At 34.6% G+C, this 72,089-nt stretch overlaps 1 long non-coding RNA gene and 1 pseudogene across 1 annotated transcript; one reads left to right on the top strand and one right to left on the bottom strand.

The window, feature by feature from the left end:
• Positions 1-3,024: 3,024 nt before the first annotated feature.
• Positions 3,025-3,346, bottom strand: LOC143686319 (CDGSH iron-sulfur domain-containing protein 1 pseudogene; annotated as a pseudogene).
• A 9,369-nt stretch (positions 3,347-12,715) lies between these two features.
• Positions 12,716-44,247, top strand: LOC143686318 (uncharacterized). Its single transcript, XR_013177026.1, has 3 exons — positions 12,716-12,743; positions 24,636-24,697; positions 44,163-44,247. It is a non-coding gene; the product is annotated as an uncharacterized LOC143686318 (long non-coding RNA).
• Positions 44,248-72,089: the final 27,842 nt, after the last annotated feature.

The following is a 72,089-nucleotide window of genomic DNA, read 5'->3' as shown; positions in this document are numbered from 1 at the left end:
GACCCCGGCAGCAGGTAGCATCACTCTAGACAAGTGGAAAGTGACCAACAAATAATTAAAGTTTTTTAGTATGAAGGCAGTAGCATGTTGCAGGGTGCCATACTTAGGTTGTCAATAAGCATTGGTAATGTATTCATAGATTTGCAAAGCAGGTAGGGCTACAGTAGAGAAAAAGCCAGCTCTCTTCCCCTCTTACTGTCTTAGTCCTTCTCTCTGTCTATCTTTCTATTTCTGCCTCTCTGGCTCATTGACTGGCTGTCTACATATGTATCTGTATATGATTAGTGGTTTATAGAATAGGGAGACTGTCACTTAATGAATTTCACAATTTTGAAAAAAAGGCCAAATGATTTCTCTTTAGTGAACTAAAAAAAAGGAAAAAGGAAAAAAAGAATAAAGAAAGAAAGCACAGAGGAAGAAAGAATGTTCTTGTTTTAACTAAAAAAAGAAAGAATAAAGCAAGTCTTTTAAATCTCGGAACAATAGAAGCCTTGCTGAATCCCTCTGCTCTTCCCATTGTGTCAAGTGAAGCAGTCAGGTTCAGACAGAGCCGACATTTACGACTCGGATGTAAATGGGACTATTTCATAGTGACCATTAAAGAAATATATGGTCTTAGGATAATATTCCAGAATTGGTTCTTGTTATTCAGTAATATAAAATGGCTAGAGAATGCAGTGAATTCCACTTGAAGATAAAAGATATTCAGAGTCTATCAGATTTTCTGTTAACTTTGTGAAAAATGCCTGGTTATTCACGTATTAGTGAGACAACTAATATTAATTATTTTAAATATAGGATGAGAATGAATTTCCCTTTATTTTTAAATCTTTAGGTGAGCCACATATTTTCTAAGAACTGCTATTTTAAACATTTTTTTTTAAGATTTTTTAAGCAATTTAAACAGGGAATTGGCTTTAACTGAAGAGTGTTTTAAATTTTTTCCCTCTTAACATTTTCAGGCCACTTCCAATCAGGTTTTTCATACAGAAATGTCTAATAATTGAACTTTCCTAGCCACATGAATTAATTATATCATTTAGTAAATATATTTGTTTTTACAGTAAGCACTTTCAGAATTTCTTGAATAAAAAGACTTTTAAATCTCCCACCAATATTTATAGCTATCAATTATTAGATATCAACTTCACTGAAAAGACTGAAGAATTGAGGATAAATCCCTGATGAGCAGAAGAATCTACATGATTGAATTCAAAGTTTCCATCAAGTGGCCTCTTTCCATCATGTTGGATGGTGAAAATAAATTCATGGTCATAAATTTCTACATTGCTCCAGAATCTAGCCAAGGAGGCTACGTTCATTCTCAATTCAGGATATTCTACTCTGTTTGTCTGCTATTAAAAACAAAACAGTAGGTATCAAATTTGCTTAGCACCTACTCTGTACCAAACTGATTATGAGGTATACAGCATATGCTGAATCATTTATATATTTTTGCATTTTATTAATAGACTTTGTTTTTTTTGTGTCAGAAAAAATGAGTGGATTGTAAAGAGTTCCCTTGTATACCCCCCACAACCCCCCCAAATGCAATTTTCTCTATTATTTTTTACACAACTTTGCTATTAAATTTATCTACACAATACTGTGATTCACAACCATATATTTTAAAAATATTAGTGATTATATATAATATAAGAATGTTACTGTTTAGTTTCATGGATTTTTAAGAGTTCCAAGGTAACTGGACTTTAGCCACAGGAAACTTACGATTGGCTATGACTGAGAATTCAATTACATTAAAGGAAATAATGGGCATATTTACCTGTTTGAGTATATTTCCAATTTCAAGTCATCTATTTACATAAATATATATCATGTATGAATTGTCATTTTTTCCTTCTAATGTATAAAACCCAAAACGATCTCTCTTTAAAAATAAATTTAACTCCTGTTTTAATTCATTTATTAATTCCTAGTTATTTTTGGCTTTGATATTTTCTTTTTTCTGAACCAGTAATGAATGCAAAGTTTCTGATGTCAATCTTGGAAGACTATTTCATAAAAACTTATCTTCAAATTTTTGCTTTTAAGAAAAAGAGCACACAGTTTAGGAGAGGATGTACTTCTTAATTTTCTGTTCAAAATAGTTTCTCTACTAGTATTAGCCATGTGCCAGATGAGCCAAAATGAGAAAAAAAATTCCCAACACTTTTGATCGCGACTTGTGACTACCATTTATGGCATGGATGTGTGGCTTTGCATTCAGGAGATTTGACATTATGTCCTTCCCCAATTCTTTCACTATCCCCAGCTCAAGAGCTTGCTCCTGCTTGCTCTAGGATTCCAGAACATTACATGAGAGGCCCTACAGAATGACCTGAAATTTAGTATTACTTTGATCTAAATTTCCACTATCAGTCCTTTTAATGGAGCAATTAAATATTCATGAAGATGAATACAAAGAAGTTACCACCCCTTCATTATTGATCTGGCTCACTTTTAATTAAACAGAATGACATTCATAGTTCATTTTGATTGAAAACTGTGAAAACATGGAAGCCACATTTTCTGAGTGACATTACTGTCAAGAAGAAAATCAAGGTCAAAAGATTTTTCCTGGCTTGTATTAAGAAATTAATGTAGTTTAATCACAACCAATTTACTTTTTAGGTTAACTAAGAAATAGAAAATGTGATAATTTTTCTTCGAAACGTGTGTGATTTTGAGAATAATTTAATTTGTTAATTTCAACATGCAACTATTTTCTAATATCATTATTTTAAATTTAAAGAAATGGCTCCTTACAAGACCAAAATAATCCACAAGCAATGAGGCTTTCTTTTCCTTTTTCCTTTCTTTTCTTTTTTTGTTTAAACAAATGTGTACAACAACATTTCAACAAGTAAGGCAAATGGCAAATGCCAAGCGTGTAAAAGCTGTAGTTTGCAACATATCACATCTAGAACCTACGGGATGTGACTCTCACAGAAGTGGTATTCCTTCTAATTAAACAATTAGGTAACATTATGACAAGTTATTTGAGGTATCAAAACTGTCCATTTAAGTTCCTTTTTTCTTAATGATCGGAGGTCCCACATTGTCTCGTGTCCTCATTGTGTTTTGCTGGAGACCAGTCACAGAGTGAGAAGTTGTGGGACCTTCAACAATGGCAGTACACGACTTTATCTTCCAAATCTTCCGTGTCAAAAGAGTGTACTACCTTGGGGTTGTCTTTCTGGATGTGAAGGTTTACCATAACCTTGTTGCGACAGTCTTTAACATAAAATCTTTTGTAAGTTAGACAACAAATTGTAGTTGTTGCAGCAATTGTAACTGCTGCAATCCATTCAACTCCTGTGCTGGAATTGGAAGTCGGACTCATGGCATCGTCGCTTGCAAGGCATGTGAGTACAGGATACTGAGCACAAACGGGGCTCATGAGGACAATCAAAGTCAGGGTGCAAGAGACGTCTAAGGGCATGGATGCCAGGTTGCTACTAGTTTTCTCTGTTATTAACATCTTAATTTAGTATGGTATATTTGTTATCACAACTGAACCAACATTATTATTAGCTAAAGTCCATGTTTATCTATGTTTCCTTAATGAACCAATATGGATACATTATTATTAACAGAAGTCCATGTTTATCTATGTTTCTTTAGTTTTTACCTAATTTGCTTTCTCTATTCCGTGACCCCTTCCAGAATACTACATTACCCTTAGTAACCATGTTTCCTTAGGTTCATTCTGGATGTAACATTTTCTCAGACTTTTGTTTGTGATAACCTTGGCAGTTTTGAGGAATACTGGTCTGGAATACTGTAGGATGCCTCTGTATTGGAATTTGTCTGTTTTTTTCATGATTAGACTGGGGATATGTGTTTTTAGGAGAAAGATCATGAGGTGAAGTGCCATTTTCATCACACTTCTTACAAGGTACATACTATCCACTTGATGTACGACAGTTGATGGTGACCTTGATCAACTGGCAGAAGTAGTGTTTATCAGGCTTCTGCACTGCAAAGTTATTCTGTTTTCCCCTTTTACATGCTATACTCTTTGGAAGGAAGTCATTATGTACAGCCCACTTAAGGAATGGGAGGTTAGGCTCTCTTTCCTTTAGGGTGGAGTATGTACGTAATTGATTTTAAATTCTTCTGCATGGGTAATTTGTTTCTTCTCTCCCATTTATTAATTTATTCAGTTATTTGTTTATAGCAGTATGATTTATTTATATTCGGATGGGTTAATGGATATTTATTTTATACTTTTGGTTTTAATCCAATAATTTGTTGCTCTGATTCTTCCAGGTTTTGCCACTGGGAGCATTTTCAGTTGACTTCTCCGAGTCTTTGGTATAACCTCATTAATGTAGCTTTTATTTTTATTTCATTAAAATTTCTGCCACCATGAGCTTTTCCAAGCTCCTGGAAAATTAGTCATATTATGGACAATCCTATTAGAAATAAAGATCTGGGCACTAGCTGTGCTTATTGCTATGGGTTGTCATTTTTTTGGGGCCCTCTCAGCTGACTGAGAAAAGAAATATATGCATGTATACCAATCAGTGTTTATCTATAAATATCTATAAATGTAAGTAAGTATCTGTACCTGTTTTAAAACCTGAGTTCTCACTGTGGTCACCAACTCCAATTCATTACCCCATGATCACTCTAACCTCCTCCCCTTACTTACCTAAATTTTCACTCCAACAATGAGAAATCTGGCGTCTACCAGGTGCCATCCATTTTCTTAATTGTTCTATTTCACAATACATGTATCACAGTACCAGAAATGTTTAATCTGTACCTGCATAAAACACAGGCTTATAGACTAGAGCTGAATGATTGTGAGCAGTTCCTTTTGACTTTAATCTTACGGACTCCATTCATTTCCAAAGTTACTTACATCAGCATCTTTTCTTCTACCCCCTCCAGTGAGATTATTTCATACATTTTAATAAAGTCAGATTATTTTGTCATAGTCTGCGTTATTTCTGGGAACCTACAACCTTCTAACTTATTTTTGCTTTTTTTTTTTTTTTTTTTAGTAAACAGAAAGTTTATCAAGTACACATGCAAAAGAGAGTATGGGAGCATTCTGGAAAGGGAAGAAGTGAGAGGCAAGAGGCTGAGGCACTGTGGGGCCATCTGCTTTTATTGCTTAGCTTTACTTACTTGCTGCTCCCCTTCCTTGTCCTGGGCGCGCTCTCCTACCCTCCAGTCTCTCTAAGGTGGTGACTGGTGGTTAGATAGCACACTTGGTGGGTCAGCTGCCACCAGGTATTCTGCCTAGATGGGTAGCCCCAGGCAGGATATCTGTGCAGGACAGGTCCTCCTGACTTTGATTAGCCATGCTTGCTCAAAGGCTTCTTTGTAGTATGTTTCCCCTCCCCCTCAGGGCCCTCCTATAGCCAGCCTCAACTTCCCACTCAGAGTTCTAGTCTGTTAATCTTAAGGATTGCTGAAGGATTTTTGTCTGTCTTCTGTAGCTCCTGCCTGCTTGTCAGGGCTATAGGCCCTACATGAAGAGGAATAAAACTTTCTGCTATCTCACTTAGGTTGAGAAGGGAGGCATCCAGAATGGTGGTTGGGAGGGATGAAAATTCTCACATCAACATTAGTTTGGTATGAAAGGCTTCGAGTCTGGAAGAAATAAACTTGGTGAGAAGCTTAAAAATATAGGGGCCAATCAATAGCAAGTGGAAGACAGAAATGAGTGGGCCTAGGAGAGGCATTAGACAAGAGAGACTGGGGAAAAGGGAAGGGAATGACCGTCCTTCCATTCCCAGAGTGAATCCTAGGGGACAGCTTGTTCTGGCTCAACCGGGGAATAAGAGGGTACATGTGGCAAGTTAAGGGGTTCAGGAATGAGGCTTAGAAGGGACTGTATTGATCAGGCTGTGGTTTTGGCTGCTGCATCTTCGCCAATATTCCTTCAAGAGATGTTAGTATCATCTCTTTGATGGCCAGTAAAAAATAGGCATATATTAAGGTCCACTGTATTTGTTTAAATTTCTATGGATTTGACAAATGCATAACGTCATATTTCTACCATTACAGTATCATACAGAATAGTTTTACCACCCTAGAGCTCTACTGTAGTTCGCCTATTTATCCCTTCTCCCTTCCCCCTGGCAACCACTGGTTTTAACTGTCTCCACAGTTTTGCCTTTTCCACAATGTCACATAGTTAGAACCATATAGTATGCAGCCTTTTTAGATTGGCTAATTTCACTTAGCACTATGCCCTTAAGTATCTTCCATGTCTTCTGTGGTTTTGTAGCTCATTTTATTTCCCTCTGGATACTATTCAATTGTTTATGTATGAACCGCAATTTGTTTCTCCAGTCACATATTGAAGGACATATTGGTTGCTTCTAGTTTTTGTGAATTATGAATAAAGCTGCTATAAACATTTGTGTGCAGGATTTTGCATGGATACAAGTGTTCAGTTCAGTTGGAAAATTTAGGAAATTTAGGAAAAATTAAGAAATTGCCAAAATGTTGTTTGGTGATGTGTCTGTTCATATTGTTTGTCCATTTTAAAATTGGGTTGTTTGTTTTCTTATTTTTGAGTTTTGAGTGCTCTTTGTATATTTTGGGTACAGGTCCTTTATCAGATATGTATTTTGCAAATGTTTTCTCCAAGTACATGGCTTGTCTTTTCATTTCCTTAACAGTGTCTTTCAGAGAGCAGAAGTTTTTACATTTAGTAAAGTTTAACTTATCCATGTTTTTTTTTTCATGAATTATGCTATTATTTAATTTTGACACAATCCTATGAGGTGCATTTCGTTTTATATATTTTAAGATGAAGAAACATGCTCAGATATGTTAAATAACTAGATTTATTGCACCCACTGCTAGATGCTAAAATTGAGGTTAAAATTAAATTTGTGTGACTCCAAACATTGCATTATTTATTGTGTTAATGTTTGTATGCCTGTTAAAGGATTTTAGATCTTCTATGACTTAGACTCAATACTCAATTTCATTACTGTTACTATTATTATGTTAAAATGTTTAAGAATCTGGACATTTGAGATTAACAGTTCATTTTCTCATCTCTAAAATGGAGATTATTTTAAAAGGTGCATCATAGGACGGTAATGAGAAGTAAATGAGCCTATGTAAATGAACCATTTGGCAAGGTATTGGTCACAAATTAATTTAATTCATTTATAATCACTGTCTTACTCATTACTATTTTGTGACATTTTCACTCTTGTTATACACTCTTGATAGGCAATAGTATCTGGCACATGGTAGGTACTCAATATATTTGGATAAACAAATGAATGGATGCATCTCTGCAAACATTTTTTGAGTTTGGTTTGGCTGCATGCCCTTTTGCATTTATTTTCCTTTCCTGAAACACATTTCATCTTTACTAGCTTTATTTTTATTCCTGCTAGTACTTTCATATTGTTTTCTTGTTGGTATTATTGGCTTCTGACCTGTAGATGGAACCATTTTAGAATTTTCTAGTTATGATTATTTATTTCTTATGAGTGAACTTCTGGAGTGATAATGGAGGGCCCCATACATCAGAAAATATCCTTATATTTTGTCAGGCACAGCAGGATTTCGGAGAGGAACAATGGGGAGACTATTCTTTCAGGAAAAATCAAACAAATAATATTAAAGACACTGTAGTAAATCATGTCCTTCTTACTTAAGCACATTTCACCTTCATCAAGGCATACGATATAAATTTAATTTACATCTAAGGCCCAGGTCACTGGAGAAAAATGGTTTATCTAGCTAACCCATTGGGCCAACTATTTTTACCTTTTTAAATTCTGATGTTCAAAAGAAATGTTTATCCACAACATAAAATTCACACTGACTCTTTTTTTTTTTTTTGGCTGATATTTTGATGTCCTGCACCTTTAATCTAAGGGACCAATTGATAGGTTGAGCTCCATGAGACAAGGAACAATCACTTTGTTTTTCCTTGTATCTCAGTGCCAGAGTAGGCCCTTAGTAGATACTCCATAAATGAATAAATGAGAACAACCTCACAGATAAAATGCAGAGATAATAGTTTGTCCTGATAATGCGTGCAGTGAATACTTATTCAGAAATGATTTATGCTGGTGACAATTCTTTTATTGTCCATTTTTACTTGTGAGTATCTCCACTGCTCTTTCATGGTTGAAATTCTCCCTCCTTCCTCTCTCTCTCTCTTCCTTCCTCATTTCCTCCCTTCCTTCCATCCATCTCTATTTTTACCCCACTTTCCTTGCCTCCCTTCATTCCATTATAAACTGAGTATCCACTTGCATACCTGTCATTGTGCTAGATTCCAAGGATAGAAATAAGGTGATAGAATACTACCCAATTTTAGCCCATGTGTTTTATTGTCTACCTTTTGGTATATGCAGTAAAGGCATCTCCAATATGTTAGTTACGTTCCTTTATGATTCTGGCAATGACTGTGTTCAGAGATCAGGCCTGGGTATGATATAGGAAAAAGGATGCCTCCTATCCAAACTTAACCTTACAGTCATAGATTTTTAGAGATTTCTTATTCTGTTTCTATGGATTCTCCTTAGGTATCCTAAGTACAGAAGTTACAAAGCAGAATTTAAAAATACCCTTCACTAATAACAATTAGAGGGATATACAACCAAAAATTTTATTTGATATATTTTCTTGCAATCTTTTTCATTCTGGATATTTACTTGATATTTTGAAAATCTTGCAAAATATGTAAATTTTAGCTTGGCATTTTAATTATGATTCTGCATAAGCATTTTCTGTATTAATAATAATTACATTGCAAAAAAAATGACTTGTGATGTGAACATAATTGGCCATCATTTTAGTGTTCTTTCTTTTTGTAAGCATTTCAATTTTCATTTATGTTTTCCTGTTAATTAAATGACAGTGTTACACATTGTCATATGTTAACTTTGATTTGTTTATTTTCCAAGGGTATCTTCCTAGAAGCCAAGATTTAAAAAAACAGTTCTTTACATACCGCAACTTTACATTTTTGCTCTGCTAATTTTTATTTAACTCTTGTTTAGCTGCAATGCGTCATCAAGTAATTTGTTCAAGAAGGTTGCTGGGATTTTCTTTTTTAATATGAGAATGTTTCTCTTCTGCTTTCACATTTGAGACTTATTTCGATTGAGTGCAAAATTTGTGTGGGGATACTTACAAGGTTCACCTGACATTTGGTACCACAGAGTAGGTTAAACCAATAATTCCCTTTTTTCTTTATTACTCTTCCACATCAGCCTGAATAAAATCTCATAGATTTTTTTTAACTTAAAAATTCATATACTTTGGCTAACAAAGCATTCAGCATACGTATACTTTTCAGTCATGCTTTTTGAATTAAAAAAAAAAAAACTCAGGTAGGCAGAATCTAAGTTGACTGCCAATGATCCTTGTCACCTAGTAATCATGTCCTTGTATAATCCTCTTCTCTTGATTATGGTCTGGACTTATTGACTTGCTTCTAATAAATAAAATACAGCAGAAATGATTGGACGTCATTTGTGATCTCAGTTTACATAGAGACTGTGGCTTTCATCTTGGTTGTTCTCACTTTCTCAGCTAGCTGCCATGTTGTGAGGCAGCTCTGGGAAGGCCACGTGGCCAAAAGCCACTTTTGTGGGCTTAGAAATGATTCTCCAGCCCCATTTGTGCTGTGAGATGACTTTGGCTCCAGCTAACGGCTCATCTGCAACCTCATGAGACACTTAGAGTCAACCACTCATTGAAGCTGTCCTCAGATTCCTCACCCATGGAAACTGTAAGATATTAAATGTTTGTTATTTACAGCTGTGAAGTTTTGGGCTAATTTGTTAGCAATAGATAACTAATACAATGCTTATTTTCTCTGATGTTCGTTGAGGTGTAATAATTCTCTTAGTTTGCATATTTGGAATTTTCTTTTCCAATGAGGAAAATTTGTTTCAATTATGTCTTTTTTCCTAACAAAAAGAAAGAACACCTATACTTTTAATCTCTAGTATATTTCATATTCAATCTTCTTATATTATATTTTGACAATTTTTTCTCTCCAATATGAAAGTTTCTCAAATTTGTCTCTTACTTTACTGATTTTATTTTATTTTTGGCATTCAGATGTGTGGATTTCATTAATATTATTCCTAGTTCGTGACACACTGCATTTTATTCATGAAAAGTGCTTTACTTTTATTTTACTCAACTATTTTCCCTTTATTCCCCTATCTACACTCCCATTCCCCTTCTCCCATAGTCACCTACTGAAACATTTATTTAGATTTATGTTTGTCTTTGTAACATATAATATTACTTTGTTGAGTGTTGAAATATATAGAAGTGGAATTTTGATAAAATTCTCATTCTGTGTTTCCCTATTCAACATCATGTCTCTGAAAGGAATTGATGCCAATGTATGTGAGAATAGGTTATTGATTCTGATTGCTGAAAAGTATTCCATTATATGTCCATCCATGCTATTCTATATTTAATTTATTTAGTCATCTAAGTGATCTACAAATCCTGGTTACCAAAGCCAGTACTATAATATACACCAGAAGGACCCTTGTGAGCATTTCTGTGGGATGTATACCTAGAATAGGATTAGCTGGGTTTAGGATATAAATGTACTCACTTTCATTAAACATTGCCAGACAACTCTCTAAAATGTCTGCACCAATTAACACTTCCATCAGCAGATTATGAGGACTCTTATTTACTCAATGGTGAAGATTCACTTTGTTTCTTCAAGCTTGATGAATATAAAATGCAATCTCTCTGTTTTTCCTTCCTTTTCTTTAGTTAGTTAATAAAATTGATCACTTCTTAATTATAAGAAGATTATTCATTTGGGTTTTAATGTTTACATACTTTGACCAAGGATTTTCATTGGGTTTTTGTATTTTTCTGGCTGATATGCAAGATTTAGGCTCTGTAAAATTTATTTTATTTTATTTTTTGCCTATTCTTTGAACTAATCTCTAGTGCCAAGATTTGAACTGAAATCTCTTATTCTCAGGTAGTCAAATTTATCAATTTTCCTTCTTTGGTATGGAATTTTTTTTGAATCTTGATTAAGAAACCTGTTCCTATCTTATGGTTAAAAAGATCTTTTCCTCCATTTACAATTTTTTTTTCCATATTTAAGTATTTAACCCACCTGGAATCAATTTTTGTATATTAGGCAATGTATAGGTCAGTTTTTTTCTCCCATAAATAGTGAGCCAAGTTTCCCAACCCCATCTTCACAGTAAATCATATTTCCTCTTAATTAAATTTGTCATGTCATATTTACAGTATATATTCCTCTTTCATTGACATATTTGTCTTTTCCATTAAAATTAGCCTGCTTTTATTTTTCTATTGTTTTAATTTTTTTAGTGTATTAGTATCCAGTAGGGAAAATTGTCTTCCTTAACTTTTTAAATTGCGTTAACTAATTTTGAACCTTAATTATATATATATATATTTAATTATATTATTATATATATATATAAATTACTTTTTTCTATATATATTTTAGAATGAGTTTGTCAAATAATGCAAAGAATCTTGCTGGGATTTTTATTTGGATCAAATTGAATTTTTAGATTAATTGGGGAAAAATTGCCATCTATTTTATATTATGTTGTGCTATCTGTACAAATCATATCTCCTCATTTATTTACGGCTTCTTAAACATTCTTTGGTAATCTTAAAATATTCTTCCTATAGGGTATGTGTATTCTTCGTTAAGTTAATTTCTAGAGAATCTCATTATCTGTTATAATTTCTAATTGGTTAATTTTTGTAAGTTGATCTTGTATCTGTCACTCTGACTGAGCTCTCATATTTGTTTTAAATATTGGTTCATTGATTCTCTTGCATTTTCTAAGTAAACCATCATATCCTCTGAAAACAAGAACAATTTGGACTCTTTGTATCAATTGCCTAATATAATACCCATATCTAATTTTCATACCTAAGAGTTCTACTTAGGTTTTATAGTATTTATTTTACTAATATCTTTCTTCATCTATTTACTATTTTGTTAAATTTATTTTATATTCTTGTTCCAGCTGTTATAATAACTTCTGCTTCAGATGGTACATGTTGCTTGGTTTGTTGTGTCCCATTATTTTGGCTTGTGAAAATTCATTTCTTTTGAGTTATAGGGTTTACTGTTCATGAAACTTATTGGGGGGGGAGGGACAGGGGAGTTAGAAGCCCACACCCTGGCTTCTGGTGAGAACAATGGAAAAGAGTAGACATCTAGGGTGAAGATGCCCAGTTAGCTACTCTTTTTACCAAATAACTCACCTTCAGAACACCAAGGAGAAGCAGCACTGGGAGGAGGCAGTTTCCTTCCACCAGCTTTGATGGCTTGGAGATGAAAAGGTAAAAGGAGTGAATGCTGAAGAAATAAATTTAATCTCTTCAAATATCACTTGCCACATGTTTGTATTGTCCTAATTTTATATCTGTACTTATCTACCCAAGAGATATGAGCCATTTCTATAGCTTGCTGCAAGGATGGGGCATGAAATTATTGGCATAAGGCAATGGTGGGGAAAGAAAGGTGACAAAACTAAACTGCTTCTCTCCTGTTTATATTCTTAGAATGTTTCAACCACCCTCTGTTCTAAGCTGTATCAAATCAGGGGAAGTTTTTCACATCATAATCTATGTGACTAGCACCGTCTGGAGTTGTCCACTGCATAGCCTTCATGGCTGTACCTTGCAGCTCTAACAGCTCTCCCCTCATCGCACATATACTAGTCCACAGGAGCCATCAGTCTCCTCAGAGATTTCTGGTTTGTTGTCTCCTTGGTTACATTTCCCTCAATAGTTTTTCCAAGAGAAGGAACAAGCAGCAATTGCTATTTCGCAATCTTGGCAGGAACCAAAGTAATTAGTTCTCTTTTTCCTACTCCCAGGTTTTAGCATCTCTCTCCTTCTTCTCCTACTCCTCTTCTTCCTTCTCCTTCTTTTTTTCCTCCTTGTCCCCCACTTCCCCCTTTTCTTTCTCCCTCTTCCTCCTTCTCCTCCTCCTCCTGCTCTTCTTTTTCTTCTTCCTCTTCTTCCATCTTCTCCTGCCTCTTCTCTCCATCCCTCTTTCCTCTCCCAAATCTTAATGCCCTAGATAGGCCCTCCAATGCTCTTCAGTTATCATCATTAGCTTCTTCCTTATCCTAAAGGGAATGCGCCTAAATGGTTTTCATTAAGTATATTTGCTGCAGGTTTGCTGGGAAAAACTTGAGGAAATTCTCTCATATCTTCATGTGTTATGGTATTTTAAAATCATAAATAGATTTAAAGTTTGTAAATTATTTGATATTTTTTAAAATTTTGGATCTTAATTTATTAATATGATAAGTTCCAGTGATAGGTTTTTCTAATGTTTAACTGTGTTTCTATTTCTTGGATAAGTTCTACTTTATGATTTTTTTCAACTATGGAAGGTTCAATTATAAATATTTTTGTTGGAGTCTTTTCTGTTTTCTGTAACAACTCATAAAATAAGGATTGTTGATTCCTTGACACTTTGTGGCAGTCACCTATTCTGCTACTTAGCCTGGTATCTTTATTTCTTCAGTGCAATTCAGTTTATTCAAATTTTCTATTTATGCTTTTGTGTTTGGGGCATTTTATATGTTTCCAGATTTTATTAGGTTTTCCAAATCTATTTCAATGTTCTTCTACATAATAATATATTTAACATGTTATGTTTACCATATCAATTTCACCCTTTTTTCCCTCAAATTAAGGTTGTATTCTGCTGCTATGTTTTTAGTTTAATTGAAATATTCTTTTTAAATCTTACACATTTCCCTCTTATGTCATCAAGTGATGTTTTCATCTCAATCCATTAGCTTATTATAGCTTTCCACCACTATTTCATTGAGTTTCCCTAAATCCCACGGAGAATTTAAAATAGTTTTCTAAAATTATTTTTCCTGGTTCCTGTGGTGAATAATTTTCAGAGATTGGTTTTTAATTGGAAGCATGCCATTTCTTTTCTGCAGCAGTGCATTTATTTGTTGTTTCCCCATTTTTCTCTTTTTTGTGTTTAGAGAATTGTCTTTTTAGATGAAGATCTGTTTATTCTATTCAGCTTTTTTATTGTTTTCAAATGTCTGCTAGCCTAGCCTTTTATTTTTTTGCATTTATAATTTAACATGGAATGAATATTAGACATCGAGATATTTTGCATATTATAATTCTTCACCATACAATTTAATACACTTTTAGGGATTCATAAATAATTTTGTAGAACTGGAAAGTGTGCAAATGAGAAGTTATGTGTAGAGAAGCTAAGGAAAAGATTCTCAGCCAGAGGGCTAGGACTCATAATGGCTTTACAGTGTGGAAACTTACGCTTAATATTATACTAACATTTGACAAAATATTTCAAACGCAATCTCCATTATTCCAATAATTTAAAAATTCAAAAATACATGTTATAGTCTGGAGGACTTGCAGAGGCCAGATTACTTAAACAAGAAGATGTGATTGGAATGAAGCATTGGTTAAAGAAGCAGTGAGAAACACTGTTCTGAGTTGCTGGTTTAAGTTAATTTTATTTCCCTTATATATTTTCTCTAGAAATCAATTTATATTAATAGGTATTTATTAAGGTAATATGCTAGATAATTCAGGTGATACAGAAGTTAATTAAAAAAAATTCTTCCCCTCAAGTTGCATAAAATCCTTTTGGGAAGTTAAGCAGGGTTTAAGAGTTTAATCTCCTGATTTGGACTACTTGGGCTTGAACCTTGACTCCAAACTTAACTAGTTGTGTGATCTTAACATCTCTGTGTCTCAACATCCGCATTTGAAATGGGGATATAATAATATCATTATTGCCCTTTCAGGATTGTTGTGAAGTAATAAAAGTGTTCTAGTTTGCTAGCTGCCGGAATGCAACATACCAGAAATGGAATGGCTTTTAAAAAGGGGAATTTAATGAGTTGCTAGTTTACAGTTCCAAGGCTGAGAAAATGTCCCAATTGAAACAAGTCTAAAAGTGTCCAATCTAAGGCATCCAGGGAAAGATACCTTGGTTCAAGAAGGCCGATGAAGTTCAGGGTTTCTCTCTCAAGTGGAAGGATACATGGCAAACATGGTCACAGTTTCTCTCTCATCTGGAAAGGCACACGGTGAACACAGTCAGGGTTCCTCTCTCATTTGGAGAGGCACATGGTGAACATGGCATCATCTGCTAGCTTCTTCTCCTGACTTCCTGTTTCATGAAGCTCCCCAAGAGACATTTTCCTCCTTCATCTCCAAAGGTCCTGGCTGGTGGACTCTGCTTCTCATGGGTATGTCATTCTGCTCTGCTCTTTCCAAATCTCTTATTCTCCAAAATGTTTCCTCTTTTATAGGATACCAGAAACTTATCAAGACCCACCCAAATGGGTAGAGACATGTCGTCACCTAATTCGGTTTAACAACCACTCTTGATTAAATCAAATCTCCAGAGAGATGATCTAATTACAGTTTCAAACATACAGAACTGAATAGAGATTAGAAGAAACAGCTGCCTTTACAGAATGGGATTAGGATTAAAACATGGCTTTTCTAGGGGACATACATCCTTTGAAACCAGCATAATAGTTACCTACCACTTAGAATAGACCTTGGTATATAGTGAATTTTCTGTAAATATCAGGGGCTAGTTTTATTAAACTAAAATCTTTCATAAAAGATAGAGTGAGTATTATGTGAGGAGTATGAAAAGCACACCTTAGCCAGGTAAATTTTGTCTAGAAAGTATAAGTTTTTGAATAGTATCAATTTATGAAAGTTGGACTTTAAGTATAAAGTATTCATACTTTGTCTAAGTATAAAAATACTATTTTTTCCCTTCAATTTGTATGCTGAAAAAGCTATAAAATTGACTTTGTAATACAACTTCTCCTTTGAAAATGTTAAGATTAGATAAATTTCATTATTTACTCTGTTAGTAAGAGACTACCTCGGGGCAAAACCTGTACTTTTCTTTTTCTCTGAGATGTCTACATGAAAATTAAAAAGCTATTTGGATTTCTTGGCCAGACATATATTCTGTGGTTTATAAATAGTCACAAAACCTAAGAAGTCTTCTCTTCATGTATAAATCATATTCATTTTGCAGAAACAGTTCTATAGTTGATACCGTATGACTGTTTAAAAAGTTTTATCCCTGTCTATGTCCTATATTTATCTTTACATTTGAAACCTATCCAGTTAGTGCCATCAGATGAGAAGTATTAATAGGTAGAATAAAGAAAAAGAGGCCAATCATTTAATAGATTGTCTGTCCACTGGAGAAAATTATTTTATTTAAGCACAGGGCAAAAATCTCACAGTGTCCTTTACCCCAAAGCCTGCAACCTAGTTTATATTGAATTGTTTGTTTTGAAAAAGTTCACCCAGATTACAATTCAGTAAAGATTTTCTCTAAGACAAAAACTAAGTGCCCCACGAAAAGAGCCTTCCTAACTTGTATCAGAACTCAGTTTATATTCCCACAGATGTCTAACAAGCTGTGTATATGGGCTTGGATTATAGACAGGAAAAATCAATAGCCTGCTGTCTCAAAGGCACCAGTATAGATTATGAATCACAGCTAGGAAGTTGTCAGTGATTTCAGCTGCCAACAGCACTTCAGTAAAGATATCTGCTACCTCATATTCTTTTAATGTGAAGCTTTCATATATGAAATAGAACAGGTCACTTTTTGACAAAAACATAAGAGAATTTTAAGTAGAGCAATGAGAGCACCAAGCATAGCTGTGCTCTGGAATGATCAAATAAAGAAATACACTTTCTCCACTAGACCACATGCTGCGTGAAAGGCAAAGAGCCGCATAAACGTTCTGTGCTGCTGTCACTTATTGGTGTCCTTCTCCGCCTGCCGTATCTACATATTAACGCAAAGGCAATGGTTTGCATGGACTGGAACAAGCCCATATAAATAACCCTTTATGGCTACGCTGAATCTAACTCACTGGTCTGAATGAGGGAAGTGCAAAGCAACACACACCTGGAGCAGACAGTTTCCTCCCATCCTTAAATCCACCTCTTCTCATTGATAAAGAAGCTGAGGCTCCGAGAGGGTACAGACCACAATGCCGAGGCACTCAAGGAGGAAGGTGTTAGAGGAAAAATGGGAACCTTCCTATGAATCACATTTACTTAGGCTATTTCTACAAATTTCTAAACAACCAGTGTAACAAATGTCTCTTGAAATGACTGAAGATGGACAGACTTTTCTTTGTAATATATTCTAAAAAATTCTAAGGAATATTTTAAGAGTTTTGAGTTTAAGAATAACAGTATATATAACATATTGAAGTATATGCAATACATATACAGCCAATGTAAAAGTTATGACAAATGTTTTAAGCATTCCTCTAATATTTTAAGTGAAAGTGAATAAAAGCTGAGGGAGAAAACTGGGTAAGAGTAATATGAAAATGAAATCGGGAAGAGAGAGGGTGCACATGACTCCTGTATCTCTGTCACTTCTGAGCTTCTTAATCTTCATGAGTATCAATTTTCTCACTTATAAAGTGGATCTAATAATACCTTAATGCAATGTCAGAAGGATTCGATTTAATATATGCAAAGCATGTAGTACAATTTTGGGCATTTTGCAGGTAGTTGATACCTGGCTGCTGCTTTCATTATCTTATTTGTTTCAGGAAAAAAAAAAAAAAAGATAACTATCTGAATCAAATGGTTGGCAGAAAAACACCCAACAAAATTAAGTGAAGAGGGTCAGAGATCTAAACTGGGCTTTGATGTGAAATTACTTAGCAGGAAGGATATGATAAAAGACCTATCTTTTTTATAATTCATGGAAGAATTAAGGAAGACAGTGTTGTCCCATTTTCTTCAGAACGAAATTGACTCTGTAAATCATAGATAAGGCAGCTTATTTTGATACCTGGGATGACAATAGAATAATCAGCAGGCAACCAATCTAGCAATCACCTAGGAATGCCTGAGCCATAACGTGTATTTGTAAAGAAAATATCCCACAGACACATTACATTGGCATCAGGGACATGCAAGACAGTGTGTGGAGTGAATTGCTGTGCAGGAACACAGGCTCAGACACAATAAAAACTTTCAGCAAATGACTACTTGACTAGTTATACACCACAAAGGGTCCAAAAGAGCAGGAGACGAGATCCCTTTGTGGCCGGAGAAGCCAACTGTACAGGTCAGTGTAGGTGGACAGTCGCTCTGCATACCCCATTTCAGGATGGAGAGGACAGCTGAGTCTAAGCTGCCCGAGGCTGGGTGTATTTATATAACTCAGGGATAGGGGACACTGTCACCGAGAGTTCCTGCCCTGATAAGCTGCTTGTTCCAAGTTTTGAGTTTAAGGTAATGTCAGTCTGCTCCTTTAGACACTGGGTGATGGAAACCTATTGAAACATCTGCACACAATAAAAAAGAAGGCGGGGTAGGTGAGGACTGGGATACATGACTAGGTGCCTCTGTGACTTTCTCAGGGCGTAATGCATTTTGGCTTTAGGAAGGTTTCAGTTTTGTTTCACATGACATTCTCATTAACAAGCTAGATGACAGAATGTTTTTTGTTCTGTTCTTAGATGGTTCATGTATGCAACTTGAATGCTGAAGCTCAAGGATGAGAGTAAAAGCTTAGAATCAACTTGGGCCAGCTTGGGAACTAATTTAGGAATGGCCTCACACATTAGATGTCTTACAGATATTCTACTTAGTATTTTAATAAGCAAAGAAGGCAAGAATCTTCCAAGTAAGATTGCATTTAAAAAGCAGTATGGAGGGTGTGCCACGGTGGCTCAGCAGGCAGAGTTCTCACCTGCCATGCTGGAGACCCAGGTTCAATTCCCGGTGCCTGCTCATGCAAAAAAAAAAGGCAGTGTGGAATAAACCAGGAGAAAATGAAGCACAAACTTAAATCTTTCCAGAACAAATGTAAGTTTAGGAAGGGCAGGTCAGACTGAGGGTTAATATGCTGCTTCTAAATACATTAAAAGATGGATTGTGCAAGAACGGGCCATAAGAAACTGTTAGTCTTTTTAAAATTATGTGGTCTGTTATGTTCATTGCACTAAAGACATGCAAAAGATGTCGGAGATGATTCACAGAAGAGAAGCAAGGTGTTTATATAGAGAGAAAAAAGTTGATTCCATGGAAGTTAAAGAAACATGTTTAAAGCCTATAAGAGAAAAGCTAAAGAACACTTAAATTATTTTCTTCACTATGGGACAAGGTTTGTTTCTGGAGTGGTAATATACTGCTACCTCTATGAAGGGGCAGATATTAGACCATAAGTTCCAAAGGGCAATATATAATCGACATCTTCACCTCACATCTCCTGCAACTGTCTGACGCCTTGTGGTCAGTAAGTGATTAGAATAAATGCAATAGAAAGTCATAGCTCTACATGAAACAGAAAGACCTTTGTTGGGCCTTTGGAGGACATTTTCATTCTCAGGGTGATATAGCTCTGGAATCACCTATCAAGGATGGTTAAGAAACAAAGGTACCCTTGTCACACACAGCCAGAGTGCTACTGGGGAGATCTAATTGCTGTGCATGCCTAAAATAGGGCCTGTCTCTTCCTCGTCTTCTTAAAAAAAATTTGTTTTTAATGTTGAATCTCAAGAATTTCAACTGTATGAAATTGCTGATGCTTGCCTAATTCTGACTTACAAAAATTGCAACATCATGTGATTCAAAAAACTAAATGGAGACCTCGGGAGCCTATAGTAGCAGCCTGGAAAAAAGGACATAATTTCATAAGCAGGCGTTGTAGAAAGACTGTGATCTCTTTGTTGTTATAAAACTTTGGGAACAAAAGGATTTGTTTTCAGGCAGGATTTAATCACCCGTAATATTCACATTTATCAGCAAATTTACAATTTGCTTTTCTTACCCCTTTTTTTTTCAATGATATTGTTCTTATTTTTACAATAAAACTTTTGAAATATACAGCTTTAGGTTTCTGCTTTTTTTTCTGGGCTTTAAGACATTATTTTCAGTTTGCTTCCTTATATCTTTGAGAAATCAGCTATAATGCTATTTATTGGTTCATTTTTAAATACATGTTTTTTCCAGCTGCTTTTGAAATATATACTTTATTTGTCTCTGGTAATTTGTAGATTTGCTGCAATGTGGATATCTTTTTCTCTTGGAATTTTGGGCTTCTTTAATGTGAGTGCTAGCATCTTTTATCAATTCTTTAGAAATATTAGGCAGTATCTCTTTACATGTATTTCCTCTCTCTGCTCTCTTTACTGTTTTCTTCTGAATATGATATTATATAAGCTGGGTTTTCTTTCTTTCACCTTCATATCCTTAACCTCTCTTTTCATATTTTTCTATATTATTATTATGTTTGGATAGTCCCTTCAGATATTTTCCCAGTTAATTAATAATCTCCATATTGGTCAGAGTTCAAACAGGAAACAACACTTGCAGCAGATATATATATCTAGGTATTTATTTCAGGAGATTGGTTTATGTGATTGTGGGGGTTGGCAAGGCAAATTTGAAATCTTTAACAAAGGCTATCAGGGAAAACAGACTGACATTCCTGTGTACCAGCAGGACCACTGGCTTGGGCACAGGTGGAATTTCTTTTTCTTCAAGTAAGCCTCATTTCTACTGCTAAGGCCTTTCAACTGATTGAATCAGGTCCACCCAGATAATCTAGATTAATGTCCCTTACTTAGTATCAATTGATTATAGACTTTAATCACATCTACTAAATAAATTCATAGAACACCTACATTAGAATTTGATTGAACAGCAGGGGACTGTAGCGTAGTCATGTTAACACATAATAATGACCTTTACAATCTCCTCAACTGTGTCTAATCTTTCTAATGTGTCAATATTGTTTTTAATTTCTATTATTATTGCTTTCATTTCTAGTTGTTCTATTTAGTTCTTTTTTGTAAAAGCTAGGCCACTTTTGACAATATCTTGTATTTTTACCATACTTCTTAATTCTTCCTTCTATTTCTTTCAGCGTATGACACGCTTATTTTACATTGTGAATCTGATCATTCCAAAATGTGTAGATTTCATGAGCTTTGCTTACAAGCTGTGGTTTTTGTTGACTTTTTTTCCTGATGACCTGATTCCTTGTGCTGTGTGTGTGAGCTGAGTGTGTTTGTTTATCTGTAAGGATTCTGGGATGCTAGTGATTAAATCACACTCTTCCAGCGCGAATTTGACTTTGCTTTTGCTAAGTGACTGGTGGCGCTCTTGGCTTGTGACTACTTTCAACTAAATTTTGGTTTGAGCTCCATAGAAAGTGTTTATTCTGATCCTCAGACCACGTGAGTGCTGGCTTTTATTTAGAAATTATCAGGAGTTTCTCTCCCTGTCCCACCCCCAACCATTTTCCCATGCCTGCATTCCCCTTATCCCCACACCTTTGTATGACCAAAGCCAAGATTAAGCAAGTCTTTTTCTTTGGAATGATTTTTTTCTGGTATACCCATTAAGAAGGTGGTATTCTGTCTTTATACTTGGTATTTAATCTAACTTTCAACTTGTTTAGGCCCCAAGATTTGACCTTGATCTCCTAATGCTTGCGACCTTTAAATCCACGCTCTTAAGGCTCCCAGAGTTTGGCAGTGTCCTTAGAGTGTCCTCCTGTGGAATCACTGTTTTTTGTTGTCCCTAGTTTTTTATTGTTTCCCTTACATCACTGACAGCTCAGCCATGGTTTCAAAGGGATGTTTCTTATATTTTAAGCATTTTTTTTAAGACGTTCTGCACCAGAAAGTGTTTTTTCTTCACATTCTAGATAGCCATATAATAGGCATGGAAATTTATCATTCTCTCTTTTACAAATTTCCGTCAAGAATTTGTCTCCATACCTACACAGAAACTTCTCTTTTCAAGGTCACCAGTGACATGTGTTTGCCAAATCTAATATTCATCTTGATGGGCTCACAATGTTGAATCTCAGCAGCATTTGACAGTTTGATTTCTTTCTTCTTCTTCGAAAAGTTTCTTTACTTTGCTTCTGTCCACCATATTTATAACTAAACTATATAGCTTACTTTCTGTGTTATGTGTTTGTTTTCACTTTGCTGGGTCTTCTTTCTCAGGGCTCAGCCTTGAGTTTGTTTCTCTTCTCAAGGTATACACTTGAACTTCATTCATGTGAGCTTCATCCCTGAGGTCCAAATTTTCAGATTCCATTTGAGGAGTAATGATATACCAAAAGTACATAACTAAAACAGAATTTTTAATTTTGTTCCTCAAACTTAGACTTCCAAAGTTTCCCCAATCTACAGTAAATGACACCATTATCTTTTTAGTTGTCAGGACAAAAACTTAGATCTTGTCCTTAATTCACCTTTTTCCCTTACATGCTATATCCCATTATCAGCGCTCTTCTAGCTTTACTTTTCAAATATGTGAAAACTCCAACCAATATATCTTAGTAATACTGCAATCTCTTTCTTATTGTTCTCCCAGCTTATACTATCACACCCCACTATCTATACTCCATAGAGTAGTCAGAGTATGCTTTTAAAATATGAATATATTTATTTCATGCTCCTACTCACAGCCCTCCAATGCATTTCAATTGCATTTAGAATTTAATCCAAACTCCTTAAAATGGAGCAAAAAATCTAAAATGATCTGATAATCACTTGTTTCTCTGATCTTGTTTTCTTTTTGTCATCCCTTGTCTCCAGTCATAAAACTTTTTGCTGTTTCTCAAACATGCAAAGCTCAGGCTTGATTTTGGGCCATTACAATTCTCTTCCTCTATGCTAGGAAACTTCTTCCCTTAGATAATCCTCTGGATCCCATTCATACGATTCATAGCACTGCTCAAATTCCACTTTCTGCTTTATCTTCATAGTACTTGCTACTACTAGAATTAATATAATTTGCATTTATTTGAGATTATCTCCTATCCCACCAGAAAGCAATTCCAAGAAAGCAGACACTTTGTCCTGGTTCCTGAGACAGTTCTATTAGTCAGAAAGTATTTCTGAAATGATGAATGAATTCATAAGTAAAAACTCTCCATTTCCAAAATTCTCATGGGTTAAGGACTGCCATATAAACACTTGTGAAAACTGGTATACACAGATGGTAGCATCTGGTTGTAGCTCTCTTTTCTCCTTTGTGTTAGCAGTTGAAGAGTTACACATCTATAAGTACCTCTGAAGAACAGGAGCTGTCAAGTTGACATTTCATGTTTGTAGTTTTCCTAATTGAGGCTAGATCACATTTAAACATTCCACACTTCTTTACTATTTACCTTTATTTAATAGTTTTACAATTTCATACTAAAATTTATATGCAAAATATAAAGGTCGCATACTCATCAAATGAAAAGAAAGTGAACCTAACTATTTAATTAAAATGCAAGAAATTCCATAGAATTCCAGATAAGCAAAACATCTAACTTTTCAATTTTACTTGCCTAATAGATCTCAACTGTAATTTCTTGAAGTTTATCATCCTTTATGATAAAAAGTTTATTGTTAAATTACTTATCATAAAAATCAAACACATGAAAAAGTTAATTTTAAAAGAAATTTTTTGTTCAGTAATCAAATTTTGGTTGTTATATTGCTGTGTCCCGTTTTGAAACTATATGCACCCCAGAAAAACCATGCCTTTTTTTCTGATCCAGTCTTGTGGGAGCAGCCATTTTTCTTTTAATCCTGATTCAATATTGTAGGGGTAGAAACTTTGATTGAATTAATTCCATGGAGATGTGGCACACCCAGTTGTGGGTAGACATTTGGATTATATGGGTGGGTCTTGATTAGTTTACTGGGTCCTTTAAAAGGGGAAACATTTTACAGGAGTAAAGTGTTTTTCAGACACTTGAATAACAGTTGCTTCAAAGCTGACAGAGATACAGACATTTGGAGATGCTTGGAGTATTGACGGAGAAAGCAGACATCACCAAGAGCCTTCTCATAAGATGCTAAGCAAGCCAGAACCCACAGTTTTGCCCCAGAGGAGCTAAATGAAGGCCCACAGATGCTTAGAGAGGAAACCACTGGCATCAAAAGCTGGAAATGGACCTGGAACAAGGACCAGCAGATGCCAGCCTCATGCCTTCCCATGTGACAGTCATCGGCCTTTCTTGAGTCAAGGTATCTTTCTCTAGATGCCTTAGTTTGGATATTTTTAAGGCCTTAGAACTACAAATGCATAACAATAAATTCCCTTTATAAAAGCCAACCCATTTCTGGTAAATTTCATTCTGGCAACTTTAGCAAACCCAAATATTCTGTGTTTACAGAGATATAGCTGTGATATCATTTGTTACCTTTACTCCACCCAAAAGTAAAAAGTAAAATGTTTTCAATTTTTTTTTGCAAAATATAGGAAATACCAGTACTCTAAATTATGATGATGTCTTAAAATAATCTCATGTGTTCCTTTTATTTGAAAAAATATAACTAACTCCAAAGTATTGAGATGTACTTAATAAAATTGAAAACTTGTTATGCACAATTAATAAGTGATTTGAAAATAATTCAAATATATATGATTTTCGCACTTGTAGATAGCCAAGTCAACTTTTAATTATCCAGTTGAGAATTGTTTAACTGTACACTCTGCCTTGCAATTTATAAAACTCAATAAATAATTGTTTTAAGTTTGATTATGTGTTGAAATGATCTCCTATTGTCTGACATCTTCCTGAATCTTCCAATTAACAGGCACTCTACACAATGATGCAATTGAAATACAAGTTTCATAGACTATAGCAACAAAGTAAATGGTATGATTTTTTTTATCATATTCAAAATTTAAATACAGGTGTTAATTTTGATTTCCCATTGGAAAATTAAGAGCTGACTTGTGTGGATTTATTCAAACTTTGGTTATTCTTTTCTAACCACAGCACACTGATGTCAGAGCTGCACACTATGTCAAACAGGGTCAGGTTAGGCCATCTTAATTGTAAGAAAATCAGCTGAACTTATGATTCTAGAATTCAGCCTGATGAATTTACCAAGCATTGAGCCAGAGCAAATAAGGACAAACAAAATGTACTTGGTCAATCTGGGTCACAGTTGTTATGAAATCTCTGTTACCAATCATTCTAAGAAAGGTCCATCATTCCTGTTGAAACTTGCAGTGGTTAATGATCCAAAATATGTTACATGACTAAATAATTAGAAGTTTTAGAAATATCTTATACCTGAAATTAATAGATAAGAGCTAAGATTTTTACGAGTATATCCAATGTGAAAATGTTAGTACTAAAGCTGACAAAATACTCAGTTTTTTTTTTTTTTACTTGAGTAAAAAAAAAGTTTATTTTCTATCTCAGGATGCATGCTGCATTAGAGCTTCATGAACTTTAATGTGCATATATTTTAACACCTGGTGAGTGTGTTAAAAATAAAGATTTTGACTCAGTAATGCTGGAGTGGAGCCAGAGATCCTTCATTTCTAAAAGGTAACCAGGTGATGCTGCTGTTACTAGCCTAGATGTCTGGAGACACCCCTTTGGGTGGAAAGGCTCTACTGATGGCACATGTTTTCTGTAAAGGTCCAGAGAGTAAACTCTTCAGGCTCTGTGAGCCATAGGTACTCAGTTCTGCCACTGTAGTGGGAAAGCAGCCATGGACAATACTGAAATTAATCGGGTATCAATGTTCCAAGAAAACATTATGGAAACAGGTCAAGGGCTGGATTTGGCCCTTTGGCTATAATTTGTAAATCTGTAGTCTACTTGATTCTATCCTTTGTTTATCCAGGAACCATCTCACTCAACTCTTTCTCTGTATCCTTTCAACTTGTTTGAAATAATTTCACAGTATAATTTTGGCATTTCTTCATATTTTGTTTTAGATCTTTCCTGCTTTTGCTTTTCACTTAAAAATGTTTGCCTTTGTGACCCCTCTACTATTTAATGTATGCACAAAATGATGAAATATTTATAGACAAGTTTATATACTCTTATGACATAAAATCAGATTTTTAACTTTGTGTCTGATTCTACAATGTGATAGTAATTATATTTATTGTAACTATTCTGGAAAATATGGAGAACATCAAGAAGAAAATAAAATTTAGGCTAATTCCTCCAATTATGAGCCAGGTACCATCTCCTCTGCGCTCACTCAGTAATGTTGCTTTGGCAGTTTATACCTCTTGCTGTGCATTATCATTTTTTGACACTTTCTTCAAACATGCTGTTATATCATTCATATTTAATGGTTTTCTCTTGATCATCTCTCTCCACTACCTCTTGTTTTTCCTCCACACAATTACGTTAAACTCTTTTATGTTTAGAAAAACCTTTACTTGTTGTCCAAGTCTTTGCTTCCTGTTGTATTTTTGACACATTTGCTTTATCTCTCCCTATCCATCTGTCTATATTATTTTTTTGCTGAACCTTTTAAATGTAAGTTGCAGACATCAGAGCATTTCCCCCTTAATACATTAGTCTCCTTTAAAACCACAATATCTTTATTACTCCCAATAAATATAAATTAACACATTAATATAATCTAATGTAAACCCTATATTGAAATAATTTTTTTTCATAAATCCACTCCTGGAAGTTCTTTGCTGACATCACTCCACCAGTACAGCTCTTGTCAAAGTAGACAGTGACCACCAGATTGCCAAATCCAATGGTCAATTCTAAGTCCTTTTCCTATTGGCGGTAGCAATAGTTTTTGATGTACTTTCTTCTTTTGATTTCAGAGACAAAATGTTTTCTTGATTCTCAACTACACCTGACCTTGCCTTTTCAGTTCAATTTGTTCATTCCCATATACAAATACTGTCTCTAAGTATTCGAGTGACCCAAGACTAAGTTCACTACACCATGGGGTTAAATACAACTATATGCTAAATGACTTCCAACTGACACCACTCTCCTGAACTCCTGTTCAGGTACCCAATTCCTTATTTGACATCTCCACTTGTATCTCTAATAAGCATTTCAGATGGATTTTATCCAAAAAAAGCATTCCTGATTCTCCTCCCAATTTGCTCGCCCCCCCCCCCCGCCTCCCCCCACCCCACCCCCACATGCAATCTTTTCCGATTGATTGTTTTACTGGTACATTTACATTTATTCTTCCAACTCAGGATCCAAACTTGAGAGTGGTCCTCAACTTCTCTCTTTCTCTTGCTTTACATACCTAAACCTTCTAAGTAAATCCTTATAAATAATTTGAGTATCTGATTTCTTACCAATTTCAATGTTGGCACTCTGGTGCAAGTCCACATCATCCTTTGCTTAGATGACCACACTAGCACTGGACCTATTCTCCCTGCTTTCTTCCTTGCTCCTCTGTTACCTAGTTCTTCACACAACAGCCAGAACAATACTTTTAAAATTTAACTAGGATCTTATCTCTCTATTCAAAGCACTCAAGTGGAGTAAAAGTAAGATCTTTGCACTGGCCTATAATAACCAGGAAGATAGGGTTCCTCATTTCATCCCTTGGCTTCTTCAGAACTCTTTATTTTGCTCTGTGTTCTGTTTGTCTGTTCTTATGCAAATACTACACAGTAGCTTTCCTGTAGTTTTATATAAGCCTGAATCCCAGTGTCCACCAACTTAATTCTTCTTCCATATTGGCTGGCTATTCTTGGCTTGTCCATATATACTTTAGAATCAGTTTATCAATTTACACACACACACACACACACACAACTCTTTGGGGCTTTGACTCTTGATCTTTAGACCATTTTGTGGAGAACTGATGTCTTGACACTTTTAAGAGTTTTACATAATCTTTTTTTTAATTTGAAAACTGCTTTATTGGCATTGCTAAACTTATAGTTGTTTGTCAACTTTTGTAACAGCTCCTGAATACAAAATTAATAATACTGAGTTGACATGAAAGTTAATAAATTTATTTAAATTGGACGCATGTAGTTTTGAAACTCATTTGCTGTTTTTATCACCACAATCACTTTTTTCTTTTTTGTGAAAATAACATATATACAAAAAATAAATTTCAAAGCACATCACAATTAGTTGTTGAACAGCTTCCAGAGTTTGGTATGGGTTGCAATTCCACAATTTTAAGTTTTTACTTCTAGTTGCTGTAAGATACTGGAGACTAAAAGAAATATCAATAGAATGATTCGATAATCAAACTGATTTGTTAAACCCAACCTTCTCTGTATAGCTCTACCAACACCTTTGATCTTTCTCCCACTCTTTAGGTATTTGGTTATGCCCTTTTTTCATGTTGGAAGGGGCTGTCAATGATATGGGATAGGGAAATGGAACTGGTTGATGTTCTGGAGAGACTGGCCCCTCTGCATTTCAGGACTTAGTCCGAGGACCCATCTGGAGGTTGTAGGTTTCTTAGAAAGTTACAAATGCAAAGAACCTTTGTAGAATCTTATATAACCCCTTATGTATTCTTTAGGATTTGCAGGAATTGTTTTGGTTAGGGGAGTTTTATATAATCTTTATAATATTAAGAAAGATTCTGTTTTTCTTTTAGCTAAACACATTTTTATCAGGAATGAATGTTGAATATTATTGAATGCCTTTTCATTATCTATGGTGATTATGCAATTTTCCTCCTTTTTTCCTCAGATTTGACTACATATTAATATGGGTTTTAGTATTGCTTCTTCATAATCTTGCAGTGATAGATAAATCCATGTCCTTTAATCTTGATTCAGTAGCATAGGGTGGAAATCTTTGATTAGATTGTTTCCATGGAGATTGACCCACTCAATTGTGAGTGTGACCTCTTGATTAGATTACTTCCATGGAGATGTGATGTGCCCAGTTGTGGGTGTGGCCTTTTGATTAGATGGAGATATGATTCCACCCGTTCAACTTGAGTCTTGATTAGTTTACTGGGGTCCTTTAAAAGGGGAGACATTTTGGAGAAAATGGCAGTTGTTTCAGAGCTGACAGAGATACAAACATTTGGAGATGCTTGGGGTGCTGACAGAAAGAGTAGACACCTAGACATGGACATTTGGCATTACTTGCTGTTTACCTATATATCTTTTTATTTCAACACTCTCATTCTTATTTTTGTGTTTATGCACTATCTTTTTGCACTTAATGACACTGTTTAGGGTCTTCTCAATTAATGGTGCTTTTCTATTGTTTTGTTGAGGCATTATATTTTAATTTATTTATTTGAGTCTTTTAAAATATATCAACTTCTGCTTATTCCTCTCTGACTAATCTTTTATTTGTGTTTAATTTAATTTAATCTAACTATGAGCAACTTAGTACTGCTTAATAATAAAAACTTTGAGATTCTCAAAAGTCCAGCTTTTACGGAACTGATTCAGTTTTTACAGTATTGAATCTTTTCTTTATTGCTTTCAAAGCAGTTTTAAAATTAGCTATATTGTAGGTTTCGTTTCCTTTCATTTTTTCCTTATCTCATTCAGCCCATTTTGCCCGTCTGTCTGGCTCCCAGCTAGCTCCTTTTTATATCTCAGTCTGTTGTCTTATCCTCTCATCTTTCATCTCTTGTTTCATGTTGCTCATTTCTTTTTCTTTTTACTGCAAGACAAAGCGGACATTTTCTAAAATTTACTTTTTTATTCTGTAGTACTATTTTTCTTTTTTTATGTAGGCTCTCCCTATGATTTTTGAGGAACTGTGTCCACCAACTTTTATTATGGATAATCTTTTTATAGTCTACATTTATTATTTTTCCCTCTTTATCCACCTTTGAATGATGAGATGATTATCAATAACCAACATTTCACCAAAAATTGGGTTATACTAACCTTGCTTCCTCAACAAGTAATTGGTGTCAGTGTCCACTGAATCTGAGAACAGCTCTGTTAGTGCAGCGAAAAACCCAGTCAAGTTAGGGAAAACACACACATGTACACACACACACACACACACACACACACACACACACACACAAACAGCTGTTATAGCCCACTAACTTTTTTTCCTGGAGATGCCCTTAGGCTTCCCCATGGAGTTACTTTCTAATGCTCTTTATCCTTAGTGGTGAAGGGGATTCCAAAGCAAATGCCGCCTACATTTCGCCTAGGTTAACCTTGTCTCTAGCTGTTACCCCTATTAATTAGGTTTGTCTGCTGTATCCAAAGATTCCTCTTGGATTTCTGCTTTGTCATTCTGTTTTACTCAGTTTATTTATTTTTTCAATTGTGTCCCATTTAAATAATATCTAGACAAAATTTCTCTGTGTTATTTGCAGGTAAATAATTACTCTCATTAACTTCTGGTACCAATAAATGATTTCTCTAACTGTTGTATCATTTTCATAATCTCAGAAGGAATTTGGAACAGGGAAATCAATAGTTTTCAAAGCACTCTTCAACAGCTAGTTACAGGACAGATCCCAGAGTTTGTCATGGGCTCAATAATTATCATCAGCTAGTGTATGCAAGTGATGTGTACACAAGCGTTTATTTTGCATTGAAGCGTATGTCCAATAATACATGTGCTGGAAATGATAATATCACAATGTTGAACTATTAGGAGATATGAAAACTGCATATTTTGAGTTGGATACCATCTTTTCCTTCTGATTTCATAGATTTTCACTACTCACCACTCTAGAGCTAAGGAAGGTCAAAAATGCCATCTCACCATCCAACGGGTAAATATTTGTTTAAAGAGAGCGTTTATGTTGTTTGGTAGCCATTCTGCCTTGTGGGTCTCATGAAAAGGTGTTCTAGAGCACACTAAGATAAAGTCGTGGGTATTACAGTATATGTTAATCACTCAGGGTGGAGCTGAACATCACATGTGGCAAAAGTATATGGACAGTATGCAATGGTGAACCGGCATGTCTGGGGGGCACCAGATGCTGAGTATGGATTAAAAAATTAACCACAACTGTACTATGAAGAGAGCATTCAAAAGTCTGTCTGGAATAAATTTAACTAAAGAGACAAAAAACCTATACAAAGAAAACTACAAAAAACTGTTAAAAGAAATCACAGAAGACCTAAATAGATGGAAGGGTATACTGTGTTCATGGATTGGAAGACTAAATATAGTTAAGATGTCAATCCTACCTAAATTGATTTACAGATGCAATTCAATACCAATCAAAATCCCAACAACTTATTTTTCAGATATAGAAAAAACAATAAGCAAATTTATCTGGAAGGGCAGGGTGCCCGAATTGCTAAAAGTATCTTGAGGAAAAAAAACCAAGCTGGAGGTCTCAGGCTGCCAGACTTTAAGGCATATTATGAAGCCACAGTGGTCAAAACAGTATGGTATTGGCATAAAGATAGATATATCGACCAATGGAATCGAATAGAGTGCTCAGATATAGATGCTCTCATCTATGGACATTTGATCTTTGATAAGGCAGTCAAGCCAACTCACCTGGGACAAAACAGTCTCTTCAATAAATGGTGCCTAGAGAACTGGATATCCATATGCAAAAGAATGAAAGAAGACCCGTATCTCATACCCTATACAAAAGTTAACTCAAAATGGATCAAAGATCTAAACATTAGGTCTAAGACCATAAAACAGTTAGAGGAAAATGTAGGGAGATATCTTATGAAACTTACAATTGGAGGCGGTTTTATGGACCTTAAGCCTAAAGCAAGAGCACTGAAGAAAGAAAGAAAGAAAGAAAGAAATGGGAGCTCCTCAAAATTAAACACTTTTGTGCATCAAAGAACTTCATCAAGAAAGTAGAAAGACAGCCTACACAATGGGAGACAATATTTGGAAATGACATATCAGATAAAGGTCTAGTATCCAGAATTTATAAAGAGATTGTCCAACTCAACAACAAAAAGACAACCAACCCAATTACAAAATGGGAAAAAGACTTGAACAGACACCTCTCAGAAGAGGAAATACAAATGGCCAAAAGGCACATGAAGAGATGCTCAATGTCCCTGGCCATTAGAGAAATGCAAGTCAAAACCACAATGAGATATCATCTCACACCCACCAGAATGGCCATTATCAACAAAACAAAATGACAAGTGCTGGAGAGGATGCGGAGAAAGAGGCACACTTACCCACTGTTGGTGGGAATGTCAAATGGTGCAACCACTGTGGAAGGCAGTTTGGCGGTTCCTCAAAAAACTGAATATAGAATTGCCATACGACCCAGCAATACCATTGCTAGGTATCTACTCAAAGGACTTAAGGGCAAAGACACAAATGGACATTTGCACACCAATGTTTATAGCAGTGTTATTTACAATTGCAAAGAGATGGAAACAGCCAAAATGTCCATCAACAGACGAGTGGCTAAACAAACTGTGGTATATACATACGATGGAATATTATGCAGCTTTAAGACAGAATAAACTTATGAAGCATGTAATAACATGGATGGACCTAGAGAACAGTATGCTGAGTGAGTCTGGCCAAAAACTAAAGGACAAATACTGTATGGTCCCACTGATGTGAACGGACATTCGAGAATAAACTTGGAATATGTCATTGGTGACAGAGACTAGCAGGAGTCAGAAATAGGGTAAGATAATGGGTAATTTGAACTGAAGGGATACAGACTGTGCAACAGGACTAGATACAAAAACTCAAAAATGGACAGCACAATAATACCTAATTGTAAAGTAATCATGTTAAAACACTGAATGAAGCTGCATCTGAGCTATAGGCTTTTTTTTTTTGTCTGTCTGTTTGTTTGTTTGTGTCTTTTTTTTTGCTATTATTATTATTTTTATTTTTTTCTCTATATTAACATTCTATATCTTTTTCTGTTGTTTTGCTAGTTCTTTTCCTAAATCGATGCAAATGTACTATGAAATGATGATCATGCATCTATGTGATGATGTTAAGAATTACTGATTGCATATGTAGAATGGAATGATTTCTAAATGTTGTGTTAATTTCTTTTTTTCTTTAATTAATAAAAAAAAGTCTGTCTGTACCTCTCTTTCTTGTTCTTCAGTCAGTTGTCACACTAGGGATACCACATCTTCATCAAAAATTTGTAAAGGGAAAAGATAGACACAAACACAGAGAAACTGAAAAACTCGCTCAAGGGTTTTGATCTGTCAGTTTATCCCCATTCTCTTCTAATGTTTGTATTATGAGTAAGGACTCATGTCTGTACTTACCTAGAATTCTGTCAATTTCTAGGAAAGTATAGCCAGGAATACATTTTCATTCCTTTTTAGATTAAAAAAAAAACTAACTGCAAAAATGCTGATGCAGTGTTAACATTGTAAATCACAAATACAAATGAAAAGTATAAGGTTGCACTGTGTACTCTTCCAGCTAGATTCTACTTTCCTTTTAACAGCCTAGCCTAATATAAATCTGAAATATTATATACAGCATGTGCTTTAGAATAAAAGTGAATCAACCAATGCATTTTGCTATTTCCATTCTCAGCCCCTGAAATTCCAGGTTTAATATTGCAGGGCTGGAAGCTTTTTATTCTACAGGAGTAATGGAAGCAGTGTGGACCATGGGCTGTGCGAGTGACTATCTTTGTAGAGGCACAATCCATTTTAACTATCCACAAATTTCCCTAAAGTCCCTAGTGGTTTCCTTGGCAACAAGGCTGCAGAAATGTAAAGGGCTAAGGTAGTTAGGATATTGCCTATCATTCTCCCTCTCCAGGTTATTTTAAATAGCTGCAATTTTCTTTGCACGTTTAAAAAAATCCACAGTGGTTGGAGATGCAAAGCCTAATATAAGAGACATTAGAGAACAGTAGTATGTCAAAGTCTAATTTGTGTGGACAAATTACTACTTTCACTATTCCCTGATTTGTAGAGCACCATTTTCATGTACCAAATTGCAGTATAAAAGAAGAGCAAACCATAAATACATCAGAATAATTTTTAGATAGAATGAGAATATCTGCAAATAGCTTTTGACAATAGAGGCAGTGATTAACAATGGTATGGTATCTATGCAACTTCTTTTCAATTCTCTAGCATGCATATAATGAGGCCAGACCTTGGTACTAGGAGTAGAAGAAAATTAAACACACCAAGGTGGACAAGGCATATTCTCTACAGCTCTTCTACTAGATGAACTTTCAGATGCCTATACATGTATTTAGCAAGCTATTGTATGTCTTCTTCTTGGTAAAATTATTTCAGATATAATTATCTGCTGTTATTTCTCAATCTGCCTTTCACCATACTTCTTCATATTGGTATAAAACAATTTACAAATTATTTATTTTTAGTTAAGTCTATGGCATACACATCACAGAAATTCTCAAAACAAAGGGGCTTCTCTCATTGGTAGACATTTGTGGATGAAACTACCGATTTTCTAGCCCATTCCTCCTACTGTGTCTCCATTTCTAATATTTTATTGAGGATCTGAGTAAGGAGAGAACATTTTTAGGAGCAAACAACTTTCCTGAATATCACCCCAGCAGGAAAATAAATTGTCACAAATTTTAAGCCGATATTTGAAAACCCTGTGTGATACGCCTGTAAACCCAGTGATCAGATGTCTTAGAGAAAACCCAAAGGACTTTTTTACTAATAATATATTGACAATTGTTGAATACGCTTTCTTGCCTATTGTCTTCCCATCCTATTGGACAGTTTTGTTTCACATAAGAGATTTGGGAAAGTTTGTGTTAATGTTTATTCTTAATAGTTATCCTGTGCATATGACATTTTATATGAAAAAAATTTTTTTAACTTTTTTATTATATAGTATAACATATACACAAAGAAAAGAAATAACAAATCAATAGCTTTCAAAGCACTCTTCAACAACTAGTTACTCTTCAACATCAAGTTTGTCATGGGCTACCATATGATCCTCTCAGATTTTTCCTTATAGCTGTTCCAGAATATAGGAGGCTAGAAGGCTTAAATATTTTTTTTTCTAATCATCACAATTGACTTTGTCCTTCTTTTTGGGACAAATAACATATATACAAAAAAAGCAATAAATTTCAAGTAAGCACCACAATCAGTTGTAGAACATATTTCAGAGTTTGACATGGGTTACAATTCCACAATTGCAGGTTTTTACTTCTAGCTGCTCTAAGATACTGAAGACTGAAAGAGATATCAATTTAATGATTCAACATTCATGTGATTTCCAAATATTTTCTCCCATTGAGGTGACTGCCTCTTCACCTTTTTGACAAAGACTTTTGAGGTGTAGAAGCATTTGATTTTGAGGAGTTCCCATTTATTTATTTTTTCCTTTGTTGCTTGTGTTTTGCGTATGAAGTTTAGGAAAGCTACCTCCTATTACTAGGTCTTGAAGATGTTTCCTTAAATTTTCTTCTAGAAGTTTTATGGTGCTAGTTCTTATATTTAGGTGTTTGATCCACTTTGAGTTAATTTTTGGGTGTACGATAGGGGTCCTCTTTCATTCTCTTGGCTATTGATATCCAGTTCTTCCATGCCTAATTATTGAAAAGACTATTTTGTCCCAGTTCACAGGATTTGGGGGTCTTGTCAAAAATCAGTTGACCATAGATTTGGTGGTTATTTTTGCACTCTCAATTCAATTCCATTGATCATTGTTTCTATCTCTGTGCCAGTAACATGTTGTGTTGACCACTGTGGCTTTATAATAGGTTTTAAAGTCAAGGAGTTTTAATCCTCCCACTTCGTTCTTCTTTTTTCAGGATGCTTTTAGCTATTTGGGGTCTCTTTCCCTACCAGATGAATTTGGTAGTTAGCTTTTCCAAATCTTCAAAGTAGGTTGTCAGAATTTTGAATGGTACTGTGTTAAATCTGTAGATCAATTTGGAAAGAATTGACATCTTAGCTATATTTAGCTTTCCTATCCATGAGCAGGGAATGTCTTTCAACCTATTTAGGTCTTTTTTTATTTCTCTTAGCAATGTTATATAGTTTTCTATGTGGAAGTCCTTTACTTCTCTAGCTGAGTTCATTCCTAGGTAGTTGATTCTTTCAGTTGCTATTTTTAATGGAATTTTTTCCTTAACTGATTCCTCAGCAAGGTCATTGCTTGTGTGTAGAAACATTACAGATTTTTGCATATTAATTTTATATCCTGCCACCTTGCTGAATTTGTTTATTAGCTCAAGTATCTTTGCTGTAGATTTATCAAGATCTTCCAAGCATAGCATCATGTCATGTGCATCTAATGAAAGTTTTACATCTTCCTTTCCAATTTGGATGCCTTTTATTTCTTTGTCCTGCCTGATTGCTCTAGCTAGAACTTCTAGCACAATGTTGAACAATAGTGGTGACGGTGGGCATCCTTGTCTTGTTCCCAATCTTAGGAGGAAAACTTTCAGTCTCTCTCCATTGAGTACGATGCTATCGTTTTTCATATATTCCTTTTATTATATTGAGGTACTTACATTTGATTCCTATCTTTTGGTGTGTTTTTATCAGAGAAGGATGCTGAATTTTGTTGAATGCTTTTTCAACATCTATCGAGATGACGTGGTTTTTCCCTTGTTGATTTATTAATGTGCCATATTACATTAATTGATTTTCTTGTGTTGAACCATCCTTGCATTTCTGTTATAAACCTTACTTAGTTGTGGTGTATAATTCTTTAAATGTGCTGTTGGATTCGATTTGCTAATATTTTGTTGAGAATTTTTGCATCTATGGTCATTAGGGAGATTGGCCTGTAATTTTCCTTTCTTATAGCATCTTTACCTAGTTTTGATATTAAAATGATATTAGCTTCATAAAATGAGTTTGGTAGAGTTGATTTTTCCTCAATTTTTTTGAAAAGTTTGAGCATGATTGGTGTTAGTTCTTTTTGGAATGTTTGATAAAATTCCTGTGAAGTCATCTGGCCTTGGCCTTTTCTTTGTAAGAAGATTTTTGGTCACTAATCTGAATCTCCTTGCTTGTGATTTGGTTTGTTGAGATCTTCTATTTCTTCCTGAGTCAGTGTAGCTTGTTTGTGTGTTTCCAGGAATCTGTCCATTTCATCTACATTGTCTAGCTTATTGGCATAGTTGTTTATAGTATCCTCTTATGATTTCTTTTATTTCTTTAGGGCCTCTGGTTACAAACCCTTCTCATTTCTGATTTTGTTTATTTGCATCCTCTCTCTTTCTTCATCAGTCTTTCTAGTGGCTCATCAGTTTTATTGATTTTTCTCAAAGAACCAACTTTGGTTTTATTAATTCTTTCTATTGCTTTTTTGTTCTCCCATTCATTTCTTTCTACTTTAATCTCTATTATTAATTTTCTTCTATTTGCTTTGGGGTTAGTTTGCTGTTCTTTCTCAAGTTCTTCCAGTTGTGCTGTTAAGTGCTTGATTTTTGCTCTTTATTGTTTTTGAATATAGGTATTTAGGGCAATAAATTCTCCTCCCAGCAGAGCATTTGCCACATGCCATAAGTTCTGATAAGTTGTATTCTCATTTTCATTCATCTGCAGATAGTTACTGATTTCTCTAGCACTTTCTTCTTTGACCCAGTGGTTGTTTAAAAATGTTATTTAATCTCTATATATTTGTGAATGTTCTCATCCTTTGTCAGTTATTGAGATCTAGGTTCACGTCATTGTGATCAGAGAAAGTGCTTTGAATAATTTCAGTATTTTTAAATTTATAAAGACCTGTTTTATGCCCCAGCATGTGATCTATCCTGGAGAATATTCCATGAGCACTAGAGAAGAATGTATATCTTTGTGCTTTGGGGTGCAATGACCTATATATGTCTATTAGGTCTAATTCATTTATCAAGTTATTTATCTTCTCTATTTCTTTGTTGATCTTCTGTCTAGTGGTTCTATCTATAGGGGAGAGTGGTGTATTGAAGTCTCATGCTATTATTGTTGAGATATCTATCACTCCTTTCATTTTGCCAATGTCTGACTCATGTAATTTGAAGCTCCTTGATTGGAAGCATAAATATTTATGATTGTTATATCTTCTTGGTAAATTGGCTCTTTAATTATTATGTAGTGTCCTTCTTTGTCTCTTATGATGTCTTTACATTTAAAGTCTATTTTGTCTGATATTAGTATAGCTAGTCCTGCTTTCTTTTGGTTACAACTTGCATGGAACATCTTTTTCCATCCTTTCACTTTCAATCTATTTGTATCTTTGTGTCTAAGATGGGTCTCTTGTAAGCAACGTAAATCTGGATTATATTTCTTAATCCGTCCTGCCAATGTGTATCTTTTAATTGGTGAGTTTATCTATTAATATTCAAAGTTATTACTGAAAAGGCATTTCTTGATTCCACCATCTTTTTTAAATTTTATTTCTCAAATCTATATATTCTTTTCTCTCTTTCTCTTCGTATTCTTCGAATTACCTTTAGTAGTACTTTTCAATTCTGTGCCCTCCTCCAGACTTCCCTCTTATGTATTTTTTTTCAGCATCTGAATTCCTTTTAGTATATCTTATAGAGCTAGTTTTTTGTTGACAAATTCTTTCAGGACTTCTTTGTCTTTGAAAACTTTAATCTCTCCCCCAGTTTTGAAGAGCAATTTGGCTAGGTACAGAATTCTTGGTTGGAAGTCTTTCTCTTTCAGGATCTTAAATATATCATATCACTGCCTTCTTCCCTCCAATGGTGCCAGTTGACTAGTCTGAACTCAGTCTTATGTGGTTTCACTTGATTGTAGTAGATTGTTTTTCTCCTGTCTCTTTCAGAATTTTCTGCTTCTCTTCAACATTTGACAGACTGATCTGTATATGTCTTGGGGAAAGTCTGTTTGGATTTATTCTGTTTGGAGTTCACTGGGATTCTTTTACTTGTGTATTTATGTCCTTTGTAAGGGTTGAGAAGTTTCCTCCCATTATATCCTCAACTACACTTCCTAGCCCTTTACTACTCTCTTCTCCTTCTGGGACACAATGATTCTTATATTTGTTTGCTTTGTTTTGTCTCTCTTTTCCTTGGAATCTAATTTAATTTTTCCATCTTTTTTTTTGTTTTTTACCAATTGCTGTTTTGAGTCTTTGAAGTCAGTTATCCTGTCCTCTATATTGCTTATTCTTTCTTCTGTCTTTTCAAATCTGGTGTTGTGTGCCTCTAGCACATTTTTTATTTGGTCAATAGAGTTTTTAATGTCTTTGATACTGCTATTTTTCCCTTTATTATTTCAGATTCTTCTTTATGCTCTTCTACTGTCTTCTTGATCTCTTTTATATCATTTGCTATCCCACTTATTTTATTAAGTATAGTTATGTGAACATCTTTGATTAGTTGTTCCAACATCTGTGTCTCCTCTGTTGTTTTAATTTGGTCATTAGGCAGGGCTATATCTGTCTGCATTGTGATATGCATAGTGATCTTTTGTTGATTTCGTTGCATGTACATATCTTGATTTATTTATTTTGAGAGTTGATTTATTTCAGTAGTCTAAGGCCTCATGTTTGTGGGATGGATATGCAGCAGGGTGCAGGGTGTAGAGTGAGGCACAACAGTGCAACGATTAGTTTCAGGGCAGGTATAGTCACAGATTGGGGATGTTACACTGGTGCTTGTGAACATGGGTGCCCAATGGCCATGGAGGATGCAGCTGTGTGGTCACTGGTCAGGGGGCGTAACCCTGGTGTGTACTGGTCTAGGGCGTCGGGCCCTTTATGTGCATGCATAAAGCTGTGGAAGCAGGTTGATGTTATGCCTTCATTTGTTGGGGGCAGATGTGACCCAGTTGCATAGGTCAGCCCTTTCTCAGAGCTGGAAAGTGTGACTGAGGGTTATGCACATGCACATTTTTAGGACTGCTGTAAATTGAAGTTCCCAAAGCTGAAGGACATGATTGGGGGCCTGTACACATGTGAGGGTCTAGGAGTGCCATAAATGGAATTTTCCAGAGCTGAAGGAAGTTACCATGTGCCCATGCATATGGACAGGTCTAGAAGAGAGATAAGCTGAAGTGCAGACCTCATGGGGTGGCAGGGTGAGGCTGTGGGACACTATGGGCGGGTGGGGGGAAGCAGGGGGAGCCTGGGTATGGAGGTTAGTGCCTGTAGCCTTTATGCACTGGCAACAGTCTGCAGGGAACAGGGAGGAGGAGGCAGTGCTCAGAAGGGGTGCAGGAGAGATGGGAGGGCTGTAGTTGGAGGGATGGGGCAGCTACGTATGCTGCGGGATGGTGGGGTGGGGGTGCTTGGAGCACAGGGAATGGGAGTGAGTGATGAGGTTTGGGTGTGTGGGGTGTGGAGTTAGTCACAGCTCACGGGGCTGTGCTGGTGAGGGTAGTGCACTGAAAGAATGTGGCCTGGCTTACTTCCTAGTCCCTGGCTCCCCTCTGTGCATTCCTGTGGGCTCCGTTCCTCTATGCCAGGCTTCAGCTTTCTGCTTCTCAGTTCCTCGACCTTTGCAACCAGGCCCCATATGGTGCAAGAGGTCAGTCTCCCAGGTCAGTTGGACTCTTAAATCACTGTCTCAGTCACGCGCTCATCCCTTCCCTAATTTTTCCTTGAATCAGGGCTGAACTTGAACTACTCTATTGAGCCATCTCCCCAGAAGTCTCAAAACAACTTTAAAAATAATATTTTTAATAAACTTTTGTAAGTGATAGTAAAGTCCCTACAAGTTATACTTTCCCTACCTAACAGCACAGCTCATCAGGCTTTCAATTCAGATCCTATATATATGCCACCCTGCTTCTTTTTCACATCAGTTTTTCCTTCCTTCTTTCCTTCCTTCCATCCTTCCCTCCTTCTTTCCTTCCTTCCTTCCTTCCTTCCTTCCTTCCCTCCTTCCTCCTTCTTTCCTTCCTTCCTTCCTTCCTTCCTTCTTTCCATCTTGTAGTCATCCATTCACTCAAACAACTAACACTTGGTCAAAGCTTTTTATTTTCCACTTCAAGAGAAATACTCTACAAGAGCATAGTATCTTCAAACAAGTACAGTAGTGTCACAAGTAGAGACTAATGTATATATTTTTACAACTGTAAGGCCTAATTCAAAGTATAATATATAAATAAAGGTACTTAGTAAATGTGACTTGAAAGAGTGTATGGACGTATATAAAAGTTGATTTATGAGAACAAAAGAAGAAGGTTTTACTTCTATTTGAAGTGATAACTAGTGGGAATCATATATGCTTCTAGACTTTGTGACACATTCTAAGCATAGCTAGAAAGCAAGATTCCTAAAGGGTAGTGGGGGAAAATAGAGCCAGAAAGATTATGAATGGTATAAATTTTATCCTAAGGAGACAGAACTTTATCTTATAGGCGAAAGGTTCTTAATATTTTTAATACACATATAATTTAAATCTCTTGAAAACCATGGGAACTATCAATTAAAAAATCTTATTTAAGCAAACTGACCAAATTGGGTTATAAAATCAGAGAATGCACAGCTACTTTCAGCCCAGTAAGGGGTGCAAATCAAAGTAATGTTCAGGGTTGCCAGCATCGGCTTTACCTAGGAGCCTCTTTGAAAGCAAACTCTCAGGTTTCATCTCAGGCTTAACCAGAATCTACATTGTTAAAGATCTGGAATTATTCATATGCAAATCAAAGAGAGAGAATTACAGTTTAAGGCATTAAGTTCAAGCACCATAGCAGAAAATGATAAAATGGCACATAAGCAGAATAATGAAATGCTCAGATTTACCACATTCATCTATCTTTGCTTATGAAATTCTACTCTCTAGAATACTTACTTATTTTCCTAAGACAATTGGAAATACCTTGAGGCCAATGATCCCGCCCTTTACCCAGAAAAAGGGAATAAAATAGCATGTTAAAAGAGAAGTAACATTGTGTGCCGAGAGAATGTAAGTTACTAAACTGAGGGCCTTAGTTCTGTCTCTATAACTGTGGTGCTTGTGAATAACCAACTTGTCTTTGTGGATCTTAGTTACCTTTTCTTGTCTTGCTGATGTTTATGAAAGTCTGTTGTAAAACCGCAATCAAATATGAATACTTTTGTAAAAACAAAACAAGGCAAAAGATGTAAGATGGAGAGGCAGTAGTATAGTTCCTGAACCCCCTTAGGTCACTCACAGAAACAAGCAGATAAAGAAAGTAGAATCAAAACCCAAAAAAATTTAACAAAGAGTGTAGGTTGAAAAGTTCTCTTGAATCCCAAATGTTACAGGCTCAGAACAAACAACCAAAAGCTGTAAACCACCAATTTATCAACAGTTTCACAGAAAAGTTCACTGAGTTAGAGAGAGCAATATCTGAGACAAGAGTTGGGAATAATGATCTGCAACATGTGCTGAGGGCAAGGAAACTGCAGTGAAGTTGAATAATTCTGAAGTGATCTAGAACCTGTGAAGTCTAAGCACTAGCCAACAAAACTCTTTTCTTGGGGGATAGTTTGTATTCATTTTCTATTGCTGTGTAACAAATTATCTCAAACTTAGCAAAACACACATGATTGGAGAGGTGGGGAAAAAGTGTAGTGACTTCAGAAAATTCAGTTTTGACTGAAGACTGTTTGGATTGTAGCAAAAGGACATGCACATAAATACAATACTCTAGTTGTCAAAGCTGTTTCTTACTGGAATATGGGTAACCTATCTGACACTGCCATGAATGTGTACTAGAATCGAATGAACAAGTAAATGAATAGTGAACGGTGGGAGCCAGGCCTCTTGGTATTGGAGTGGGAGGTACATCTAAGCAAGGGGGTAAGACTAGAATGAACCATGCTGTACTGGAGTAGAGTTGAGGACTTCAGTACGAATTCAGCTTTGGTCCAATATAAATACAGATTGACAGATGCAGAGATACATACACAGAGAAATGTATACACACAGAGACACATATAGTTCATATATTTATGAAATAACATACTTACCTATATTTCCTAGTTTTGCTGTTGAGAGGGAGTAGAACAAATGACAGGCCTGTAGCAAAGGATAAATTTGGTGCTCAGCTATTGGTTTCTAATGCTATTCATCAATAGAAGGTACCAGGGGTCATCGGATAAATGGCTAGTTCTAGGTTTAGAGTGAGGGAATACACAAAAGAGCCTGGAGCATTTTTGTAGTGCTGGAATAAAAGGTAAAAGGCTATAGACATGCCAAAGAGACATGGATTCCAAACTGAAAGTGCTCTCAATGACCAAAACTGGAAGACTTTGAGCAACAAAATAATGCTGCATTGGATTGCTGTTCAAGCTATAAAGGAAATGCCCATATGTTCATACTGATATAATTAAATTATTGAATAAATTAAAAAATGAGGTAGATGAAACAAATCCTTGTATTGCAGAATTCCAAACAAAGAAGGAAGTGCCTAACTTCCAACCTCTTGAGTGTGAGCTGTGCTTAGTGACTTGCTTTCAAAGAACAGAGAATGGAAAGGGGAGAAACATTCATCTTTCAGTGGAGAATGTGACAAACACTATCTTGTCCAAGTGATCAACGTTACAATCATCAATGTTAAGTCACGCTGACAGCATGTACCCTTGACATGATGTGGTGAGAATATTATCTTCCTCTGTAGTTTTCCTTTCAGAAAACCATAACCTTGGTTTAACCACGAGAAGAATATCAGAAAAGTTTCACTGAAGGGATATTTTATAAAATACTTGACCAATATTCTCGAACAATTCTCAAGGTCATAAAAAACAAGGAATATCTGAGAAACTGTCATGACCAAAGGAGGCTAAGGAGCCATGACTTAACGTAATGTGGTCTCAAGGTGGGATCCTGGACAAGAAAAAGGACATTAAGGGAAAAATTATGAAACTTCAATAAAGTATGGAGTTTAGTTAATTGTAATGTATCAATTTTTGGTTATTTGTTGTTACAAATGTATCATGGCAAAGTAACATGTTAACAATGAGAGAAATGTGATATGGGAACAATAACAACCCAGTAGCAATAAACACCTTAGTGTCCAGATACTGGTGTCTAAATTTCATTTCCAACAGTGCAGAAACAAGGCTCCTTGGAGAAATGGTTTTCCAAAATTTGTTCAAGGAACACACAAGATGATTCTGGAAAGTCATAACAGAAAGAAAAGAAGATTTTAAGGATGTTTTGGATGCTGAATTTTAAGTTCGACTTACCTTTGAAGGATGCCATGAAGCCAATATATTAACTTAAAAATTGGTAAAGAAAGAGCAAATACTAGGTATTTTCCATGCTTTTTCTGTAAAACTGTACTTCAAAATCATGAAATAGTTGAAATGATTTTATTGTGAAGTATTTCAGGTAATTAATGAAAAAGGATTGATAGAATTAAAAAAAACCAGTTTTCAACCTCTAATTAATAAATGAATCTAGTCAGTGATTAATAATAGCTGTCAACATCTCAAAAAGGGAAAGAATCAGATAATATATCCTTTTTATTGGAATTATACCATGATAACACTTGTAAAATATTACTCTTAAAAAATAAACATTATCAAGTTTATTTTTTCCATCTTTTCTAACCTGCAGTTTACAAAAAACACAGGGGAGAGACCAACATGTTAAATTACATCTTGAGGAGTCAATCAGCAGACTTCAAACTGTGGGAATTCTATGGGTCAATATCCTAGTTTCCTAAACACATAAGCTGCAAGGAAGAAAAAAAACAAAGGGAGGCAAGAAATCCTATAAATATGAGAAAACCCATGAATGTACAAAGTAAATTTGGATATGGTTCAATCTCTTTAAAATGTTATAGGACAATCAAGTAATTGAAAACTGTATATTTAAAATATTAAAGAATTAAAACATTTTAGGGGTGGTAATTTATTGAAGTATGCTTTCTTTTTAAAAACTTTCTGTTTCAGAAATACACATTAATATATTTATGGGCCAAATTATACATGGTCTGGGGTTTTATACAAAATAATCTGCTGTGTGCAAGGGATATAGTTAAAATCTTTTGGGTCATATGTTAATAGTTGTTGAAGCAAAGTGATAGGTGCATATGTTGGGGGGAGAGGTTTATTGTACGTTCTCTTTGCATTTATATATGTTATATATGTTTTGGATAAAATGTTTATCCAAAAATGCAGAAAAATTGAATATATATGCTAATCTACACAAATAGTGTAATAAATCTATTTTAGCAACTGTAAAGCTTCATTGAAGCAAGCCATGCTTCTTTTATTCAAGGGAGATCTGAGTTGGAGATGGGTATTGGAAGATATTTTTCCCATACGTGAAGCATCCTCTTTTCATTCACCAGACCTGAAAGGGAGAATGTATACTATTCATGTAATTCCCAGACACTGTTGCTCTCATGAAATAAAAATTCCTTCAGAAATAGGCTTTTCTTTGTCATCTAATATTAAGTGAATACCATTTTGCCCCTAAATGGAAAATCATTTTAAAATTCAATGACTGCTTTAATGTAACATGTATAGTTTATTTTTGGAACACAAAGTGAAAAATTATATCTGGACATAAATTCTTTTTAGCTAAAGTTCAAGACTGATGAATAATAAGAATAAAAAGATTTCAAGACTGAAAGAGCCATTAAATTAGTTGCTTCTTTTATAGCATGAGGACCATGCTAATACTTCAATGATTTCTGCTAAAATATTAAAATACTATGCCACCAATTCTAATCATAATCCTATTTAAGGAATCTCTTTTATCAGAGCATAAATCTTCTAAGAACATATTATATGTATACTGTCATTTGAAAAATCTCTATTTAATGGATCACACAGATAATTCACTTTTTCATAATTATGAAGATCCGTAAATAGTTGACAACACATAAAGCAACTTTTATCATAAAAGAAACAAGTCTAAAAGTTTATCACATGTAAATCAACCCAAACAGTCTATTTTAACCAATAAAATAATATTCCATAAACGATGGGAAAAGACAGACCGTAGCAGTAATCTTCAGCATGTTCTTGTTTTGAAAATTTTCAAAACTATAAGCTTTTCATATATTGTTAATAACTATTGTTATTAACAACAAAGATCAAGTTTTAAAGACTATGAAGAGCATCAAGAACATTGAAAAACTTTCTTGAGAAAGCTGGAGTTGAGCTGTTTCATATGATGGCCTGCAGTTATTCCAATCACATTATATGTGTTGTTTAATATATTGGAAATTGTAATTTCACTGAGCCAAAAAAAGAAGTAATATCTTGACTACAAAGCTGAGATTCTTTAAAAGTGCACTTTTTTTGGTATCTCATTTTTAATGTTTAGGTCATTTCCTCTCTTGGGCTGTAAGTTTAAGAATACCTGAAGACTATATAACAAATCCACTTAAAACCAATGTATAGTTTCATAAAGTATATAAGCAGTTTGGGAAAGGTATCTTGCTCATTTTATATTTGCTTCATGATTCTGTAATATACATAAAAACATGTTTTATAATTTAAATGGTTTTGTATAAAGATGCATGGATAGGAAAGGAAAGTATAATTAGATTCTAAAGTCTTTTATCGCTAGATCATTAGTAACCAATACCTGAAGCTCAAAAGAGCAATGTATTTACCATTTACCCATCATATTCTTGAGAAAAATAGGACTCATATGTGCAAAAAGTGACTGTGAATTTTAAATTTACTGGGTAATTAGGGAAAAAATGAATGCTTGTTATTTTTAGTAGGCCTGAAAATTAAGATATTGTGAATTATTCAGTTCAAACTACTAACATTTAGGATTGATAGTGTTGTCTGGGAAAATCAGGGATCTTTCTCTCTAAACTTTATTTTGAGGTGCAATTTGTCCTGGTGTTTACAAAAAATAACAGCTATTTTTTAAATTTAATTCTTCCTCTAATTCAAATTCCCATTCTCTTTACTTTATGGAATTAGCAGGTACTTTTAACATCACAATTTGTGTGGCTATGAAATATTGAAAGAAAGATGCACAGATATTCAAGAACACTTTAAATTATAAATTCCTGTTGAGAAAGAAGTAGCTCCTTTACAGGTAAATTTGCCTTTTTAAGAAAAATCAAACACCTTATTGGGGTTTGCATGATTACTTTCTAAAGTGACAAGGACATAAAATAGTACTTTGGAGTAGCTTATATTTATGGCTCTTATGTTATCTTTAATATAGTCAAATCATATAACAAGAGAGTCAAATTCTGTCAAATAAACAAATATTAGCTAGTAAGGTAAATTGTCTAATTCAGAAACTTGATTTTTCATGTTTTCAGATGAAATTTGATCTCTTCCTAATTTACCACAGGTTTTTACAAGAAAAACAAATCGACAAAATGGAATGCATGGCAATCAATGTGTGATTGGTATACAATCTCACTCATTATGATTACATAGAACAAGTATGTTTTAAAAAAATTAAAGAAGAATATCTAGATAATAGACATTTTTGGTAAGTAAATAACACTTGTTGGTATCTTAAAATGCATTGCTACTTGTATTTTTGATCTCATAGACATACATATGCATTCTCAATAAGTTTAGATTTATAATAATTTCTAGATTTCCTGGAATTCCCTGAATACTCATCTTATTTATGTCTTCTACTCACACAGAATATAGTGGTATAGACTCAACCATGGAGATGAACAAGTCCCAGATAATTAAAAGAGACACATACAAAATGGTTTCTGATAATTTGATAACCCATAATTTAATCTGTTGTCTTAGTTTGATAAGGCAGGATGGAATATTTAAATTTATTCTTTAATTTGGACATAAGCATAAATGAACCAAAAGACATGATGCATGAATTCAGAATTATAGACTTAATTTTTTATGATTATGTATATTTTCTCCAATCACAAATAAGACGAACATGACATTTTTGAACACATAAGTTACATTTGAGTCAGTGTTTTTCATGCCCAGACCATGAAGCCATATTCTACTCCTCTTTTCTTACACCCTAAATACAACTCCAAAGTATATCCTGTCGGATTAGCTTTTAAAATAATCCAGTAATATCTTCAGTTGAGTTAAAAATGCATTAGGGACCCTGATTAAGATGGCAGAGTGGGAAACTCCAGGGCTCCATTTCCCAGCAGGAGCTTTGAATAATCAGAAAGCACTGGCAGAAACATCTTTCTCAAAGCTCCAGAATACCGTTAAAGGATGGTAGCAACAAGGTGAGTGCTGAACCAAGAAAAAGGCAACTTAAAATTGGTAGAATCTCATGGTGCCCTGGCTGTCCCTCCCACATGCTGGCCCACAATTTTTGTGTGGATCCCTTGTCCCAGTCCCAGTCCCAAGAGGAGCAGAGTAACCTGGAGTACGTATTTGGAGCATATATGTCTCACCCAGTCTGTCTCGTGGCAACCTGAGGAATTGAATCAGGACACTCACCACAGGCTTGCCTCCTTGAACTTGCCCATAGGTAGAAGGCAACTCACAGAACTCTCCTACAGAAGTTTGTAGGGGAACAATCAAATCCTGGATGCCTGGGGCAAGGGATTGCTGGTTGTGGGACACACAGTACATTGCTCAGAAACATAAAGAAATGGTTTTCTACAAAAGAGGAGACTCTCATATCAGTGTGAACAGGATAATTCCTGGGGTTGCATGCATTCCCAATACAAGTCATACCTAGAAAGGATCAGGGAGGCCCCTTTGTTCTGGCTTGGAGCTATTCTCTAAGCTCATGGTATGGATAAATGCTGAAGGGAGAATACAAGCACAGGTCAATCTTCTAAGGCTGGGAAAGGTTTTGTTTTCTCCTTCTCCTTCTCATTATTATTATTATCATCATCATTTTTGGTAGCTCCTGGTATTCAAGGAAAGCTCTGTCATAGCACTAATTGGTTATAAGCTTAAGAACAGATGCCAGAGTCTAAGTACTAGTGATAACACGCTAAAATATCAAAATGTCCAGGCTTCAACAAAAGGTTACAAAACACATAAAGAAACAGGAGGCAATAGCCCAGATAGATGAGAACATTAAAATGATATTTGAGTAAATATAACAGGAGGGAAGGGATTGAGCCGTGATGATAATCTGATGGAAGAATTTCCCATTTGAAGGAAAGTTGGGAATGTGCGTGGTTTTTTGAAAGATAGAGTTAAATAAATAGTAGTGGGGAAAAAATTCAGAGTGTTATTTGGGGTGGTGAGGGCAGAGCATGTAGGAACTTGAAGACCTTTAAGGCCTTGGCATTTCATTCTGAAATGCAAAATTGATGTGGATTGAGAAGAGGCCAACAGTGGAAGCAAGAAGATCAGTTAGAAGTTTTTCTCTTGATCTAGGGGAGAAAGGATGGTGGTTTAGGTAGGGTAGAAGATGTGGAGGTGGAGAGTCGTGGTCAGATTCCGGATATATTTCAAGACAGACTGATAAGATTTGCTGATAGATCAGGTGTGGGATATCAACAGAGAGATACAAAGAAGGATTACCAGGTTTCTGGTCTGATGGACTACAAGAATGGAGTTGCCATCTACTGAGAAGTGGAATACTAGGGGAGGGGAAGGCATGGAATGTAGGGAAACATCAGGAGATTAGTTTTGGATGACTTTAAATTGCCTTTATTAGACATTGAAATGGAAATGTTAAATGGGAATTTATATACACAGGTCCAGAGATCAGATATAGAGGCTGGAAATACAAAACGAGTGACCCGCAGATGTAAAACCATGGAAATGAAGTATAGAAGAGAGGTTGAGAAGGATGATGTAGAACATGTCAGTATTTAGATATTAGTGAGAAACTGATGCCCCTGCAAAAGGAAGTTGTCCTGGAAACCAAGAGAAAAAATGTTGAGAAGTAATAAGTAGTCAAATGCTGCTCAAATAAGACATGAGCTGAAAATTTTCTATGAGATCAAGGTGACTTTAAAAAGTACTTCCTGACTTTGAGGTCTTAAAGACATTTTCCTATACACTCTTCCAAAACGTTCCAAATTTTATTTTTTTAATTTAAATCTTTAATTCACCCTGACCAGCTTTTTGTGAATGAATTTGGTATCTGCATTATTCAGGGTATGCTCACTGCTGCAACAACAAATACATAATTTATAATTTCAGTGGCTTAGCAAAATAAATATGTCTCCCCATTGGAACAATCCAATGCAGGTCAGGAGGGGCCCCCTTTAATACAGTGATTCAGATATTCAGGGTCCTTTCATGTTTTGGCGCTATCATTTTCTGTGTCCTCAGAATCGTCTCCATTCAGTTAGTGAATGGATGAAGAGAATGAAAAGTCACATGTGGAAGGTTTTTGTGGACAAGACTTGGAAACAGTGCACATCAAGTCATTGTGATGTAAACTCTGTCATATGGCCATGCCTAACTACAAGGATACTATAAATGTCATCTTGGTATGTGTTCAGGAGGAAGAGGAAAGCAGTTTGCTTATAATTTAGCCATTTCTTGTTACAGGACCTAATTTCAAATTTATGTTTTTCATAAGATATAGATATGGACTTCGACAGCAGCATGACCTCATTAAAGTTAAATATAATTCCTTATTATGAGTGTGTTTCAATAAAACACAATGGAATTTCCTCATTCTATTAGAATTACATGGGAAAACCTCACACCTAAGTTTAAAAATTCTGAAGGCATTACATATGGAAGACAGTACTAAAGTAAGAATTGGTCCTATGTAATTACTATGCAATTAATATTATTTTTAATAGCACAGGATAAACTACATAAACTACATTTAACAAGTATGGGTTACATGAAATTTAAAAATGAAATATTTCTGACATTGAATGTAAAACAAAGTGTTTAATTTTATTTCAAATGCTTTTACCAAATTAAAGATCATATCATATCATTTATTCAATATATAGCATACTTTTATTTTAATAGAAAAGCTTTACTAAATTTAAAATATTTTCTGATTGTAATAAATTAAATTATTATTAAATTTTATTTAAGCTATTAGGAATATGAATTCCCTTTAAATATGCCCCTCACAGTGAAATGATATAAGATAGGAGAGCTTTGTTCTGAATTAAAAGTAAATTCAGAACCAATAAAACATTAATATTTTATACATATTTTGCTTTAATATTGCATCAGAAGCAAATTAGAATCCAAGCCCAGGTGTCATGTTTTGAATATTAACTGTTGAAGCTTCATTGCTTTTTCTCAAGAGTTTGTTATAAATTAAGTAACCATGATTAAATTATGAAAGGTAGAAAATGTCTACAGAATACCTGTATTTTATTAGGTCAATATAATGTACAAATGTCTCAAAGTTAAAAGCAGCATAAAACTCTTGATAAACTCTTAGAAAAAATAGACATTATATTTCAGCTTTGCATGAAACTTAGAATTATGCTATTCTGCTAGAAATTTTTTGGCTTCAATAATAATAATAATATTTTTGTCAACAAGCAAGGGAATCCAATATTAGGTAATCAATAAACTGAAAATGTATATAAAAATAAAAGTGTTTTAAAGGAATATTAGGACTATCTTATGCATGACTTTTATTGGGATCTTTCATCATTAGTATTTTATTATGGTGTTATATCCTGGAAAAAGTATATTGATTAAGTCTGTGAGGACTGCCAGAAATATAATTATAATAATCAAGCAGAGAGGCTTAAATGAGTATGCTTTTTAAAAACGAGGAGGTATCAGTTCTAATAGAGTTATGCTTATCATACTTTGAAATAGTGTACTTTAAAATGTAATCCTTTATCTTAACAACAAAGCATTAATATGTGTATAACTAATTACCAATAAATAATTATTAATTTTTATTTTCAAGTATTTATATATTTATGATAAAAATTAAAATAAAAGATGGTGCTAAAATCTGATGTTTTATTAGACCACATATAGTGAAATTGTTGCAAATATTTAATTCCTGGTTTGATAACCAGAATGCACGTGCATGCATGCATACAAGAAATTCTCATCATAGGAAGCATCTTATAGTACAAGGGTAAAGATTTTCTATTCAGATATGCTCGAATTGACTCAAGGTTCCATCCTTTATTAACAGTGTGATATTGGTGTAATCGCAACATTTTTCCACATAAAAAAGATCTTAACCTATGAAATAGAGATAGGTAGTACACCTATCCAACAGGGCTGTTGTAAGGAGTAAATTAAAAATTATGTAATATGTTCAGGTAAGGCTTGGATGTTATAAGCCCTCAGCAACCGGTAGTTATTGTGATAAATTCAAAGACTTCTTTTTTTAGATTTCAGAATACTACCTCTTCAAGTACAGAATTTTATATGAATTTCAATGTTGTATTAGCATCAGATCAACTTGAAGATATCTGATTTGTTTAATAATTCTGTCATATGAACAAAAGAGATGTTGTTTTGGTTGCTCTAGTTTTAAGGTTTTATTTTAGCAACCATTAAAATAAATACTTTTTTATTATTAAGTGTATTGTGAATACACTTGTATTTACTAACATGCACAGATGAAAATATCTGATTGTATATTTTTGTACCTTTACACAAATACTTGTATTCATTCACTCAAACATGGGTATACATAAAGATAACTATATGAAAGTATATGTACATCTATACATGGTAGATACTACAAATAATTAATTAATTAAAAATATCGATTTTGTTAGACTCATATAAAGTAATGATGTTCATTTTCTTCACAGTGATTACCTCAGGAGTCCATCACTGATTAAAATACTTTTGGAATTGTTCTTTGATTCTGCTGCACAATTAGAGCACCTCAAAGCTAGCAAATTTGCATTCAGAACATGCTTTAAGACTAATAAAATGATTATTGTATATCATACAAATAAAGGGAATGTTCCTATTTTCATGCATTGCTAACCATGCCTTCTATAGCTTTGAGGATGAATTCAATGAGGGAAAAAAAAGGAGATAAAGAAAATAGGAAAGCTTTTGTTATTTTATCAGCATTATGACCTGCCATTGGGGTACTATGCAGAAGGCACAGAGGGATCTTTTCTTTTATGAACAATGTTGCTTCTTAGTACCTCAACTATGACATCCATTTTAATGCCCTATTAAATATTCATATAAATATATATTTTAAAATTCCACTGATTTTCTATTTGTTCTTCCCAAGGTAGGTTAAAGGTAATTCAAACTATCTGTAATATTTTAAATGCCCTACAATCTTTTGACCAAAAATATGAAACAAAATTCCAGTTAGAATAACTCCATTCCTGTTCTACATGCCATTCTTTCACGTATTTGATGTTGATTATTTCTTTCCTTCTCAATGTTCTCTTTTCTATGTGAAACATGCCCCATTCTCCCTCCCCCCATTCTTCTAATTCCTTTTGTTAGTCTGGTTTTAAGTCACTTCAACACTTCAGTAATTTTTCTGTTCAATATCCTTAATATACGATATATGAAAGGGCACAGTGTAGTGGATAAAAGCACAGACAATGGCGTTATTCGGCTTGGGTTCCAACTGCTTCTACCACTTAATGTCTGGGCAACCTTGGAATAGCTACTTAACTTCTGTCTCAGTGTTCCCCTTCTGTACAGAGGGATACAAATCCTGTAAGGTGTTTGTGAAGTTTACATGAGATACAAATATGGTTAAATACTTTTATTATTGTAATAACTCAGCGTTTAAGGCAGCATTTAATTCAATAGCTCGATTATGGTATTATCAAAAAATTAACGTAAAGGAACAAAGGAGGGGGAGGAAATCAAGTCCAGTGTTATGAACTGAGTGCATGGAAAAGAACATAAGGCTTAAGGGAAAGTGTACAATGCATAAGGAGAAGATACAAATATATGAGACTTTCCCCTTAGATAGTGAAGCTTAGCTTTATGGGGAAAAAGAATGTTTTTTTGGTTTTTTTAATAAAGGGAAACCTTAGGAAATTTTTGACTGACCTCAGGATGATGCTTGCTAATGTTTTGATCCCTGGGTCCACTCTTACATGTTCACTTTTTTGGTACCTAAAGCATGTTACCTTTGCTCACCATTGATTTTATTATAATGCATCAGATTTCTTGTTTGACTATCAGAATTCCTAACTAGAATCTCTGCTTACTGTGTAATAGGAAAATTTTCTGGTTTGTGCATTGTATTATTCCCCAAACCTTACCCATTGAAAAATGCTGAATACATTTTTTCTAATGAATTTTGAGTAGAGTTCTAATGGACTCAAATGGGGAGCTGTTGTATTGTTTCCTTGGACTATTGGCTATTTACGATGTATTGGAAACCCTGCAAAACCATGATTTCGTCGATTATTACCTAATTTTACTTTTTTTATTAATTAAAAAAAATAACTAACACAACATTTAGAAGTCATTCCATTCTACATATGCAATCAGTAATTCTTAATATCATCACATAGATGTATGATCATCATTTCTTAGTACATTTGCATCTATTTAGAAAAAGAAATAGCAAGACAACAAAAAAGAAATAAAATGATAATATAGAGAAAAAAATAAAAATAAAAATACAAAAAATATATATAAAAAACAGAACAAACAAAAAAAAAAACAAAAAAACTATAGCTCAGATGCAGCTTCATTCAGTGTTTTAACATAATTACGTTGCAATTAGGTAGTGTTGTGCTGTCCATTTTTGAGTTTTTGTATCTAGTCCTGTTGCACAGTCTGTATCCCTTAAGCTCCAATTACCCATTATCTTACCCTATTTCTAACTCCTGCTGGTCTCTGTTACCAATGACATATTCCAAGTTTACTCTCTAATGTCGGTTCACATCAGTGGGACCATACAGTATTTGTCCTTTAGTTTTTGGCTAGTCTCACTCAGCATAATGTTCTCTAGGTCCATCCATGTTATTACATGCTTCATAAGTTTATTCTGTCTTAAAGCTGCATAATATTCCATCGTATGTATATATCACAGTTTGTTTAGCCACTCTTCTGTTGATGGACATTTTGGCTGTTTCCATCTCTTTGCAATTGTAAATAATGCTGCTATAAACATTGGTGTGCAAATGTCCGTTTGTGTCTTTGCCCTTAAGTCCTTTGAGTAGATACCTAGCAATGGTATTGCTGGGTCGTATGGCAATTCTATATTCAGCTTTTTGAGGAACCGCCAAACTGCCTTCCACAGTGGTTGCACCATTTGACATTCCCACCAACAGTGGGTAAGTGTGCCTCTTTCTCCACATCCTCTCCAGCACTTGTCTTTTTCTGTTTTGTTGATAATGGCCATTCTGGTGGGTGTGAGATGATATCTCATTGTGGTTTTGATTTGCATTTCTCTAATGGCCAGGGACATTAAGCATCTCTTCATGTGCCTTTTGGCCATTTGTATTTCCTCTTCTGAGAGGTGTCTGTTCAAATCTTTTTCCCATTTTTTAATTGGGTTGGCTGTCTTTTTGTTGTTGAGTTGAACAATCTCTTTATACATTCTGGATACTAGACCTTTATCTGATATGTTGTTTCCAAATATTGTCTCCCGTTGTGTAGGCTGTCTTTCTACTTTCTTGACGAAGTTCTTTGATGCACAAAAGTGTTTTAATTTTGAGGAGCTACCATTTCTTTCTTTCTTTCTTCAGTGCTCTTGCTTTAGGTTTAAGGTCCATAAAACCATCTCCAATTGTAAGATTCATAAGATATCTCCCTACATTTTCCTGTAACTGTTTTATGGTCTTAGACCTAATGTTTAGATCTTTGATCCATTTTGAGTTAACTTTTCTATAGGGTGTGAGATACGGGTCCTTTTTCATTCTTTTGCATATGGATATCCAGTTCTCTAGGCACCATTTATTGAAGAGACTGTTCTGTCCCAGGTGAATTGGCTTGACTGCCTTATGAAAAATCAAATGTCCATAGATGAGAGCGTCTATATCTGAGCACTCTATTCGATTCCATTGATCGATATATCTATCTTTATGCCAATACCATACTGTTTTGACTACTGTGGCTTCATAATATGCCTTCAAGTCTGGCAGCATGAGACCTCCAGCTTGGTTTTTTTTCCTCAAGATACTTTTAGCAATTCAGGGCACCCTGCCCTTCCAGATAAATTTGCTTATTGGTTTTTCTATTTCTGAAAACTAAGTTGTTGGGATTTTGATTGGTGTTGCATTGAATCTGTAAATCAATTTAGGTAGGATTGACATCTTAACTATATTTAGTCTTCCAATCCATGAACACGGTATACCCTTCCATCTATTTAGGTCTTCTGTGATTTCTTTTAACAGTTTTTTGTAGTTTTCTTTGTATAGGTCTTTTGTCTCTTTAGTTAAATTTGTTCCTAAGTATTCCTAATTTTACTTTTTAATAGAGATACAAATCACAAAGCTGGAAGAATATAAGAAAATAGTCCAAGTTATTAAAAAGTCTGAGCAGAAAACTAAATTTGGGGAGGTGTATTCAAACCTTAGAAAAGAATGGAGAAGATGAGAAGGAAATCTCTACTAGTAAATGTGATTATAATTGGATTAATTTCCTCTAGATTGCTTAAAACACAGGACAATTTTTTTACCTAAGAATGATGTACAGCTTATACACACACACACACACACACACACACACACATATATATATATATATATACACACATGTGTATATCCACGGTCAGTCAAGAAACCTCATTGGGGAAGAAAAAGAAAGCAAGGCTAAAAAGTAAGTTTTTTAATCATTCAGATTTTTACTTAGTCATATGGACAAAAAACAATACCATTTTTCTTTTAAAGAATACTTAGAAATTGTAATGGTTAAATACTTCACCCTTTGTCCTTCTTCATCTTCTAGATTAATATGTTGTGTTTACCCTTTTCCAACTGCCTACCAACAACAGCAATGGAGACTAGGAATAATATAATTCTCAGAAGTCTTGTTAAGATGAATGAGATGGCTTTGAAATTAAAACTGAAGAACAAACAAAATATAATGAAAATTCTATTTTTGAAGTGCCACGTGAATGAAGAAGACCACAGATACTTTCTTAGAAAAGAACTTTAATCAAACATGATCTTAGTATGATTAATAGGCACAATGGATAAAATATTTACCAAAATAAAATAGTTTTGACTTTCTGAACATTAATAGGATTGATAAGGTTAGATCTACTTAAAGAATAGAAAGATAGTAGAATATACCAATGATTTGTAACCATTATGAAAAGAAATATATCTCATAGAGAGGAGGGATAATGTCAGAGCATGTGAAATTCCCGAATTTAATGGTGAAAACATGGAAGAACATTTATATGAGTGCAGAGATTTGAAGTAGAGTAAAAGCTGCATCTTTATGGAGTAAACTCTAAGTGAATGTTTACCAGGCACGGTTGATCTTTGCATTCATTTGGGGAACAATTTAAAATGACACATTCATAGCCCTGCACTGAACCTCCTGCATTTAAATGTCTGGAATTAGGTTCTAGAATTGATAAATTTAAGTGGGGTTAGTTTTTTGGACAATTTTAAAGCTGCTGCAGATGGATATGTTAGATCCTTTACTATAAACACTTGACCAGATTCATAGCACAAAGCAAAGCTGCAAAGACCAATGATATCATGGGCAACCCTCAAATATCCATAAGATACCAAAAGAAAATAGTGATTTTTATCATTGTTAGCAGTTTCATATCTTAGGGTATATAAGAAAAGTGGTGAGAACTGCTAATATAGATATAAATCAGCCTTTATAGAAACCTGTTTTGTAAAGTGAGAGTGATAGAGCTTTAGGAGAAACAGATTACATTACATATGGTAATATGTGATACACTAAGTTTTGTTCTCAATACTCCTATTGTAAGTAAATAAATCAAGTAACAAAATGATGAAAAACTTCAAGTCATTATTACATCTTGTCAAGGTTATTTTCAACATATGTATAGACCTCATACTTATAATTCTATATGGGGAAATTGTTCTGTAGGAGACTCTCAAAATGGTGTTTTGACCACAGAATCATGTATGATTTGGTGATAAAGAATCAGGAAGAGTTGCCTAAGACCAAAGTGTCTCCTATAGGGTTCTTTAATGAGCTCAGATTAAAGTAAACATATACTAAAACTTCTCTGATGGAAACTTCACTAAGAAATTCAAGAAAATATTAGCAGGTGCATTTCAGAATAGCAATAGGAAAAAAGTTGAATCTCATAGTGCATTGAACTTTTCAAAAGCACTGAATAAAACCAAGCTCTTTAGTTATATTGTGAACACGGTTGGGAATTCCTCTTCTAAGGTTCAAATACTACAATAATAACTTAAAAAAGAGAAAGATTACATCCTTAACTTCTATTTTATTCCCATCTTTTCTGTCAAGGAGAATAATCTTCATATTGGAAGAGTGAAACAAAAATGGTGAAGAGAAATTAAAGTTCAAAATAGATAGTAAGAGATAGTAAGAGAAAAAGTGGAATAATTTCTTCAGATGATTGCACTTTTCTGGCTCAGGAATGATCTAATTTAGGACACTGAGTATTCTTGAAGATAAGATCAATGTCAGTAATCTTTGAAGAGTTATTGATGATAGAAGAGTTGCCAGGAGACTAAAGAAAGGTAAATGTCCCAAGTTTCTGAAAAGGTTAGGCAGAGTCTTAAAACTATAGACCAGGGATCTTGACATTTATGCTCAGTAAAATATTTGAAGGGGATACTAAATGGATGGATGGTTTTTGAGTACTGAGAAAGGTCATGATTAGCAGCAGTCAGCATGTGTTCACCAAGAATAAGGATGGTAGACTGTCATCATTTCCAATTTTTGACATAATGACTAAGTCAGTATTCCAGAGAACTAATACAGAAATAGCATATCTGTGTTAGCAAGGCATTTTCAATATTTTTATGGACAAGTTGGAAGTGTGTGGACTGTATAATAGTGATAAGCAGAGTCATGACTAGTTTAGTAATCTCACTTAATGAATATAAATTACTAAATAACAATGCTTTGGAAAAAAATACATCTATCTGGATTTTCCAGCATTTATTTTCAATATCATGAAGAGAAAAGTAGATGGCTACATGTGTTTCAAACTTTATGTCATGAACCCAAGCAAAAAAGATTTTACATGCATTTAAGTGTATAAGTGAAGTAGCAATAGACAAAAAAGGTGTGACGTTTCTAAGATTGAAATATGGTATCCATGAGATAGTTGCAGCACAGGGAAACATAGGATCTTTTTATGGTATGGGAAAGAACTTCAAATCAGCAAAAATTCAGAAGACATAGCTGAAAGACAAATGGCAAGGAAGAGGGGTAAAGTCATCCATACAAGCTATGACCAATGATTAAGTAAGGAATTACAGTCACAGGGGAAGGCACTTCAACTTGAAGAGCCCTTTGGACAATTAAACAGAACTTGGGCAGTCACGTAACTAAGGAGATCAACCTGGGATTAGAAGTAACAACAATCTATCATGGGCTTTCAGGTTTGCAGGTAAGATTTTGAGTGTCCATCAAGAACAAGGGGAGTGGTAAGGTAGCCCCGTTTCAGTCTATTCTACCAAATTCTTACCTGGAACATTCTATTCATTTCTGGAAAGCACATATTAAGGCCTATAGAGACAATTGGGATCATGTCTAAATTAGAGAATCCAGAATTATAAAAGGACTCAAATTAAATAAAGAGCAGAGAAAAAGAGCTCAGAACACCTATAGAAATAACAAACTGACAACATATGAGAACAGGTTGGATCATATCCATCCTTGACCCTTAATACCTTGTACACCAAGAGCTCAATATATGTTACTAACTTGGAAAATGACTGATATATTATGGGTCAGTAATGTACGCTGTGACGGTCAAGCAGTTGAGATAATGCATCTGTTCTCATTGCCATAAATCAGCATTTGTGTGTGTGTGCGTGTGTGTATCTGTGTAAATCAATATGCTACCTGATTTTATAACCAAGGAGACCAAAAAAAGCATAAAGGATAAGCATTTTGCTTGTATTCACTTAGAGAATAAAAGGAGTCAGAATCCAAAATCTGATAAAATTTCAAAATTAATTTTATCCTGCCAAATAAAATTGACAGCTATGCTGTCAAAGCATAGCTTCCTGATCTCTATAATTTATTGAAAAAGATTGCTCTATAGGTGATATGGAGTGGTTGACAAATTGGGATCTACTTATATTGTATTTATATGCAGAAATGACCAAGCCCTACAAACCAAGGCTTTATATCCTTAAGCACTTGAACCAACCTACCACTAAATGTATGTCTTAGATATCATTGAGACTTAGATATATTTTGAGTAGATGTAAATAACTGCATTTAATCTAATAGGGAAAAAAGATCTGATGGAGTAAAAAAGTTCTAATGTAAGTTTTCCTTTGAGTTGTTCAATGTCATTATTGAGAATCTAGATAAATCATGTTGAAAACTCATTCTTAGAAGTCAATAATATTAAGATAGTGTTATAATAAATTATAGGTGAGAATTATAATTCCCATTTATTAAAGGCCTATTATATTCCAGGAACTGAATTAAACAATTTGCATATGGCATTCTAATTTTTAAATTTTTATTGTGGTAAAATTCCCATTTTACACATTTTTAAAACTTTTTATTGTGAAATATAATATGTATACAAAAAAGCAATAAATTTTGAAGTACATTGTAACAAGTAGTTATAGAACAGATTGTTTGATATGGGCTGGAGTCCCAAATTTGAGGTTTTCCGTCTAGCTGCTTCAAGACACTGGAGACTAAAAGAAATATTAATATAATGATTCAACAGTCATATTCATTTGTTAAATCCTACCTTCTCTGTTATAACTCCCCCTTCTCTTTTGATCCTTCTCCCAATCTTCAGGAGTATTTTGGCTATGCCAGTATGAAATTTTTCATATTGGAAAGAACTATCAATAATATAGGATCTAATAGTACATGTTCTGGAGAGGCTGGCCCCTCTGGGTTTCAGTACTTATCTGACCTAGAAACCCACCTAGAAGCTGTAGGTTTCTAGAAAGTAATCATAGTGCGTGGACCTTTGTAGAGTCTCAGATTAAAGCCCTAGGTGTTCTTTTGGGTTAACAAGAATGTTTTTTGGTTGGGGTTGACAAACCCTACCTGAAGCTTGCGTAAGAGCGACCTCCAGAATAACCTCTTGACTCTATTTGAGCTCTCTTAGCCACTGATATCTTATTTTGTAATATTTCTTTTACTTCTTCTGGAGAGGAAACATTATCAATCCCACAGTGTCAGGGCCAGGCTCATCACTGGGCGTCATGTCCCATGTTGCCAGGGAGGTGTTCACCCCTGGATGACATGTCCCACATAGGGTGGAGGGTAATGTTTTCCTTGCATAGTTGGCTTAAAGAGAGAGAGGGGCCACATCTGAGCAATAAAAGAGGTTTTCTGGAAGTAACTCTTAGGGACAACTATAGGTAAGCTTAACTTCTCTGCTACAGAAATGAGCTTCATAAAAGCAAGCCTCCAGATCAAAGGCTTGCCCTATTGACTTTGGAGTCCCTAATGTTAGAGACAGTATTAGGGTTTCCCCAATGGCAAGGTTCAATAGTTCTATATATTTTCTCCAGTCCTTCAAGGGACTTTGCCATACTTTTTAATTTTCTGCCCAGCACACTCTGAAATGTATCTGGGTACTACATTAAACTATACAAAATTACAAGCCTTCATTCCCATTCTGGGCTCTATGTGTTTGGATCATTTAAATAAGTTATCCAGAGAGGTTGTGTTAGATTATGTACTACAGAAAATTTAGGTTTGGACAAAATAACCTCTCTTCCATGTTAACCCAATTTAAATATATAATTCAATAGTATTAATTAAATTAAATTAAATTAATTAATTAATTAAATGTTGTGCAATTATCACCAGCATCAACTACCATAATTTTTTTTAACATCTCAAACATAAACTCTATGCCTACTGAGAAATAACTTTGCATTCCTCTCTCCCACATTCTCTAGTAATCTCCAATTTACTTCCTCTCTCTATGAATTTGTTTATTCTAGATATTTCATGTAAGCAAGCAGGATCATATAATATTTTTTCTTTTGTGTATAGCTTATTTCACTAAACATAATTTTTTTCAAGATTCATCCATGTTGTAGCATGTAGCAGAAGTTCATTACTTTAAATGGCTGCATATATTTCACTGTGTACATATATCACATCTTGGTTATCTACTTGGGTTTTTCCATCTGTGGGATATTGTGAATAATGCTGCTATGAAGGGTATACAAGTACATTTTCAAGTCCCTGGGCTATATATCTAGAAGTGGAATTGCCAGGTCATATGGCAATTGTACAGTTTAATGCTTTGTTAAACTTCAAACGTTGAATTCCAACTTCTTCACATCCACCCAAATATTTATTTTCTGTTTTTTTCCCCATAAAGAACCATCCTAGAGGGTGTGAAGTAGTATCTCAATAAGATTTTGATCTGCATTTCTTAATGATCGAAGATGTTGAACATTTTTTCTTTGTGCTTATTGATTATTTATCTTTCTTGAAGAAATGCCTTTTTGAGTCTTTTGACCACTTTTAAGTTGGGTTGTTTGTCCTTTGGTTGTTGCATTGAAGGATCTCTTTATATACTGTGGAAAGTAAACCCTTATCTGAAACATGATTTGCAAATAATTTCATCCAAACTGCAGGTTGCCTTTTCACTTTCTTGATAATTTCCTCTGATGCACAGAATTTTTAAATTTTGATGAGGTCCAATTTATCTTTTTTATTTTTTGTTGTTGTCATATCTAAGTAATCATTGCCAACCAAGGGTAATGAAGTTTTTCCTCTAAGTTTTTTTCTAAGAGCTTTATGGTTTTAGCTCCTATATTCAGGTCATTAGTAAATTTTGAGTTAATTTTTATATATGGTGTAAGGTAGGGGTTCATCTTAATTTTTTTTGCATGTAGATATCCAGTTTTCCCAGCACCAACCTTTTTTGAAAAGACTATTTTTGCCTGTACTTGGGACCCTTGTCAAAAATCAATTTGCCATCAATGTGTGGGTTTATTTCTGGACTCTCAATTCCATTTCACTGATCTATGTCTTTCCTTATGCCAATGACACACTGTTTTGATTATTGTGGCTTTCTGGTAATTTTTTTGACATCAGAAAATATAAGAAATCTGTCTTTGTATTTTTCAAGACTGCTTTGACTATTTGGGGTCCCTTGCAGAATTTGAGGATCAGCATTCTCACTTACACAAAAAAGCAACTGGGATTTTGATAGGGAATCCACTGAAACTGTAGATTGCTTTGGGTAACATTGCCATCTTAAAATATTAATATTTCAATCCATGAACATGGGACCTCTTGCTATTTATTTAGACCATTTTAAATTTCTTTCAACAGTGTTTTGCAGTTTTCAGTGCACAAGTCTTTTACCTCCATGGTTAAATTTATCTTATGACATTTTATTCTTTAAAATATTATTGTAAATGGAATTATTTTCTTTATTTTCATTTTGGATTTCATTGGTGGTGCATACGAAGAAAAACAACTGTTTTTCTTCGTATTAGTCTTGCATCTTGAAACTTTGCTGAATTTTTTTACTAGCACTTGTTTTTCTTTGTGAATTATTGGGGATTTTCTGGATACAGGATCATGCTATCAGTGATGGAGATAATTTTACTTCTTCCTTTCCTTTGTGGAAAGGATTATTGATTCCTAGCTTCATTGTATTTTGGCCACAGGAGATACATTGGTACGATGATTTCAATCTTTTAAAATTTATTGAGCAATATGGGGGAATGTGCTGTATTAATGGGCACAAATATGCACCACATTCACATCATGGCATTCATATTTACAGAACTGATCATAAGAAACTGAAAAACCTTGGCTAGTTATTTGTGCCTTAGGCTTTTGGCACTTCATATTCAGAAAGTATGAATTGGATTAGATTCTTTGTTTCCAGTTGTGTTACTAGAAGAATTTATTACCTTGCCCTACATAGGCATTCAGTATTTTGAAAGATCCTTTATCTGCCATTTATTGGTTTATATTTTCATTTATTAAAAGATAAATCTTTTACTTTCCTTTTAGACATTATAAAGTTTTGTATGACATAAAGTCAGATGTTTTCAGCTGAAATGTAGCTCTCAGTTGGTACAATTATAACCACATAGAAAAGACTAATATTTTAGTTGGCTTTTTGTGGATAAATGCCTGCTCTTCTTTGGGTACTTAATGTATTAAGGTATTTCAAAGAAGACTTGGAGATCTCTTAGAGGGCATGGTTCCTAGGTAGAACCATGATTATTAATTCCTCGTCTAGATTTTGCAACCTTATGAGATCTTCTGCTTTCTCTTTTTTTTAATATTGAAATAAGAAATTTGATTCATTTTCCTCAGTAGGAAAAGAATACAATATTGTAATTCTATTGGTGAGAGTGTAAATGAAACATTCTAACCAGATTCATGTTTTGATTTCCTCATTGCAAGAATCTAAGTCGACACTGAAATGCTTTTTGAAACCATCTTTGTCCTTCATTTGAAACCTTAAAAGAATTCCAGATATTCCAATTTTCTTCTTCAAGAGTACGGTGAATAATGGATCACGATGTTTCTCAAAACTGCTTTTCTATATATATACATTTTAAATTTTTGTTGATACTGATAATGTGGTAAGTAAAATGAGTACACTCTAGTTTCAAAAGGAAGATTGGAGTATAGAATAGATGCTTTTAAAAGGCAAAATGATTAAAGTTCTACCAATTACTAATGGAAGAACAATGATTATAATGAATCCTTTTATATTAACACATTATTGCTATACATAGTTACTGTTTTTACTCCTGTGGAAAAGTCATGACTTTTCAATTTTTTATGAATTTTTATGGTAAGATTTATATGTATTCTTTAGGTTCTATGAACTTAGGATATTAGCATATTTTATATTTGATTTTATTGCTCTCCTAACTCTAATAAAAGTAAGACTAGTAAAATGCTTTAAAGTATACAATTATATAATTTAAAATTCATGCCAATTTTCAAAAGTTACTTTATTTACATTTTATAGTTGATAAACAGGAGGGTTAAGTGGCTTGACAAAGTAAATTTAAGTAGTGGAAGAGTGGCTTTCTTAATTTTTTGTATTTCCAAATTCATTGCTGATCCATAAATTTAGTAATTTATTTATTCCACAAATATTTGTTGAGGAATATGGGGTAAGAAAAACAGCAGAATCCTCTCTTTGTGAGAATGCATATTTTCACGAAGGAACAAGAAGATAAATGAACAAACAAGCCAGAACAGTTAAAAAAGGTATGAAGTGGTATGAAATAAAGCATTAGGGTATAGAGATAGAGACAAATGGGTTCAGTGGACGAGTTCAGCACCCTCACAGACAAGAATGGCAAGGAAGTGGTCTATGAGGAGATAGTATTTTACTTCCTAAATGAGGGGCATGGAGAAAGCAATCTGTAGAGCTGGGTGAAACTGTTCCATGCAGAAGAAATAAGTAGGTCATCAACATTTCTGAGGTAAAAATCTGCTTGGCCTTTGTGATTAAAAGAAAGAGATCCATTCTACAAGAAGGATACAAAAAGGGAACCTGAAAGTAGTGAAATAAAAGTTTAGGCAAATATTCACGATCCAGATCATGCAAAATTATTATAAGCATTTGTAGAGGCGGGTAGAGTTAAATGAAGTGGAGTATGGTCAGGATTTGGCTTTTCAACTAGTCTATAGTTTCCATTAAAGCTCACATTGTTGTATAGTATTATGATTTTGTTTTTATTTAATTTTTATTCTAGTAACAATATACAGCATAAAATTTCCCCCTTTAACTACATTTAAATATATAATTCAGTTGTATTAATTATATTACAATGGTGTACTACCATCATCACCATAAATTATAAAACCTTTTCTGTCACCCCAAACAGAAAATTTGTACCAGGACCAGGAAGCATTAACTCCCAATTCCCTACTCTACCCTAGTCCCTAGTAAACTGTATTCTAGCTTTTAAATCTACAAGTTTGCATATTCTAATTATCTCTTATCAGTGAGATCGTGCAATATTTTTCCTATTATGCATGATTTATTTCACTCAATATGATGCTTTCAAAGTTCATCCATGTTGTTTCATGTATCAGAAGTTTATTCCTCTTTAAGGCTGAATAAGATTCCATTGCATGTGTATACCATATTTTCCTTAAATATTCATCTGTTGAGGGACACTGAGTTGCTTCAATTTTTAGCAATTGTGAGAAAAATGTGGCTATAAATATTAGCATTTATATATACCAATATTTTTGTAAGTGTTTAAATATCTGTTTGAGTCCCTGCTTTCAATACTTATGAATATATACCTAAAAGTGGGATTGCCAGGTCATATGGTAATTTTGTACTCAACTTCCTGAAGAACCACCAAACAGGAATGTTTGATGTTTCCACACTTCTGCACCATTTTACATTGTCACCAACAATGAATGAGTGCTCTTATTTGTCTACATCTTTTCGAACACTTGTTATTTTTCCCTTCAATAGTAGCATTCTAGGGGTGTGAAATGGTATATCCTTGTGGATGTGAACTATATTTCCCTAATGGCTACTGATGTTGAGCATTTTTTAAATGTATTTCTTGGCAATTTATATATTTTCGGAGAAATATCTATTCAAGTCTTTTGCCCATTTAACAATTTTTTTTTGTCTTTTTATGGTTGAGTTGTAGGTTTTCTTTATATATTATGGATATTAAATCCTTATCAGATGTGGTTTCCAAATATTTTCTTCTACTCTGTAGCCACTTTCTTGATAAAGTCATTTGATGCACAAAAGTTTTAAATTTTGATGAGGTCTCATTTATCTATATTTTTTCTTTTGTTGCTCATGATTTTGGTGTAAAGTCTAAGAAACCATTGCCTAATACAAAATCCCAAAGTTGCTTCCTATGTTTTCTCTAGGAGCTTGATAGTCCTGGTTCTTAGATTTAGGTCCTTGTTCCATTTTCAGTTAATTTTGTGTTTCATAGGAGGTAGGGGTTCACATTCATTTTATTTCTCAGGACTCTTGCTCTGTCCTCTAGTGAGTTCTTAAGTTGTTGTGCAAAAGAACCTATCAATGCATATGAACTTCCTTTTTGCTGCAGTTTCTAGGAATTCTGTGTTTTCATGCTAGCCTCTTTAGTGATTTTTTGAATGAATTCTTAATAACTTGTGTAGTAGCCATCAGCAGTTACCTCAGGTAAGTGAGGTGATCATAACATGTTTCCTCTTTGATACACCCGAATTTACATAGATTTTGGGTTACTTTGTTACCTTGCAACCTCAGCTCTCTCATAGGCTTAGGAAAAGCTATTACTTTGCATCTTCCTTCCTGCTGTTAAATAGATGGCAATGATGCTCTTTTCAACTTGCTACAATTTAGGCAATTGCCAAAAGTCTCAAGGTATAGATTGTTAATGCAATTTTATTGAGTTATGTTTACACACCATTTAATGCATTCAAAGCATACAATCTGTGGTGTACAGTATCATCATACAATTGTGCATTCATCACTGCAAAAAATTTTAGAAAATTTCCATTACTCCAAGAAAAAAGATAAAAAGTAAAAGAATACCCAAAGCATCCCATACCCCTTATTCCCCCTATTATTTATTTATTTATTTGACTCTATTTTATTATTCACCTGCTCATACACTGGAAATGTCAGTCACAATGTTTTCAAAAACCACACAGTCACACCATAAAAGCTACATAGTTGTACAATATCATCAAGAATCAAGGCAGCTGTTCAACAGTTTCAGGTCTTTCCTTCTAGCTATTGGAATACTCTGGAAACTAAAAAGGATTATCTATATACTGTCTAAAAATAACCTCTGGAATGAGCTTTCTGCTCTATTTGAAATCTCTTAGCCACTGAAACTTTATTTTTCTTCATTTTTTTTCCCACTTTGGTCAAGAAGGCCTTCTCAGTCCCACAGTGCCAGGGCCCAGCTCATCCCTGGGAGTCATGTCCCATGTTGCAGAAAGACATACCCCTGGGAGTCATTTACCACCTATGGAGGAGGTATGAGTTTATTTGCATAATTGGTTTAGAGAGAGAGGCCACATCTGAGAAACAAAAAAGGTTCTCTGGGGAAGACTCGTAGGTATAATGATCAGTAGGCTTACCTTATCCTTGCAGGAATAAGTTTCATAATGACAAGCTCCATGATTAAGGACTTGGCTTATTGAAATGGAAATCCCTAATGCTTTTGAGAATATCAGAAATTCCTCAGGTGGGGAAGTTTAATATTTCCACGTTTCCCACTGATAGATCAAAGGGTCTTTGCAAATACTTAAAAAAATTTTTTTTCCACCCAAAATACTCTGGAATATATCAGAGTATTACATTAACAGGTACAGAATAGCAAGCTCTCATTCCCTATTCTAGTTTTCATGTAATTATGTCATTGAAATAAACTGATCATACAGGTTAAATTAGATAATGTGCTACAGAAAATACAAATTTTGCACCAAATGAACATCTCTTCCCTTGGCCTCACACAAATGTTGAAATTTTAAAACATAGTCAATATCACCCTTTACCCTGTATTCTAATATACCTTAATCCTAATCCAGTTTGTTCCATTTATATATTTAATTGAAGCCTATCTCTTTTTCACCTTCTTCAACAGTTTTTTTTTGTGGAGTATTGCTGACTGTAAGAGCTGCAGACCTCTGAGTTTCAGATTTCACAAAGATACCCAAAGTTCAAGGCAACTATAAGGCTATGTACAAAGAGCTTAGCATTTCAGAATTTGGAAATAACAGCTAAAACTCAAGAATAATTGTGACTGCTGTAAAAGTTTACAATCTAGGAACCTTAACAATAAACGGTATTGAACATTTTGTAGTTCTTAATCATTTACTGCCCAATCTCTACCCATGTTCTATTCCCTGATAACCTATGCTCTTTAATCGAATTCTCAGCATTTGCTCATTATAGTTAGTCCATATTAGTGAGGCCTTACAATATTTGTTCTTTCATTTCTGGCTTATTTCACTCAACATTATGCACTCAAGGTACATTCATCTAGATGCATACCTCACAACTTTGTTCCTTCTTGCAGCCACTCAATATTCCATTGTATGCATATGCTACAGTTTACCCTTCTGCTCATGAATTGATATACCCTAGGCCACCTACTTCTCCTGCAAATCATGAATAATTCTGCCTTAAACACCAGTGTGCAAATGACCATTCATGATCCTGCTTTCAGATCACCCAAGTCTTACATAATAATATGGTTGCAGGATCATGTGGCAACCCTATATTTAGCCTCCTGTGGAACCACTATACTGCCCTCCAAAGGGTTGCACCTTTCAACTTCCCTACCAACAGTGAATAGGTATATCTCTCCCTCCACATTTTCTCCAGCACTTGTATTTTTGTTTGTTTTTTAGGCAGATTTATTCACACATCATATAAACCATCCTAAGTAAACAATCAATGGCTCCCACTATAATCACATTTGTTATGCATTCACCACCACAATCTACATGAGACCATTTCAATTTCTTCTGCAAAGAAAAAAGGGGGAAAAATGAAAAAAAAAAAGAATTAAAAATTAAAAAGGAGAAGCAATAACAACAATAACAAGAGTCCCAAACCCTCCTTTATATCCCCCTCTTATTGATATTTATGTTTGGTATACTGCCTTTGTTACATTAATGGAAAGATATTACAGTGTTATACTGTTATACTGTTAACTAGACCCTAGTTTGCATTGATTGTGTTTTTTCCATATATCATCACATTTTCAACACTGTGCAATGGTGGCATTCATTTGTTCTCCCTTGTGTAAAACTGTTCTTATATTCGTACAATTTAATCACCGTCATTGTCCACTGTAGGTTTCACTAAATTATGCAATCCTGGTAATTATCCTCTATCACTCCTTCTGGTGTCATACATGCCCCTAGACTTCCTCTTTCAACCACACTCACACTCTTTTCTGAACCTCTCTCTCCTGTCTTTTCCCATCTGCTGATAGTGCTTCCTTTATTTCTTGTAGAGCAGAACTCTTGTGTGCAAACTGTCTCAGTGCTTATTTGTCTGAAAATATTTTAAACTCACCCTCATTATTAAAGGACATTTTGTTGGTTGTAGAATTCTTGGTTGGCAGTTTTTCTCTTTCAGGATCTTAAATTATCATGCCACTGCCTCCTTGCCTCCACAATCTCTGCTGAAAAATCCACACATAATTTTATCAAGCTTCCCTTATGTGATGGATTGCTTTTCCTTTGCTGCTTTCAGAAATATGTCTTCAACATTTGACAATCTTTTTTGAATGTGTCTTAGAGTAGGTCTATTTGAATCTATTTTGTTGGGGTATGAGGCCCTTTTTGGATCAATAATTTTATGTCTTTCATAAGAGTTGGGAAATTTTCAGTGATTGTTTCCTCCATTATTCTTTCTGCCTCTTTTCCTTTCTCTTCTCTGTCTGGGACACCCATAAATTGTATATTTGTGCTCTTCATGTTGTCATTCAGTTCACTGAGAGCTTGCTCATGCTTTTCCATTCCTTTCCCAATCTGTTCTTTTGCATGTAAGATTTCAGATGTCCTGTTCACTAGTTCACTAATTCTTTCCTCCACTGTTTCAAATTTACTGTTGTATGCCACCATTGTATTTTTCATCTCTTCTATTGTGCCTTTCATTCCCCTGTGTTCTGCCATTTGTTTTTGCAAGCTAACAAGTTCTTCTGTATGTTTACCTAGTGTCTTCTTTATATCCTCCATCTCCATTGGCATAATTTCCTTCTAAACTCATTGAATTGATTTAGAACATCTATTTAAACATCTTTAATTGGTTGTTTCAATTCATTTGAAGTGTTAGATTGTTCCTGTGATTAGGCCTTATTTTCCTACTGCCTAGTATGACTCATGATTTTTTTGCTGGTGTCTAGGCAATCTGGTGATTTTTTTTTCCCAGTTTCCCTAAATAGTTTATTCTTGCTATTTATAGAAAATAGTCATTTTCTCTCTTTCAGCTGGGAATTTTGTGTTGGTTGGTTTTGTTTTCTATCTGCTCTTTGACATTCAGTTATACTTATTCTAGACCTTTAGCATAACTTCTGTTTAACTGATAAGAATTTTTCAGCTCTTGTTTTTCTGGTTCTTTCTCTGTTTATATGGAAGTTTTTTTGGGCAGAGGTCTCCCCAGATGTGATCAATCCCAATTAGATTTTCCAAGACAAGACAGGGCAGGTCTCAGGAGGAGGGTGTAATCTGTATTAAGCTTCCCTGAGGATGAGACCCAGCAGGTTGCCAATATTTCAGTTGAAGCTTCTAGACTCTGTGCTTTTCCTATCCTACCCAGCAGGTGGTATTTGTCGGCCTGCAGATCCCCACCAGCATAAAGCGGTGTGGTGCCTTTAGTTCTCAGCAGACCCTTTGCCAGCTAGGGGCATGGTTGAGACATCAGCTGAGGAAGAAGGCAGCTTTAAGCTGTTTCTGTCTTCCAACCCCTGGTTTCTGAATTCTCTGAATGACAGCTGCCACTTGTGCTGGGCCCTTCTTCCCTTTTCTTGGGTAAGATATACCTTTTGGGGAATTATCTCCTACAACTAACTACTCATCTCTCAGATATCCCTTAAACTCTGCCCTTGCCTGAGGAAGTGCTGACAATTGAAAATGCTTGAGGCTTTCTTTAATGGGTTGCTAAAAAGTTTGAAAAATAAAAGAAAGAAAAAAGTCCTTTTCACAGTTGGTTCCTAGCCCCCTAGGTTTGTCAATCAAGAATTGAATTGGTACCTTCCTCTATGTGCCCCTGTTCTTAGGGCATAGTTTTGTTTTTTTTTTTTTTTTCAGTATTCTGAGCTCAGTCAAATCCAAAAGCCTCTGTTTTTTTTTTTTGTTTTTTTTTAATTTTATTGTGTGTGTGTGTGTGTGTGTGTGTGTGTGTGTATTTCTCAGCCCTGCCTCCTCCCTGCCAGGAGAGACCTCTGGGTCCCTTTCCTGCTTGTTCCAGTATATCTGTGCTTGGGGCTTGTATTCAACAGTCCAAATTTGTTAAATAAATCCTCAGTTGTAGCTTCTTGCACCTTAATTGCCTTACTCTTAATAGAGACTGATTCTTTTTCCCTTGGGGAAGTGACTTCAAAACAACTTGCCATGCCAGTGGAGGAGGCACTCCAGCCTCCACAGTTTGGGAGACTTTACTTACAGTTCTGTACTGTGATCTTAGCCCTTCCACCCACTTCAGACTGGTATACGATGTGTGTATGGTTGTGGAAGTTCCCCAAACAATAGTTCCAGACAGTTCCTGGCTATTTACTAGCTGCCTGAGAAGACAAACTAAATTCCACACTTCCCTCAGGATCTATTTTTAAAGTCCAAAGTAAAAATTTCCTATTGAATTCATCTTTAGATTTGAAACTCACTGTATCCTAGTTTGAGTCTAAAACCTCACCTGAACTGCTAAATATCTCTTTTGTTTTTGATAAATTCCTCATAGCATCAGAAGGCTGTAAGACATGCCCTTGCTATCAGATATTGAAAAAAAAAGCCTATAAACACTTTTTATTTTGCTGTAATCTTTATATTTGTCTATAAAGATAAAATCATCAAAAACTTTGACAAGTACTCTATTTTTGAATCATAGGAAGCCAAGCTTAATTAATCTCTT

This window comes from Tamandua tetradactyla, chromosome 6 (assembly GCF_023851605.1).
Source record: "Tamandua tetradactyla isolate mTamTet1 chromosome 6, mTamTet1.pri, whole genome shotgun sequence".
Lineage (NCBI taxonomy): Eukaryota > Metazoa > Chordata > Mammalia > Pilosa > Myrmecophagidae > Tamandua > Tamandua tetradactyla.
The sequence above is the reverse complement of the archived record's forward strand: the minus strand, read 5'-3'. Positions and strand labels throughout refer to the sequence as shown.